General features: G+C 37.8%; 1 long non-coding RNA gene across 2 annotated transcripts; it reads right to left on the reverse strand.

Annotated features, from left to right (window-relative positions):
* Positions 1 to 2,041: 2,041 nt before the first annotated feature.
* On the reverse strand, positions 2,042 to 31,055 carry LOC124981997 (uncharacterized). 2 transcript variants are annotated; one of them, XR_007108156.1, is made up of 5 exons: positions 30,771 to 31,055; positions 23,756 to 23,906; positions 5,584 to 5,679; positions 2,473 to 2,506; positions 2,042 to 2,102 (listed from the first exon to the last, which is right to left on the reverse strand). It is a non-coding gene; the product is annotated as an uncharacterized LOC124981997 (long non-coding RNA). The 2 variants fall into 2 exon arrangements; XR_007108157.1 differs by lacking the exons at positions 2,042 to 2,102; positions 2,473 to 2,506; positions 5,584 to 5,679 and adding an exon at positions 9,821 to 9,992.
* Between the last annotated feature and the right edge of the window lie 41,034 nt (positions 31,056 to 72,089).

The following is a 72,089-nucleotide window of genomic DNA, read 5'->3' on the forward strand; positions in this document are numbered from 1 at the left end:
GCAATCAACTAAATGATGTTGGACCATTGGTTAGTTAAATGGGGAAAATACAAAAGGTTGGTTACCTCATTCACACCATATATAAAAGTCAATTTTCAGATAGATTGAAATACAAGAAATGTGAAATTATAAGATAAGATGCAAGATTATATTCGGTGTAGATATCTTTAGAAGAGAAAAAAAGCATGAATTATTAAGAGAAAAGATCGAGACATTTGACTATATTAAAATTTAAAATATTGATTTTTAAAAGTACCAGGAAGAAAGTAAAAAGGAAGTGTCATAAACTTGAAGGAGATATTTATAACATATATAATCAATAAGAGAATAGAATCTAGAGTATATTTTAAAAACATCTGCAAGTCAATAAGCAAAAGACAATTCAAAAGAAAAAGTAATAATTAAGTATTTCATGAAATAGGAATCATGAAGGCTGAATACATATTTGAAAAATAATTCAACATTATTAGTAATCACAGAAGTTTAGAAAACAGTTAAACATCTTCATACCAAGTTAAATATCCTATACTCTAAACCAAGCAGTTCCACCATGGGTACTCTAGCACCCAAGAAAAAATCTTGGACATGAATAAGAACATTTATTAACATATCATTTGCATCAGCAAAAATTTGAAAAACTAACTTCTAATTTTCAATGGAATGAAAGTGGCTTAAATGAATTATAAAATAGTTACAGAATAGAATAATATTATAGAGCCTAAAAATGAATGAAACACAGATACATAAAAACATATGGATGCATTTTAGAAACATACTTTGAAATGAAATCAGCAAACCAAGGAAGACCACATATGGGATGATGTAAATACATAATGCTCAAAACCAAGCAAAACCATGCTCTATATTGTGTTCGTTAGGGGAACATACACTAAAAAAACTAAATCAATAATTTTTTTTAAATGTAAAGAAATGATGAGCACAAAATTCAGGAGAGTATTACCTCTGAGGAGGGAGGCATAGGGATAGGTTTGGGGAGAATCATATTGTTACAAAGACTGATCAAGTTCTAGTCCTTAAACCCACAGATGTTCATTTTCTTACTCTATATTTGGCTTATGGAAATGTCACTGTGATTTTTACATATCAACTATTACATCTTTTTTAAAAAAGTTAAGCATATTTACTAAAACAAAAATAAAATCCAAACATTTAAGTAAAGCACACATATGCAGACATGTTATACAGTTTGCTTTTCTCCTGTATTCAATTTTATTTCTTTTGTTGTTTCCTTTAACAGATAAGTTTTAAACATCATGGTCTTCAGATTCTTCATTGGGAAACATTCTGTCAAAGTAAGACAAATAGTTTAGGAGTAGAAGTGGGAAATAAAGACCATTCCCAGCTACGAGGGGGCCCGGAAAAGACAGACTTTGATCTGTCACTAGAGAGTAAAGGGTACACAGTGAAGATGCAGATGGCTGGGGAAGAGAATGCAATCAACTCTCTTCATTTGAAAAACATCACATACATAGATAGGTCCCTGTCTGTAAGGGTCTGCCATTCAAAAATTTTAATTTGTCATAGGGCATCTCTTTTGACATACAATGTAGAACAGCATGGCAGATGCCTACTTTCTGGGTAAGTTTGTGTCTATTAATTACCATTACCCATAATTTCACAACACTTACTTCAAATTCCGAAGGACTATTTAAAAAAGTGTGTCTTTGGCTAATATAAAGTTTAAATTCTAATTTTATTTTAGGTTCAAAGTAGATTCATTTTTTTTCTATTTTTTTTTCCTTTGACACCCTATCACCTTGTAATTTGTGCAAAGACCCTGTAAATTTGGATTGAAAGCAGCACTGACAAATCTCCCTTTGGCATGACATTATTCTCAGACAACCACATTTGATCTATTTCTTAATCATGCTTTTCCAAGTGCCAGATCTCTTCAGTAGATGCTGAAGAAGAAGAGCATTATTTAAAGAACACAGGATCTAGTGTTAAGACATGAGCTCAAGGCTGGTTTACTAAATAACTGGATCAAGCTATTAACTTTTCTGGGTCTCAATTTACTCACCTGGAAAATGGAGAAAAATCATTGTATTGGTGAGGAATTTTTGGTCTGAAATGCAATTTGCCTGCAAATCCAATTCAAAATAACTCAGAGAACAAATACAGAAATTTCACATTGCTGGAAGGTTGGTAGTCAACATGATTAGATCCAGAACATATTAGGTATCTTTCCCCATCCCTCTTCTCTACCTGTCTCCAAATATTCACATTCTTATGCAAAAAAAGAAAAAAATCTCTCATCATTTGCTTGGAAAAACTAGAGTCAACTTCTTCCAGCTGGCAAGTTTAGGAGAGTAGAGAAAGAGGATAATTTTTCCACTCTACATCTGATTCATCTTTTTTAGATCTCATGCTAACTACTAGGCCAACATTGCTCCAAGAATGGGCTCCTATAACGGAGAACAAAGGAACGGGCATAGTGATTGACAGACTTACCAGGACCACTTCTTGTGGACAGCAGATCCTGCAACTGGCAAAAAAAGGTTTACAGACAAAAATATCAAAGTCTACTACAACAATAATTTCTCTAACTAGAGTGTTATACAGACTGCAAATACGAGATGAGTGCTTTGTGTTTTGTAGAATGCATTAAATCAATGCATTTGATTTAAATGATTTTTATTAAATAAATTAACATGAAGAGATTGAAGGGAGGAACATAAGATCATATTAGAATGAGGCATCTTTACAAACAAAGTTAATTCTTGTGTAAAATTGGAAAAAAATTGTTACATATTCTTTACAAAGCAAATTACAGACAAAATGAAGGAAATAAATATTAGTTTATGTTTAATATAGATTTTTTTGAGAAATGAAAGCCATAATAAAATCTCCAGTGTCTTTATGTGCCCACAATAAGCTGAATGTCTCATTTTCTCTCAGGAACAAAATGTGCTCAGGGGTGTGAACATGTCATGATTGCTTAGCTTAATGGGTGTGAAGTAAATGCACTCTTTTCTACAGGGAAAATTTTTTCTAAAGATCATTGCAACATTTACAGAACTAAGCACAGTTTTATAAAATTGAATGGTTGGAAGTGACCTGCAAAGTTCATCAAATCTTTGCCATGGCTTTAGAATGACAATCAAAACTCTCCAGGGAAATAACTGTATTGAAATAGATTTTTTAAATGCCTTCCAGGGACAGCCTCTCTGGGGAATTTAGGTTTCACACAATAAATCAAATCCACCTTCACCTCTTCCCTTCAGGCTGCCAGAAAATAATTGGATTACACCACCTCTCCCAAGGCAGTGGTTCTCAAACCAGGTTATTCATCAGAACACTTGGGAAAGCTTGTAAAATACAGGTTTCCAGTCTACTCCAGATGTACTGAAGCAGGACCCAAGGTTTAGTATTGTTTTTAAATCTTCCCCCGGGTCTCTTTCTGTAGCCACTTTGATCCATGTGTTGACCTTGGAGAAGCACAGAGTTCAGGACCAAGGAGATATTTAATCATGACTCTAAGATGTCATTGCAAAAGAAGTGTGTCTACTATTGTGGCAAGCACTGGGAGAGAAACATCATGGTAACTATTTTAACTTTTGATGCTCAAACTATATGTAGAAAGTTTTCAACTCTTAACATTTCCCTAATTTTCCTTTCATAATATTGATGTTAAAATTCGGAGTACTGACTGTTAAAATATCAATTCATATCCAGTTCTAAAACTTTGCAGGCTTTAGGTTCCCTACTACATGCTCCGGATGTTGGAAAGTGCTAGGAAAAAATATGAGATCATGATGAGGAGAAAGAATAAGCTGCTTTCATTTCACAGCAGAGAATTTTCTGAATTTATGAAGAGCAACTCCCATTTGTTTTGAAAAGGGTTACCAGTTCACATCAAAATGATGAACTATCTTGAATTTATTAAAAACATGATTGTGAAAAAGTTTAAAGAGATCAGAGATCAGTCTACATAAAAGGTTTCCACTCTGCTTTTCTTTTTTGTTTGTATCACATCATAAACATTTTCCATGCAGTTATAATTCTTCACATATATGTGATAAGGTAGCTATATGTGGATAAGGTATCTATGCATATGCATACACATAATCTGTGAATAAATGCACCAAAGTATGTACTAGAATATTAGCAGTAGTGGGATTATAAATCATTTTAACTTAATTTTTGCATTTTTCAAAAATAAAAATATATATATATTTAAAAACAGAAAAATACACATTTTATATAGCATGTATTTAATACACTTTAGAAAGAGTAATTGTTTTGGCATTCTTTCTCAAGGTTAGTAAAACAAAGAAAGCATAAAATAGCTTAGACATGGAAAAATAAAGTATGAACCTTCACCTAATAAAGAAAGTTTCCAGAAGAAATAAGGATGGGTTACTCATTTATCTATTTCTTATTAATTTATATATCTTAACTCAGCCTCCTTCTTATATATCTTTTAGTAATTTTCTAATATTTTTAAAAGGATATATTACTTTTATCAATGAGAAAAGCACTATTTAAAGAAACTCAAACGTCTAACCTCTCCTTTAGAAGAAACTATTTCACATTGGATTATTCTATTACTAGAGATGAAAAACACCTACTTTTTGTTTTGTATCTCTTGGTTTGATTTTTACATTTTGCTTTTTCTTTGTCATGAACTTCCTCTCTTTAGGATGTTGGCACAGTTTTACTGGGTCTGCTCCAGTATTCAAATCTGTGTCAGATATTGGATATTTTCCGTCTTCCCAGCCCTGGACATTCTCCTAAGAGGGTGAGTTTCTAACTCCCCACTTGCCCAGAAGGCTAAGGAATAACTCTTGTTCTTCATGTTCAGTCAGCAGCCTTAATGTATTTAACCTTGGCATGTCCAATGAATAATGGCTTAGAACTCTACCACTGGAAATTCTTCATATGCCCAGATTCACACTGAGTGCTCCAGGTAAGACACAACCAAATACGAGGTGCTTATTACCACATCCAGATGTGGTTTCTCCTTTTTCTCCTTCTTCCTCTTCCTCCCCCTTCCCTCCCCTCCTCCTCCTCTTCCTCCTCCTTCTCCTCCTCCTCCTCCTCCTTCTTCATCTTCTGTTTTGCACACTACTTTGTTTCAGCTACTAAGAATAGTACCTGGCCATGCTAGACACTCAAAAATATTTGTTAATGAATGAATGTGTAAATGAATCACATGGGCATTTGACATCAAGAATAGAGAAATATGCTCTATTGGCAAAGTCCGTTTTCATGATTTCATGCAATGACTCACCTGGCAGGTCAGGTTCACTCATATGAACCAACCACCTCCTTTCACCTTTCCTTTTTTTTGAAACAGGACCTCACTAAATTGCTCAAACTGGTCTGGAATTTGCAATCCTCTGGCCTCCCTTCTGAGTTGCTGGGACAGGCGTGTATCATAGCACCCAGTTCTAAACACTTTTTAAGTGACTACTCTGGCACGTATCAGCTAACAGAGGAGAAAAAAGGTACATCATAGAAAAGATAGCCACAATAGGCAGATGGGTAATCAAAAATAGTCCAGGCGGTAGACATTTCAAATGTGTGGAAGAGGAAGTGACTGGCTCACATCGGACTCACCGTGGTCATCCGCTGGAACAGCTGGGACCTTTTGTTCCCCTGCACCTTAGACCAGCTTCCAGCTTCATGCCATCAGAGAATAACTTCAAGCAGCAACTTGGAACAAAGAGTAGACAGATGTCTATTTATCTGAAAGCAACATCCTACCAACATCCCAGAATAACAGAACAACACAAGAGTGAGAAGCAGCTTCCAGTGCTAGAGAAAACCAAGTTCCTTGCACTCAATCACATCAACACGAATGATCTGTTTGGACGAACTATTATCAGGTTTTTTAAACATCTCCTTGTCCCACCAGTTTACTTACTTTCTTATAACATTGAGTTTAGTAAAGAAACTTGGTAACTCAGTTTACGTGCACCCCACACCCTCCATATCTCATCAATTCCCCTATGCTCCCCATCTCCTAGGTCATGTCTGATTACTTTGGCCTTTATTCCACAAGGATCTTTCTAAGTCAGTTTAGCCAGAACCCCTCTTTCCCTCAATAATTTTTCTATCCACTGACCCGCCCCCTCTGCTTCTCAGTGTTAAATTCCTACTGCACACACTATATTCAGAATTGAGACCAATTTCTTTCTCTGCAGTAGGTACATAGGTGTTATGTAACTTTCTATGTTTCTTAAGTAGTTAAAAATGTTTCATATTTATAAAATACAAATAAAATAAAATTTAAAGCAAGGTCTACACAGTCTAAATTCTACCTTGGAATCCAAACTTATCTCTTTATACTTAAAGTTTCCAGATCTGAATGAGTAAATTTCTGATTACAAATCTTACTTTATTCCTTAGCATGGAATTTTTTTTTTTTCTCTTTTTGGCTTGTCTGAGTCCCATCCTTTCATGACACTCAATTTAAATTTCATCCCCTAGGGGGAAAAATATGTTAGATGTTCTTATTCCTCATTAAGAGATGGATTTGGATTTCAAGGTAGAATTTAGACTGTGTGAACCTTGTTTTAAATTTCATTTTATTTGTATTTTCTAAATATGAAACATTTTAAACTAATTAAGCATAGAAAGTTATATAACAGCTATCTATGTACCCACTACAAACTGTAAACAGTTATTAAAATTTGGAAAACTTGCTTAATTATTGGGCATTCTTCAATGAACTTGGATTCTCTAGGCCTGATCTGGACACTACAAGCTGAAGGCGGATATCAGGTTAAAGGGATAACAAGATACCATGGAATCAGCATGAGATATTTTCTTGGACCGAATTATACTCAGAGATTGGAGAGATAGGAAAAAGAGAGGTATAAAATATAAATAATTTAAAACATCTTGAAAGTCTTAAATACTAATACATTATGGAGGTAAATGAAAAACTGACGTAAATTTTTAAGTTAAAATATGAACTATAAAAAGCTTTACCTGCTGTATCGACCCAATGACTATATTTCCAGAACCCTGAAAACATCAGCCCCACCATCTCCACAGGGATACCTAGATTTTTCTCTTTGCTGTTTGGAATATTTCTGTGAAGAATATATGAAATGTTCTCTTCCAGGCCCCAAGGACCCACTGACATTTTACATGGAGCTTGATATTTTAAATACGGAAATTATTGTCAACTTTTCATCTCTGTGACCAAATATCTGAGAAAACAACTTAAAAAAAGAATTGTTTGGGCTCACAGTTTCAGAGGTTTAAGTTTATGATCAGCTGGCTCCATTGATTTGGGCCTTAGGCAAGGTAGAACGACATGACGGAAGGGTGTGGCAAAGGAAAGCTTATGGCAACCAGGAAGCACAGAGAGAGAAAGAAACTGAGGATGATATAGCTCCAGAGGGCATGCTCCCAAGGACCTACTCCCTCCAACCAGGTTCCACCTCCCACAGTTTCTGCCACCTATCAATGATCCATCCATCTGTGAAGCCCTCAGTGGATTAATCCACTGATGAGATCAGTGCCCTTATGGTCCACTTTCCCAAATCCCCACCTCTACAGATGGACATGCTTCATTGAGGAAAAAGCCTTGAACGCATGAAACTTGGAGAAACAATCCATATCCAAACTAGAACATTACTGTTTTTAGCTTAAATTAACCACTATCAATTAAAATAAGCTACTAATCTCCGTGCCAGTTGAAGTTTCTCTTCTAAGAGGCATTCTCTCAGGGTGGTTTTTTGTTTTTGTTTTTGTTTTTTTAAACCTCTGGAATAATCTAGTAAAGAAGAGAAAGAGAAAAGAGCAACTTTAAGAGAATTAGGGAGGACTGGGTGTGGGGGGCACATAATGAAATCCCAGAGACTCAGGAGGCTGAGGCAGGAGGATCACAAGTTCAAGGCCAACCCTGGAATTTAGCAAGGCCTTACTAAAGGCCTTGTGAGATCCTGTGTCTAAATAAAATATAAAAAGGACTGGGGATGTGGTGCACTAATTAAGTGCCCCAAAGTTAAATCCTCAGTACAAAAGAAAACAAAAAAAATCAGTGAGAAACAAAGTTTAGGATGCACAAGGAAACTTGTAGTGTGGTTCACGTTCATTTCTTGTAGAGCCCCTGCTCACAAGGACTCCTTCCTCCTTAATAAAAAAGACAAAATGTGTGAGTGCAAGCCTAAAGGGAAAAGCCCGCATGCTAAAGCAGGATATATTTAACTGAGTTAGTGGAACACCCTTTTGTGAGGAGACACATATTAAATAAAGGTCTATGATCCAATTTATAAAAAATGAAAATATTCAAAAGTTGATCACCTACAGCATCTTAAGGAAACCAGTTTGTATTGAACTGATCTTTTTGTAAATTTCACTGCCAGGCCTATTTTGAGGAACAATGTGGAGGCTGATGCTATCATTCACTAACTTCAGCTCTTATCACCCTTGCCTAGAACTTCATGGCGCCTGCCTAAATCATGATTGATCACGTTTGGAGATAAACCATCATTTCTGTTTTATACTCATATTAATGTAAAAAAATCTCACTGCCCCTGCTGAATAGCATGATGGTCACCTGCAGTCCCACCACTCAGGATGGCCCTCAATTCCTTGGTTTGTATTCCAGATCACATGTGCTTCCCAAGATTTTCCTGTTTTAGAAATTGATCTTCTTTCCTACTGTTGATGCTTCTGCCAGCACTTGTAAGAACCTCTTTGCTGCAGCAGAGAAATTCTTTTTGAAAATCAGTTAATAACTAAATTACTTGAGATGATGGATTAACAAGGTGATAGTCTCATGAAAATAAATTCTGTGGCAGGTTAAATGTAATGAGGTCTAAATGCTACATCAAATTCTAGTCAGGGATCAAATGCTGAGTAATTTAGTAAAAAAAAATTAAAAAATCATCGCCATTATAATTTTCAGTAACTCTGTAACTAGAACTTTTATTATGTCACACACGATGATAGGCAGAATAATAACCCCTCTCACTCCCAGACCTATGAATATATTACCTGAGATGGTAAAAAGAACTTGCAGACGTGATGAAGTTTATGAATCTGGAGAGAGGGTGAGAATCCGAATACATATTCACTAATACATAAATCCCTAAAATTGAAAAGTCTTTCCCAGTAGTCAGAGAGTTGCTGAACGACCAAACAAGAGTCAGGGAGATACAACTGTGCTGACTCTGAAGGTAGAGGAGACGTGCCGTGAGCCTGTCAAGGTGGGTGACTTCTAGGAGTTGAAAAAGGTAAAACAGCCTTTCCCCTGGAGCCTCCAGGAGGAACACAGCCCCGTTGATGCCCACTGAGGCCTTGCTTTTCACCTAGTGACCCATATTGGATGTCTGGAATACTGAATCCAGAAGTTAATAAATTCCTGTTGTGTAAACCCCTAACTTAGGATAATTTTGTTCCAGTGATAGTAGAAAGTTAATATGCATTTTGAATAATTTTCTTACGTAGGCTCTGTTCTCTTCTACAAATTCTGCCCAGAGGAATAACACCTTGCAAGACATTTATATAAGCGGCTTTTAAAATCTTACTAACAATTACATGTTTTCATTTGAACAGGATATTTATCCTATAAGATAGACAGACTCACACTTATTAGATGAGGATGCAGGTCAGATTATAAAGTGCCTTGTTGAAGGTTAAAGCTGAAAAGTAAGTGGCTGGGTGAGGATGTTAAATCTCATCTTCTGTCTCTTTCAATCTTTTTTTTTCCATGACATCAAACCTGTAACTAATATTATTGCATATTGACCTATTTAGGTAGAAAGAATAGATGTAGACACAGTTACCTTTATTTTTTAATTTTTTTATTTTTTACAGACTGCATTTTGATTCATTGTACACAAATGGGGTACATCTTTTTGTTTCTATGGCTGTGCACGATGTAGGTTCATATTTCCTATTTCATAGCAGTCATCTGTAGTGAATGAAAGAAGAGTTCCTCACTTTTAACTCACAATCCAGTGCTATTTCCAACTTGTGCTGCCACAAATAAGACATGATGTGTGTTTCTAGAATAAAACATGCAGGTTATTTAAAAGAGAGAAGAACACAGGTTTTAAATCAAAGCAAACTTGATTTTCAGAGGAAGCAACTTATAACAAGTTGGTTCACCTTCTTGAATCTCAGTCTTGTCATTTGTAAAATGCAAGTAATAATGCCGACTTGATACAGTTTATTGAACAAAATTTTCAATTCCTAATGGGAATACTGTATGTAAATACAGCTCCTAGAATATGTGCATACACGGGCATCTGGTCAGGGTATCATGTCAGTTTCTGACTGCTCTCTGTTCTTTCTGTTCCTTTTCACAGACAAATGGAATCCACATTTCAATCAGTTAGAAGTCACTAAATCTTGACTCTAATCAAACTAATAAAATCCAACTTAAGAAAGAGTTAAGAGGGAAGCAAGATGCTTCACTATATGAATTAATTAATTTGTAGTGGTTCCTTTGCCTTCTCAGGCCCCAAAAGAAAACTGACGTGAATGTGAAAGCTGGATTTAGTTTTTGGGATTTCTGTCTATAAGAGACACAAGAGAAGATAAACCTTGACCTCAGTGAACTCTCCTGAAAGAAATTGCAATCATGTTCAAATCTGTCCTGCTTGTTTGGTTCCCATGGAATCAAAATTGATGGGAACTGAGTGCTCCCAATGAGCACAGAGCCACTGAAATACTGGGCAAATCTATCCACAGTCATTTAAAATACAGTCATGCTTATAACTCTAGAAGGAACTTCTGCAGTTCAGCACAAATCCACTCTCTAAGAGGCATTTTTAAGGAAAAAATTTAAGTAGAAATGAGACATAGATTTGTGTTTTATTGTAAAGTTCTGATTATTTTGGAGTGTTCTTTGCATTCTTATAATGAAGAACAGTAATATGTAATTTTGAAGAAAAAAAATTTATCAACAAATAATTCTTCATAGAGGTATTTCAAATACTGAGAAATAGATAAGGCATTTTATAAAGAACTATTCAAAAGTCTTTCTTACTCCATGACATTTTTCTGTGATAGAAATTAAAGGGAAGTTAGGAATGCATGGGTTATTTTAGTTCCTCTCGTGTCTGAATCATGACATGCGGTTTGTACACTTCCTTCCCATTGAAGACTGGGAATAGGATGTTAAGGGACACACTGACCATTCTACCAACCACTTCTCAAGTCCTGGGTCCTCATTATGTATATAAAACTTATTAAGCAAAATTGCCTAATTGAAATGAACCCAACCATAAAATGGAGGACTTGGAGTTAGAGAGAAGTTTTGGCTTTCATTGAGTTTTCCACCCAGGCATCCTAAAAGTTATTTTAATTCAACTGAACTAAATGCCCCAAACTGAACTCAATGTCCCCCTCTCTCAAGCTGCCCTCCCTCTGGTTTTTCCCTTCTTAATAGTAACAGTCCCATCTCTTCACCCTAGTTGTGAACACAGGAGTTGGCACTTACCCTTCCTCCATTCTTCCCTCACAGCTGGCAAATCACTGTGTCCTAATAAGTCCGGCCCCGAATAGCCCTTAACTTCCGAAAAATATCACCACCTATGCCTCTGTCCAGGTGTGCAACTTCTGTTGCCTGGATACTGGAAATGATTTCTTCTGATTTCCCATGTTCTGTTCTCATCTCTTTCTCCCTCAATGACACTTAGTTTCTTGAATATCACTCATGAGATGCTTGAGCTCAAAACCACCCTGCCATACCTTACCCCCTATGAGATAAGAACCGCACACCGTAGCATGGTGTAAAATACCTTTCTTGTTTGGATCCTCACCAGAGACCTTAACTTTTGCTAGCTATGTGCAGGTGCCAGCACTTGGCCTTGGATGGTTGCCTCCGGATATGCTTATTTTACTACTCTGCACTCTGTATCTACTAGGCTTACCAATAAAATAAATACCTTGACCTATCTCTCAAGAAAATCCTGCTTGTTCTTTCAAAGGTTCCCTTCAAATGCCCTTTTCTGAGAAACCCACCGACTCCAGAAGGATTCCGCTCTCTCCCTGTAAGCATCTGTTCCACATGTGGTAAATTTACCCATCTTTCCTCCTCATTATATGCCAAGCCCCTTAAGGGCTTCTCCTTTATCACAGGGTGTGGAATATGTTAAGCGTTCAGTTATTGCTCTCTGGATGAATGACTGAATTTAGGCTAACTTTTCCCCTTGTCTAATAAGGTAATTAAGCTCCAAGGAAGTTAAGCAACTTGCCCAAGGACACATAGCTGGCAAATACAAGAGCCAATAAAAGCAGACAGGAAGGGCCTCCAGATAGCAGCCTAGTAATCACTCTCTGCTGCCAGCTGCTTTCCTATTCAACACAACCATATCCTACGGCAACACCATTCCCCAAGTTTCCTATCTTTATTAGCAGGCTTTTATTCTTGGCTTGATTCACTCTTTTGGTGCCAGCACCTTGATTTTCCTGTAGGGAGCTACCTCTCATGTGTTCCCAAAATCCATAGTTAGAATAAGGCTATCCCGTCCCCTGACTTCAGGGGAAGCAACCTACAGCTTCCCAAGGAGACTGCAGCATCCCTCTGGGTGGATCAGAGTCAATGTCCGTCCAGGACTTGCTAAAACTTTTGAGAGAGGCTCTCCCTCCACTGGGTTTGTGAAGCTGAACTGAGAGAAGAGGCTCTTTAAAAGAAGTCAAAAGAGAGAAAGAAAGTTGAGAAATTTCTTGAGGACATTGAACACCTACAGCCTATTGTTCCACATGCCAGAATGGTTGGCTATGTGATGTGCTAGCTTGGCTAAGTGGCACTCTAGCTCCCAAAATGCACTTCCCTATACGTTTTTGGTTAGAGTGGAACACAAGACATTTTGCACGGGAGTCAGAGGTGGAGATGAAGACAGCCATGTTGCTTTTACCCATGAGAGGGCTGGGTAGGGCAGCAGGCAGTGCTGCAGTGAAAGCACATTGCTGGTTTATCTGCTCACGTGTCTTGATGGGGCAGCCAGATTTGCAGCTACTTTGTTTTGATTCAGATTTCCTTGGTTTTATCAACTCCTGGACAGGTGTATTTTTACCTTCATGACAAAAAGTGCCTGCTTTCCATCTGCAGGAAGGAGTTAACATGATCAGGAGGTGGTAAGAAACAGACCAGCCTGTCCTCCTGGGTTCCGACTCATGTTCAAGTGTGCCAAGTTTTCTTCATGCCTTCCCACCTGCCTCCAGTTTCCCTGCCTGGGAAACAAAGGCAGCAGCTTGACAGAGACTAGTTAACCATCTTTTATAATTGCATAGGTCAAACTCTTATAATAAATCCCTTTGTGTATGTGCCCACGTGTGTGTGGGGGGGGTGTGTGTGTGTGTGTGTGCGTGCTCTTAATTGGTTAAACCCTTCTCTGATTAGACCCTAACAGATACATAGAACTATCCCTGGGCTTGACCCTAACAGATACACAATAAGTTTTCATGACACAATTGATGTTTAGTTAGTGTGTATTTGGTTTCTGTCACTTGCCACTAATTTTAGGATTAATTTGCAGATTTATCACATCTTGACTAAACTTGATATCCTGAGGGCAGGGTCTGTCCTTCATTCATCCTAAATCCTCAGCACCCATCAGAATGCCAGCTACAGAGCAGACGCTTGAGAAACACATGTTGAATGAACTGACAACAAATGGCTACAGAATAAAAATGCTCTCCTGGGACCCTAACGCTAAAGCCTTTCACAATGTGGATGATGTGGAAGATGAAAAGCGGAATGACAGGGAACCCCCGGCCCCTGGAAAAGGCTATGAAGGTCCCGCGTCTGAGGAGCAGCTGAGCCATCCACCTGGCAGCCTGCGAGGAGGCTGCACATGTCTGACATCTCATGTTCACCACTAGCACAACAGGTGTCCCAGGGCAGACAGCCCTCGCCCGGAAGTGAGCTTCCTGTCACTGCTGACAGGGATTCACAAGAGGTGCCTGAGAGAAGTGGTGCAGGAAGGGATTTTTTTAAACAGAAAATCTGAAAGCGTATCAAGTTCCTAGAAAAGGAAGCTTCTGAGGAAGGCGATCTCACAGTAGGAAACCCCATGAATCATCTTAAGAATTTGTATCTGAGGTAAAACATAAATGCTAACTATTCTTTGTGCGTGCCTAGAACACTTGACTAGATCCTAAGGAAATATAAGTGGTTTATGGGAACCACAAAGTTTTCTGAACAGAAATTTTTAGAATGATTTATCCGATTTTTGGTGAATCAGGAAATTATCCAATTTATTTCCAAGTACAAGCCTTCACAGAGAAAAACAGGAGACATGCTACTGTATATTAAATCAAAATGGTGGGCATGTAACAGGCTGATAGTGACTCCAAAGATATCTAAGACCCAATCCTGGAACCTCTGAATATTGCCTTATATGGAAAAGCTTCTCTGTAGGTATGACTAAGGATTTTGGTTGGGGAGAGTATCCTAAGTTATCCAGCTAGGCCTTAAATGCAATCACAAGTGGCATTGGCGGAGGGAGATGTGACCAGTGAGGAGTCAGTGATTGAAGAAGTAGCAGAGTAAGATTTGATAATCTGGCCTTAAAGATGGAAGGGCGGGTCTGTAAGCAACGGAATGCAGCTCTCAGAGGTGGAAAAGGTGAGGGAAGGGATTCTCTCTATATCCTCTGTGGGGGCCTGGCACAGACGTGGCCCTACCAACACCTTGTTTTTAGCTTTTCAACCCCATTTTTGACTTCTAACCTCCAAAACTGCAAGAAAATAGAATGTGCTATTTGAAGCCATCACATTCAAGGTGATTTGTTACAGAAGCCTCAGAAACTTAATAGACGGGACCAAGCCACAGAGGTGTAGCTTTCTGGACATAGGCTGTAGGGAACAGAGCCACACATGGGTCCTTAGTCAGTTAGATCCAATAAAGGCCAATGGGCCCAAACTGGCTCCACACCCCCAAGGAGTGCCCTTCCAGGTTATAGAATGCCCCTAAAATTCCTCCCCCATCTTTATTAAGCATCAGAAATAATATCTCCTGGATTTACTGCCTCCTAAACTTATTCTGGCGACCTTGGTGTTTGTTCCACTGACTCCTTGCTTTTATCTCTCTGCTTGACTCCTTCTAGCGGACATTTCATTTAGACAGCTCAGTGATTCTTTCCCTGGCTCTACCTTGGGATTCTATCTTTAAAGTGAGTGTTGACCCCTTGCCTCACAATCCATGGGCCTGGGCAGCTTTGTTTCCACATCCAGCCCTGGTTCATGGAATCCCAAGTGGATTTAGTAAGACAGATCACCTTACTTTCCAGCAAGGACAGTGTAGTAGATGAAACAGAAGAAAACTGGCCTTGGAGCCAGAATGAGGCCTAATTTGGTATCCTAGCTCCAACTCCTGCTAGTATGTACCATTAGCTTTCTCAAAAGTCAGTTTTCTCTTCTGTAAACTGGAGACAACACTGTCTTCATGGGGTTTCTGTGAGGATCCGAAGTGATGTATAGAAATTTAGCATAGTACTCAGCACATACAAGATGCTCAATAAAACTGTATTATAATTATAAATCAAGTCAGTGGTCATTTTTATTCTTTCAGTTAATATTTTCTTTTCTGTGACTGTGGTCTCTGTAACATAGACCCTCCCCTGACTATATATCTTACCTAAGGCCTCTTGAATGAGACTCTATTAAGGAGGATCCCAAGTTATATATCAGTGAATCAGAACAGATGTTAAACTCCAATTCAGGTTTCTTGTCTGACTATCTAAGTACACCAGGAGAGACTTTTATGAAGTTTGAGACACTAGATTCAAACACCAACTCTGTTTCTACTTCCTACTTATGGCATTTTACAAAATTATTTCTCTTCTTTGTGTTTTAGATACCACACTGTAAAGTGAGGATAAAGCAGTGGAAAGCAAGGTAATAGAAAAATTGTGAAAAACCGATACTTCACAAGATAGCATGTCCAAGTGGAAAAAAATGGAAAAAATGTTCTGACTCCATTGACTCTCAGTTCAGCATACAATAAAACACCACTATGTACCCAGCAGAATGGATAAAATAAAGATGACTAACAATTTGGAGTCTTGGTGAAGAAGTGGAACTGGGACTCTCCTCCATTGAGAATGAGTACAACACTCTTCTCAGGCACAGGCAGGAGCAGGCTGGCCCTGGTCCTGCCTCACCCCATGGAGTTAGGAATCCATGCAGTCTAAGAGCATGCTCACTCAGAACACATCCCTGCTCCTTCCCAGGACACTAGTCCAGATAGTTAGGTCTCCAGAATTTCTTGTCTAAATAGAACTCTTCCCCAGACCCATTTTTGAAAAAGCAGACCCAAAGGGGTGATCAAAGAGTGGTCATACAGACAAGGACTGCATATGCATGTTAGGCTTGTTGCAATGCAAGATATAACTCAGTGCAGGAGAGAAGAACCACAGACTTTGGATGAGGTGATAAGGATGGTTGCTCCCATGCTACCCAAGAATAATGCAAAACCACTATGAACAATGACTGTACTATATCTACAAAAGCTGAAAAGTAATTTCACTAATGTATAAACCAACAAAAATGAATTACTTGTTTATATGTGTGTAATACATAAACACTCATACATATACTCACACATATATATTCATTATGGCCCCAATCTAGAAACAACCAAGATTTTCCTCCACATTAAAGTTTGCAATTAAATTGCAATATATTTATACAATAGAATACAGACAACAAAGAAAATGAATGAATTACTGCTTCATGCAACAATGTGAATGAAGTTTATAATAGTGATTGCACTTGTCATAGTAAACCAAAGAAGTAGGAGACAAAAAGAACATACAATTTGATTTCATTTAGATAATGTTCAAAACTAGGATGACAGAAGTCAGGATAGTGATTAATCCTGGGGACGTGGGAGGGTGTGTGTGGTCTATGTTTTATTTCTTGATCTGAGTTATGTTATATAAGTATGTTCAATTTGTGAAAACTCATTGAAATGTGTGAAATGTATACCTACGATTTACACTTGCTGCCATGAGTCATGGCAGTCATATACTGTTGTCTCAATGGGAAGTGGGCTCCCCACCCTAGCTCAGCCTCAGAGCTGCACACCATTGAATGTTTACCAGAGTCTATAGCAGAAGGCTTTGCACTATCTGTGTGTCCCTGATACATGGTGTGTCCTTTCACAGTAACTGTCAATTTCCATAGGTGTGTCCCTCAATGTGCCGTGCTACTTGAAGGTGGGGACTGCCTCTTCTATTTCTATCTTCCCAGTGCTTCACACTGTGTCTAGCACAGGAGTGATTCTTGATAATCCTGAATCAAAGAATGAATTCCTGTCCTGCAGCAGCCATGTAATGCATGTCAATCCCATCTCTCCCCATCTTTTTCTCTCCTCTTATAAGAACCTGTTCTAAGCAGAAGTCTCTTCAAATGAAATATTTTATTAACAGTCTGAACAGAGACAATAACTGAACCCACCTTAAGTGACTGTGTAGCCAGAGTACATGCCATGATTTCACTAGCTACCTGGACAAATGCTTCCACTGAAGAAAGTCACCACTTGCTTGGCTTGTTGCTTAATCAGAAAACACCTGCATTTAACAGCGTCTTTCAGGATGTTAGATAAAACTTTCAATCATCCATGCTATGTAAAGTGGAAGATTGAAAAATTGAACAGCTGATAGCAAGACAACCCACTTCTTCTGGGGACACAAGTACAGTTAATGTGCATTACAAGCTTACATGGATCCCCTGCAAATGCCTCTGAGAGGAGGAGAGTCCAGAAAGAGGACCTCAGTATCTGATGAGCACTTGCTTATGGTGCACAAGTCCTATAATTTTTTACACATGGCTTTTTATTTAAACAAAAAAAATAATGAAGACTGAGGTATAATTAGCTGTGGACTGATTTAATTCCTTGGATAATCTATAGAAATACTCAATTTTCACAATTATATGTGAAGATAAAGTTCATAGAACCAGTGTTTGGAACAGGAGAATTAGAATCAATTTAAATGCTCAAGTTGTGATACTTCCGTGTTAAGGAGTAACGTGTAGTTATTAAAAGATCACAGCACATTTCCATGTGGATTAGCATGGAAAGCACCTGAAATTCACAGAAAGTTCTGAAGAACAACATGCAATATCCAGTCACAAGAATTTCAAAGAAAGATGTGTTGATAAAACACATGGAAAATCATCTGAAAGGAGTCACATAAAGCTTAACAGTGATTGCATCACAGAGGTAGAATTTGAGAAGAAGGGAGGCAAGAAGGGAAGGGACATTTTACTTTTTCTGATTTATTTTCCTGATTAGCTTGAGTCTTTCATAATGAGCTTGTACCTCTTGATAACTTTTTAAACTTCAAGGTATTGGATTATCTTGGAAAAAAGTTTGAAAACAATGCCATTGCTTAACTTTGGCATTGACTCTTTCTCCATATCAGTTTCTCCAATTGTAAAATAGTGATAATAACTACCACTTCATGGTGTTGTAGCAGGAGGTGGTCTATGTAAGACTTTTTACCTAGTGCCTGATACTAATAAAATGTATTTATATAGGCTATTTATGCTGTCTAATAATGCATGCCAGAAATCAGTGGTTCAAAACAATGACTATTATTATTGCTCATGGAACTGTAGCTTTGCTGGGAGACAGCTGGCATAAACTTGGCTTGACCAGGCTACTCTGCTGAGTTTGGCTCTGTTCCACATACTCACACTTTCCTTAGACCAGTGGGATAGTCACAATGTGTCCCTCTTATGGTGATAGCAGAAGCACAGATAGTGCAAACATGTGAAGTCTCTTAAGGGCAGGGTTCAGAATTGATACTCTGCAATTTCTACCTCACTGTATTGGCCAAATATGTCACATGACCAAGCCCAAGGTAAAAGGGTATAAAAATATACTTCACTCTGGGTGACCAACTATTTTCTCAGAATCAAAAATTTTCAGGCCAACCAGAAAAGTCTTTGGTAAAGAGACCAATTGGTCACTTGAAATCTCTCTGTTCCTTCTGTGGAGATAAACTTCCAAGTCACGCAGCCAGGAGTACAGTATAGGGACTAGTTGAAGAATCCACCACACCTTTAATACTGTTATTATCTCAGCAGCTAGGAAAACAAGCACATAGTAAGTGGTCAAAATTATTTTTGTTAGATTGGTTTCAAACAACATCAGATCTCCTCAAAGTCTCCAACAGAATATTTTCTAAACTATTACCCACAAAGGAAATGCATTAAGATATATCTCTAGCAAAGAGTTATATTGTCAGGTGAGTAGGACAGATTTTCAAGGAAGCTTGACTCTTTCATACATAATTTTAACTTCATTTGACAAAGAGTAAGATGAGTCTCCTTCAGTCCAATGAGAATTCCTAATAGCAAACTCCTATCCTTCTAGGGAGAATTATTTTTGCTTATATAAGATTCATTTTTCTTTATTGAACCCAGGGGAGCTTCACCACTGAGCCACATTCCCAGCCCTTTTAATTTTTTTTTTTTTTTAATTTGTAACAGGGTCTAACTAAATTGCTAGGCTAGCCTTGAACTTGCAATCCGCCTGCCTCAGCCTCCCAAATCACTGGGATTACAAATGGTCACCACCCCACCCAGCAGCTTATAGCAGATTCTTATCAAGGAAGGTTATTTGACTTTTAATAATTTGCTTATGTGTGAACAGCCTTCTCTGTTGTACTAATCCTTTTCAAATGCCAGACCCATGGTGGGTGACCATCCATAGAGGTCATGTCTGAGAAGCTCTACCCGCTGCTTGCTGCTGCCCACCACTTCCCTCCTCCTGTCTAGATTGCATTTGTCATCTTCACACTGGCACTTACTGGATAGGATCAACGCACAGGCACAAATCATAAGAAATGGCTTCTCTCTCCTCACAGGCATTTTCTTTATCCAAATTATGCCAGAGAGGAAAACTTATTAAGGCCCATAAATGTTTGGATTTTTTTAATCCTTAAAAAATTTTTTTTGAAAGTAAAGGACTCTAGACATTCCAATTGAGAATGGGCTATTTTAGTACTCGAGGTTCATTTTCATACAAACTGGGAGAACAAAATGAAGAATTGCTAACAAAAAATGCTTTCATCTGAGTAATCGTGAGCAGGGATCTGACTTTTAAGGGTTGGAGTCAATGTGGCAGTTTGTTTCAAAACTTAAGGAAAAATAAACTAGGGTTTAAGTAACCTTTGGGGAAAATATCTGACCACCAACCTTGCAACAAATCCCAATCTAGGTACCAATAACAAGTGAATTAAGCTGCTTGGAGTATTTTTAGTGATTGAAAAAGATAGTTCAGGCAGATTATCTCAAATTAAAATCAATAATTTTAAAGGTATCAATAGTCAGCTCATTATATTGCCTCCAGGTTAAGTAAGAAGTACCACCTCCAGGATCAAAGTCTTCTTGGCTGCCCACCCCTCCCTCACAAATGAATACTCTCCTTTCAATATTTGCACAGCTTGTGGTTCTGAACAGACCACCTGCTCTAAAAGACCCAGCAGCAATTTCATCTGAAGATTTAAGATGCTGTTAATCACCTGGGGCTGATAGAAACTGACAGCATCTATGTTGGCCTGAGGTTCCAGTGCAGCTGAGCACCAGGACATTTCCAGTTAACAATTAGCAAGGGCAAAAAACAAGCTGATTCCTGAGATGAGCTTCCTCCAGTCCTTCCTTTGATCTGTTGGCTCCCACACCATCTGTTTTCATTCTTGTCTTAGTTTGATAAGACAGATGGTCAAGACGCATGTCATTCTGGGAAGATGTTAAAAGGCAAGGAGTAAATAATAACCATGAATATCGCTACCCACAACCTTTCCCTAAATGATCTTGCATGGTTTTATGACTGTAAGGACAAACCAGGACCCTGAGTTTAGGGGACCAGCTTATCACCTAACCATGACTTTCTGGGAAGGGTTCTCCAACAAACATTTTTTAAGAGCAGGTCAAATAATAAACAAGGAAGAGATAAGACAAATTGATAATGTCTGTTCAGCTTTCCAAATCATCAAGGGACCAAAAAAAAAAAAAAAAAGAGAGAGAGAGAGAGAGAAAAGTACAAGGCAAAAGTCAACCTTGAATTAAAAGCTACTCAAGGGATAAGAAATTTTTTAAAAAATCTATTACATTTTAGAAAGTGTCTCCAGAGACATAGGGCAATTTTTTTTAAGAGCTATTGATTAATGGCTTGGGGAAAGGGGATGTTTAGGGAGTAAGAGACTTATCATTTTATTTCCTTCTGGGAGTATAAAGCACAGAAAGACAGGAAACCACCTGAGCAATTAGAATTGAAAGGTCAGGGCTAGAGAAAAATGGAGGAAATGAAAGTTTTTTCATTTCATCCTTTCCATATTTTCTTAAAATAGTGCCCTCATAAAGAGAATTATAAGTAATAGTTACTGAAGGTTTACTATGTGCCAGGAACTTCCCATATTAATTCTATTTTACAGTTCACGTACCACGACACATTCCACCAATCCTGACACACATATACATCCCCCACTTTAACCCTCTCTCTCTTACACACACACATACACACACACACACACACACACACACACACACACACACACACATTACATTTTAACATAGAACTGATGTTCCCTTACAATCATAATGGGCCAAAAAGCAGACATGATGTAATTCTGTCATTGTCTATGAATGTGTAAAGTCATATTAATGTCACTTCAGTTGACTTAATGCACATCATTGACACTGCATATGTGTTTAATCTCTGTTTTAAAATCTGTTATATTATTAATTGGTATTTAATTGAAGGTTATTTTGAAAGCACAGAAACTGAGCAAAGTGGTATGGGATAAATTCAGTGTTAGTAAAGCAAATATTCATAAAGGAAGTAAATTTCATCTTTTCTTACAAAGCAACAACCAAATGCTTTATAAGACTCTCAGAATCAAAGCTACCAATAGCTTCATTTTGTTGCTGAGAGTTTTATGCAAAATTATTGCTGTTATATGCCAAGAAATGCAAGAGAAGACAGAGAATATTATCAAATTCCAGACATAGATTAATGCCATTTCCAAACTTAGCCTGGTTTGAGTGACTGGTGCATGATCAGCAATGTTATTTTTTTTTCTTACTGGAATATAAAATAATGGTGCATCTTCTATCCAGTGGCACTTAGCTTCAATAAGAAGGATATTATCACAAGTTTACTTTAGCCAAAAAATAAAAAAGAAAGAAAGAGAAAAACAGAGGCCAGATAAGTTAAGTCACTGGTTCCAATGTCCATAGAGAGTGAGATCTTAGAGAAAACACTTAAAACTAGGCCAACCTCATTCCAGAATTCATGGTCTTTCATGATGATAATCTATTTCCCAAACAGGGGAAAAGATTGGCATGACTCTTTGAAAAACTGTCAGATCAAGGCACTTCTTTTTCCAATAGATTTTTATCTCAGTCAGAGTAAAAGTTGACATCCTTTGCAAGGCCTAGTGGGATTTACAGGGTCTGGGATGGCCTCCTGCCCCTTGGCCTTATCTCCCTCACTCTGTTCCAGCTGCACCGATTCCTTACTTTCCCCTTAGCATGCTGCCAAGCTCACTTGCACTTCAAATACACTCCTGCATCAGGACCTTGACTTAGCTGTTCTCATCACCTGGAGCAATTCCCTACCTCATCTCCACTTCATTTCAATCCTGTTCCCTCACTGTCTGCTCAATGTCACCGTATCAGAAGCCTCATGCCCTTTTAATCCCTTTTAACGTTTTATTTTCTCTGTAACACATTAACATATGAAATATCACATATGAATTTCTTTCATGTGTTTCTCAAACAATGTAAGTAAGCTTTGGGGAGCAGAAACTTTGTTGCATACATTTCCGTATCTCTATAAACAGTCGATAGGTGATAAAGGAATGAAAAAATGAATTAATCTTCCATTGACAATGTGGTACCATATCTTTCCCTTCTGTCTCATTATTGATTCAGAAAATTATGTAAATTGATGTCTGTGGATTATTATTATTTTAGAAATCAGCAATTCTGTTTTTCACTCCTTTTAGGAGATTAGTGAGGGATGACACTTGTGAAGTTGGACCCCCTGGATTTTAATGCTGACTCTGCCACTTGCCAATGTGAAGTCATGAAAGTTATTTAATTTCTCTTCAGTTCCTGACCTGTGAAAGTGAGATAATGATAACATAAAATTTACTTCTGACAATTCTTACAAGGATTAAATTAAATAACACAAAGCCTGCCAAGTGTGGTGGTGCACACCTGTAACCTCAGCAACTTGGGAGGCTGAGACAGAAGGATCACAAGCTCAAAACCAGCCTCAGCAACTTAGTGAGGCCCTAAGCAACTTAGTGAGATATCCCTGGTACTAAATAATAATAATAATAATGATAGCAACAGCAACAATGAAAACAAGACCTGATAGGTAATAAGCATTTAATGAAATATTTACTTTTATTGAACTATTTCCAACCTAATAGGAACTATTAGGAACAAAATCCTTCTCAACCAGGGGGAAATTATTTCCCCAAAGAGGATATTCGATGATGCAGGAAATGTTTTGGTTATCATAGCTAGGGATGAGATGCAGGGTATCACAAAGACCAGGGAGCTGCTAAACATCCAAATTGCACCTCAACAACGAACAATGACCCAGCACAAAATGGGAATAATATCACTGATAAGAACCCAGATAAAGAACATTTGTTTCAACATACCACAAACCAAATATTCAGAAGTAAGAAATTTAAAGAAGAAACATTTAAAACAAACAAACAAACCAGCATTGCTCCTCCTGTCATGCCTATAAAATCAACTCGGAGATGGAAATCCATGCTTGTCTTACCTTCTCTGGACGCCTGGCCTTAAACCTTTTATTGTTGCCCTTACGGATTCAGGGCCAAACCTATGCAGGCACGGCTGTCCAGGTCTCAGGATTCTCAGCCAGTTGTCCATGAAGACTCTTGGGTTTGCCTCTTCAGTTCTGCATTAGACCACTAGAGGGTAGAGAAACACTATCCATCATTCAGCATTTGGTCAGCTGAGTTGAAATTGTTGGTAATGTCAATCTTAATAAAATGCTAAATTAGTCCTGGCCCCTAAAATAAAAACTGCTCAGAATAGATTTATTAAACCACTTGATGTGTATGCAATTTAACAGGCTGATTCAAATATTTCACTCTAATCGTCATCACCCCAAACTGTAAGGTAAGGTAGTAATTAACTTCAATGTCATGCTAAATGAAGACCTAATAAACAGTCACTGATAAAATTGTGACTATTATGACAATTATTATGATTTGCTTTAATGTTCTGATAATATATTATGACTGTATTTAAAAACTTTCTTTAATGAAGATTTGATTATACTGTGGGTAAATCATATCAAATTAATGTATAGAATATTATCCCCCAGGAATTAAGCAAAAACTGAGCATGAATTGAAACCTAAAATAAATTCAAAATTAGAATAAATAGCATATTGTCGAACCCTGGACCAAACACAACCCAGAATTAATGCTCATTTTTGTAACAATATTGCATTAAGGACTTGAGTGACTAAAAAATGATATAGCATGATCACTAAATATTCAGATATAGCTCCATTTCACACACTCAGGTTTATAGTGAGCCAATGAAGAAGTGTTGAAAAGAAATTTGGAGGGTGCCAGGTGTGGCGGCATATACCTGTAATCCCAGTGACTTGGGACGCTGAGGCAGGACATTGCAAATTCAAAGCCAGCCTCAGCAACTTAGTAAGGCCTTAAGCAACTTAGTGGGACCCTCCAACATAAAAAAAAAAAAAAAAAAAAAAAAAAAAAAAGTAGAGGAAAAAATGAAAAAATTATTTGAAGAAAAGAAAGTCTAACTATTTTCCATTACAACTAAAATTTAACAAATGTGGTAAAGCAAATATTGCATACATGATTCCTAAACTTGATCTTCTAATATTCCAAGATGTCCATAATTATTACTTAAGAGATTACAAAATTCTGTTCAAAAGTTCAATTTTCTTGGACTGGGGATATATCTTATTTCTTAGAGTGCTTGCCTCAGAAGCACAAGGCCCTGATTCAATCCCCAGCACTCAAAAAAAACTTTAACTTATATACACATGCACACAAATACAAATGCAAGTAAATAAAAAGTTGTGTGAGCATTTTGATATGGAGCTAAAAGACAAAATGATGCTGTCAAATCCAGCAAATGAGAATAGAAATCAATGATTCATAAAAGTTTCAGTAGTGCATTAGAAAACACCAGACTTTAAGAGACTACGCACAAGGGTGGTTAACTATACAAGTCTGATATCAGATTATAGGTTTGAATACTCCTTCAAATTAATAGTTTTGAAGCTCTGGGAACATTATTTTATGTCTCTGTATCATAGAATACATGAGTAAATATGGGTATGACATTTAGAAATGTCCTTGGCAAGTATTAACCTATGTAAGTGTTGTCTGTGATAATTATTTCATTTAATAGATTAAACCATCAGAACAGATAATATCTAAACCCCTTCTCTTCTACTGGACACTCCTTTTTTTCCTGGAGTATTTACTAAATCATTGTATTCCCCAAGTAAAGCAACCAACTGAACATATTGGACTTCCTAGAAATTAAAAAATCTGGAAAACTTGGCTCGGTTTCAGAGCTGTCCCATCAAAATCATCACAACAGAAGCAGTATTTCATTTCTTTCCTTTTCTTTTCCTTCCCCCATGACACACCCACCCCACACCCCACTTTTATGTAAACAACAGGTGCAAATGATGGAAGGAGAGGAAGTAATCATTCTTTTTCTTCTTTTTTCCATTTAACTACAACACTCAAGCTGGATCTGAGGATAATCATAATGCACAGCAGGAAAAATAGCCTCTTAAAGTCATTGTGGATCCTCCTTTAGAAAACTCAAGTACATTAATGGAAACAACATTTTTTTCCCCTCTTATTAGATTCTAGAAAGTTTTACTGGATGTTGAACTTTTTTATTTCCCTCCTGTAATAACTGGTTATCATTAACTTCTGACAAGACCAGAGGAAGGGGAAGGGGGGAATACAAAGACAGAAATAATGTTCAGCAAAACCAGGGTCCAAAATCTTGTCCTCATGTCAGCTCTGCAAGAGTTAAAGCCTTAGTCTGTTGCCATGGAAACAAGACCCTTATGTCTGGTGATGTGGATTCCAGGGACATAGAGTGCACCTCACCTTGCACTTCATTCAATTCCAATCAGCTGCATTTCATTCAGAAAAATCCTCATTTACAGAGTTCAGTCCCCAAATAAAAGGGCCAAACTGTCAGATGTTCAGTACATGACATCACAATTTCATTAGTGAAAACTCACTAACCCACGTCACAATCAGCCTCATATCACATCAGTATTTTATCCCATGATAGCAGGAATGATTTGCCTAGAAATGAAACATTAAAGTATGCAAGTAATAAAAAAATAGGTACTACAAAGTTTGCATTACTATTATTCCCTTGGATTTCCTTCATTTATAAGCTAGTTCAACAGGGCCTCTTTATTTGAAAAAATTATGTAAATATCTCGGTACTCCACCTAAGCACAGACAGACGGATTGGTTTTGAATACTTGCTTTACCACTTGTTACATAATTTTAATCTAAATTCCTAATTCTAGAGCTGAAGTCATAGCTCAATGGTACAAAATGTGGTTAGCATGCACCAGTCCCTAGGTTCAATCCCTGGCACCAAAAACCAAAATAAACGAATGAATCCCTAATTCTCTGTGTTTCTACATTCTCATTTGTAAAAGAAGAAAAATAATAATCTCTACATCACAGGATTATTGTGAAGATTAAGTAAGTTAATATACCAAAAATATTCAGTGCTTGGCACATTATAAAACACTACTTATATAGATGTTTGTTATAATAAGATTAATTTCTATTGTAGTTATAATTTTTTGAAGAGAGAAAGAAAATTTGTTGTCTTTAGATGCTCTTTATTTTAATTAATTTTGAAAAACTCTATTTGTAATGCTCACTTTTGTAATTTAGCCTGGCTAAATGAGAGAATGCAATGTTAAAAGAAAGGAAAAGGGAATTCTCTTAGGAGGATTTTCTATTTTCCTTCATTTTTGTCTCTGAGGCTCTGGGCAAGCATTTTGCTACATTCAGTCACCGTTCATGACAAGCCCAAATGAATGAATGAATGATGAACAGAACAGTTTTCTAACCAACTGGCAGCCAGGGCCATTCATTCTAACTGTGGAACTGTACTGGAAATTACTTAGCAACCACTTGAGTAAATGATGGAAAAAACTCAGCGGAGCAGTTTGATTATCGTAATCAAGCAAACATCATTAAAGTCTTTCTCCTGACCATATTTCCTGAGCTCTATTTATCTGCAAGTTATCAGGATAAACAGGTCCAATTAAGAAAAACAGGGGCCCAAACATCCCAGAACATGGGTGTAGAGAAATATGTAGTCTCAAAGCTGTTGGAAGAATGTTTGGGAAATCATTTGACTTGTATAAGACAAATACATTACATAATGGAATGTTTTGGATTGGAAATCTTTGCCAGGACACAGAATTAGTGGCTTGTGCAAGCATATCTAGTCCGTTGGCAGAAATGACACTTGAATAAAATTTCTTCTTTATGCCACCCTATGACATGACTCTAGTTTAGTCCTACCATCTCCTTCTGTTCTTCTAAGGGTCTCAAGTTAGGAACCATCTAAGAAGTTGAGTGTGATCTCCCAGAGTTTTTCCTTATAGGTCCTTACAAGCTACAGTAAGAACTGTAAGTTCCAACTCCCCAAAAGGCAATTCATCCACTCCAAATACATTTATCAAGCATCTACTAAGTAATATACTGAGTTTTCTGTTAGGAATACAAAACTCAATTAAAAGTAAGTGCTTGTTTTCAAGAAGCATATTATCTACTGGAAGGAAGAGATATAAGAAAACAATAATAAAACAATATGAAATATTTATACAGGAATAAGTACAAGGTACTATGTGAGTATATAATAACACTTATAATAGCTAACATCTTTTTTTATCTGTTACTTTTCTAAAATTCTGTGTATATTATCTCTTCCAACTTTATGATTGTCTTGAAAGTAAATTGAGGGGATGAGAGTTTAAGTCATCTTTAGTCATACATTAAGTGTTAAGAGTCAGTTTAGGAGAAAGGTGTAACTTGCTCTGGGACAATGACAGAGATTTCCTGGAAGAAGGAGGTAGACTATGCTATGCTATGTGGGAGATGAATGAGTCCATTAGATAACACAGGGGGGAAAGCAACCTGGCAGAGGGAAATGTGTGCCAATATAATCCTTTCACATGGAAAGAGGGCTTCAGCTCCTGGGCTCTACCACTCCTGGCTCCCCACCAAGGTTATGGAGTCTGTAGGGCCAAGAGATGCTTACCCAGAGCCCATCCCACACTCCATTCTAGCCCCTGATCTGAAATCCAGGACTCCAGAATTACCTGCCCCAGTGGCCCTTTACCCTTACAAATCTAGAAGGGCTTCTTTCTCATAGTCTCCTCCCAGGGGTGAACTAAGATTATTTTTGCTGATAAGAAATAGTTCTTGCAGGATGTGTTTATGGTTCCTGATGTGTGGATTATGTGCCAATATTCCCACAAGCACAATCTTTGGTGGTGCAGGACAGTTCAAGGGGTGGGAAGAATAGCCTGGTAGACTGGGTGCTGGAAATGCCCTCCTGGGCTGTGACATTATGATGGGGAATTCTGAAGTTGGAGAATTCAAAATCTAAGCTTAGCTTTATAGGTAGTTTTAAAGGTAATTTTTAAATCAAAGGCAGAGGACAGAACATTTTATGTAGCAATGTGTTAGTTTAATGTATACAGTTTAAGAATTTAGAAATAGAGCCTATGACCTCCATGTATACTCAAGTCTTAAACCCTATAAATGTCAGAGGTGGACCTTCTGTGTATGGAGATAAAAGGCACTGCTTATTCAGGAAACTGAAAGTTTAAGCCTAGAATGTGAAGCAGAGGGAAGGCAGGCAGAGTTCAGGAAAGCACTTACCTACCTAGTTAGTTAGTTAGTTATTTTACTTAGGTACAGAATGGAGTGTGGGAATGGGCTCTGGGTAAGCATCTCTTGGCCCTACAGACTCCACAACCTTGGTGGGGAGCCAGGAGTGGTAGAGCCCAGGAGCTGAGGCCCTCTTTCCAGGTGTAAGGGTTATATTGGCACACATTTTCCTCTGTCAGATTGCTTTTCCCCCTGTATTATCTAATGGACTCATTCATCTCCCACATAGCATAGCATAGTCTACCTCCTTCTTTCAACTTAATTCTGAGAGTAATGATGAAACTTTAGCTGGAAAGCAAGTCAGCATTGGGTTTGCAGCATTTACATCATACTCATCAATCTGCTCTGTCCCCACAAAGAAACACCAGATATTTTCATCCTTTCTTCTTCCCTTTGCTTTCAACCAAAAGCAGGAAAGAGAAAGAGTGAAGATGACTACTCAGCTGGAGAGAACCTAAAATCACAGGCTGGGAAAAGTCAAGCAGCCAAACCAGAGCCAGGAGTCCACAGACATGGAGGACAAGACAAGGGAACAAGTCAAAGACAGCTAAGTCATCAAAGAACTATGGTAGACCTAAGGCACAAAAGACAGGACATCCTTGGAATGAGACTTGCTTCACCTCCAAGCCTTGGAAAGCTCTCAGGAGCTGCAGACAACACATATTGCCTTATTTCCCAGAGCCTGGTCAGTTGGGTCAAGTGTTTAGATTTAGAATAGGTTCCTATCTTATTTACCATACAAGACTGCATCTACCATAACTGATGGACACTGGACAGACAGAATCCTCTTTCTGTAGATTTCTGAAGTAGACATTTATCAAGTTTTCTTGCTAAAAATAACCTAATTTCTCATGGGGAATTATCTTTCCCATGTGGTTTGGGGAGAAGCAATAGCAAAACAGGAAACTCCAACCAAAATTTCCATCAATAGGACAGCTGACCTTTTGATGAGAACCCCATTCCACCTTGCAGTCACACAGTAGGATGTGAGTGAATCTCACCTATCAAACACTCACAAGTAAGACTGTAAACTTTGAGCCAGTGAGGCAAGAATATGACAACAACTGGGGTGCAGATTGTTGCTCAGCAGTACTTGGGATGTCTGGAAGCTCTGCTGAAATAGACGCAGGAATTCCAGGGTGGATTCTTGGACCAGACTGCCCCAGGAGAATGACCTTGGAGGTAAAGGATACTGCCCAAGAGTGATCCCAAGAGTGGACCTTGAGCCTCCTATGAGTTCCTTTCATCATGTCAATAAATCCCCAAGTACTCCCATAAACTCCACCAACCACCTTTCCATGTCATGAGCAGTTCTTGCCCCAAGCAGTGCTTGCCAGTAAGTTTGAAACCCTGGAAATTGCTGCTCAAATTATAAAAACACAGATTTTCATATAATCACAGTTTACACTTGGAACCCAATGGCTTCTCCACTTTTAGCTAAGTATAATTGACACAATGCAGAATATGCTTCTGAGTTCTCTCCTCAATCCAGGGTGTGCTAATTGTTACAGACCCACTTGACTCTCAGTTTACTCTGGGACAGGGGTCCCTGAAGGAAAGGGAGTTATTTTTTATTTCCCTGGAGCCCTGTGATTCCTGATACTGAGGGAAAGAGAAATCAGTTTGGTGAGGAAGAGAAGCCACGGTACTGCCTCTTTCCTCTGGCATGGACCACTGATAAGCTTGGGCAGGAAGTACAATGAAAATTGAGAAGGCAACTCATGGGTGGCTGCTTGGGCCTTCATGGCTGGCTACTGATCACACTTGGGCAGAGTTTGATTTAAAATGTCATTTTGAAAATTAGAAAAGCATACACACACATACCCAACTAGACAGATGTACACCTCTCTCCTCCTCTTCCTTCTCCAACACTCACAGGAAACACATGTCTGTGTTGTCCTAAGTCCACTTGCTAATTAGCATGTTCAGTAGCACATTCACGGAGGATAGGGAGGATTTCAAAGGGATTCCTTCCTTTCAAGTTGAGACAGCTGGTGCTAATTACCAGGCAGGAAAAGAATGTGCAAACAGATCACTGAGAAGTCCCCATCAGTGGAGCAGAAGGCTAAAGAGGTCTTGCGTCCTGTTGAAGAAACCTTCTTCAGTGGGTGGAAGGGGCTACCTTCACTCACCCCAACAAGCAGCCAACCTGTTTCGTCACTCTGGAAGGAGGGAGAGACACAGCCCAGGAGCACAAGTTCAAAGGTCATTCCACAGCATGTGTGCAAATTTCACAGACATGTAGTTTGAACTCTTTCAGTAAACTATGACACTCAAAGAGGCACAGCGGAATGGAAGCCGACTATGACTTCTTCCTTTCTAAAACCCACCTCCGGATTACTGACTCAAAGTTCATCTCTAAAATTAAGTGTTGCTGTGAAATGACGTGCAGTAAAAAGAAACAAAACTTGGATTTATGGTTTAGTAATACCCTCGAAGAAAGAGCACTAGACCAGAAATATCTAATTATGAGACTTTGCGAAGGTTATCCAATTTTCCCAAGCCTCAGGTTTTCATCTCTAAACTGGAATAATGGAACCTATCACTCAGGACTGTATCTGAAAGTTTTAGATTACTATGGAAATATAATACATATTTGATTTGAATCTCCAAATAAAGGTAAAATTGGGGGCAACTTTGAAATGTGATTTCCGGCAAAAATCGAGGTAACCCCAGTCACATGAAAATATGTGAACAGCCAACAGAAGAAGCTGTTTGTTCTGGGTCCTAAGGCTCTGTAGAGGAGATAAAAGGTCTACAGGATGACTAACTGGATTTTAGGAAATGACTGTGTGATTAGAAACAATTATGCAAAAAGTGCAGCAGAGTGACTTGAGGTAAGAATGCTGAAGTCACACCACGTAGTTTCAGATTCTGCTCTACCACCGTCTACCTTTGTGACCCAGGAAGGTCACTTTGACCCCCAAGTATAAAAGGGTGACAGTCATGACACCAACTCACAGATGACTTTATTGTGAGGATTAAATGAGATGTAACATTGCACAATGCTTAACAAATGAGAACTTTCTTCTCAAAAAATATCAGCATTATTATTACAAAGACAATGTTAGTATTAAAATTATAGGGCTGAGTAACAGTTCATTTTACTTAATTATTTTATTTGAATGATTGCTATGTTAGCTAATGTGTACATAGTACATAGTACATGCGTTGTGTGGTTTTATGCATATTTTTTTCAATTGATTCATAACAACCTCATGGAGGTTTGCTAGTGAGTGGCACAACTGGGGTGTAAAACCCGGGCAGAAAGCTTGGCACTTAATCACGGCACAAATTAACATGCACCAGTGATTGAGATTGTGGAAACTTTAAGAGTGAACTACTTGCTACATGGTACCTTGTATAGCTGGATTTAAGTATGAAAATGTTAAGGTTGCTAGCAAGACTGAATGCCCTCCCACCTATAAATCAGATGGCAAATAGATTTCATTGCCTTGACATTATAAGTAACCTTACCTTGACTTATCCTAAGCATTATTATTCTTTTCTTCTTTATAAATTCTATTTTCAGGAAATTGAAAAAATTCTGAGAAGTAAAGGAAGTGTTTTCCCCATTCCAAATATTCTACTTTTAAAGACAAAAATAATAACTTAGAATAACGGTAAGATAAATTGGATGAATCAAACACCATTGAAAACTCACTTACCACCCACACTCACTGTCTGAAAAGTCCCAAGTTCTATCATTTTTAACAAAGCCTAAAGATTTCACTTGACTTTTTTTTTTTTAAATCAAAGAAAAAGAAATTTGTGGATCATTGTGAGTGCTTTTTATGAAACACCTAATTTTTAGAACAGTGACTAGACCCAGGCCCTGCACATCGGGAACCTCAATAAAGACTTGCTGATTGCTTAAGAACTGATCAAAGCATCTGGTTGGAATTAGATGGTACTCTATAGATGGGAAACAGCAATTTTATGCACAGGCTCTTTTGAACCTAGGAAGGCGTAACTAGAAGATAATCAGTGACTGACAATGATGGCATAGATTATACATAAGCCGGTTGTATGACACAGAGAAGGAAACAACAGCTTCAAGGCTTAAGACACACAGAAAGCCTGAGGAGTGACTTGGAGGAGCAGATACAGAAGAGATCGCTGAACAATGTCTGGAATCATTCAAAGAACAAAGACTATGTGTTCTGAGTGCTCTGAGGTCACATCCGCTTGCCCCAAATCCTGCTCTCTTGTCTTCTCCCCTTGCTGACTATCACAGGTTCTGGCTTAGGCCTGCCCATCACTTGCCAACCAACCTTCTACATTCCATATATGTGCTCTTATTTATGCTTCACTTCTTCTCCAACTTTTCTTTTGTCCCTAATTATCTGAGTCTTACATATTTCAGACACCTGATCGAAAGTCATGTGTCTGCTCCAGGAATATAAATTTTGTTCCCTTCAATAGACCCTTGCACATTGAACCAGTATTATTGAAATCAAGTTCTTGCTATTTAATTATGCACCAGGTCTGACCACATTCACAATTTTTCTCCCTCAAAAAAGAGGTTGAGAATAAAGTCTTTAATTCCCACATCTTTGCCAGTGAGTGACTTTTTGCCCAAAACATCACATTTAGTGGATCAACTCCATTACTGTGCTTAATATCTATGTTCCCACTGTTTTCAACTTGTCCATGCCATTGAGATAGCTCTATGAAAAGACAGTGTAATTAATTTTGGTGTTGCTACTGACATTGCAGAACCATTATTACTGACTCTGCCAAAATCTAGAGAGAACATCTACTTCTAAAGGCTGATGAAAGCTGCATCATTACAGTTAATTCCTGGGAGGCCAATTAACATAGTGGTTATGAAAAAGGCTTGGAGAATGCAACAGTCACTTTATAGTTGGTGAGCTATTAACTTCTTTAGCCTCAGTTTTTTCTTCGAAAAGACATAAGTAATAATTATATTTTCCTCATAGAGTTTTCTTTATGAGAGAAAGAAGATAATATAGATAGCATAGCACCTGGGACAGAGAAAGCCCTCAATAAATATATGCCACTAGTATTGTGATTAATTAATTACCAAAGACTCAGATACATTTAAAAATGCAGTAGACTTGCTAATGATATGCAGTGTGTCCAGATTTGAGATTAACTTTTATAAATACATATATTGAGGACTTTAGTTACCCAAAATTTTATTGGATACTCACATACAGAATATTAGAACTGAAACCCCTATCTCTTACCCAGTACAAAAATAAACTCCAAATGAATCAAGAACTAAATGCAAGACTTAAAACCACTATAAGAAAACAGGGGAAACACTTCAACACATCTATATAAACAGTGATTTTTTTTTTTGGATAGGACCCCAAAAGCACAGGAAACAAAAGCAAGAATAGACAAATAGGATCATATCAATAAACTTCTGCACACAAGGAAACAATTAACAATGTGAAGAGACAAGATACAGAAGGTGGAAAGATTTTCGCTATTCAACTGACATAGGATTAATATTCAAAATATACAGATAACCTTAAAAACTCATTAAGAAATTAATCAAATAATTCCATTGAAAACTGGAAAAAGGACCTGAATAGATACTTTTTAAAAGAAGAAATTCAAATGGCAAACAAATTTATGCAAAAGTGCATAAATTCATTAGCCACCAGGGAAATGCAATTCAAAATCACAATGAGTCATCATACCATCCCAATTAAAATGACTATTATAAGAAAGTCAAAAAATTACAAATGCTGGAAAGAAAATGGAAAAATGGGAACTCTTATACACTGTTGGAAGGAATGTATTTATTATAGCCATTATGGAGAACAATATGTAGTTCCTCAAACAACAAAAATAGAACTACCATATGATCTAAGGATCCCTCTTCTGGGTATATATCCAAGGAAATGATATCTGTATAATCAAAGAGACACCTGCATGCTATGTTAACTGCTGCACTATTCACAATATCTAGGATATGAAATCGACCTAGATGCTCATCAATGGATGAATAGATTTTTAAAAGCATATACACACACATACATACATGCACACACACACACACACACACACACACACAGGTAAAACTTATAAAACAATAGAATTTAATCTTAAAAATGGAGGAGGGGTGGGGGGGAAGGGGAAAAATAACAGAATGAATCAAACAACATTACCCTATGTAAATTTATGATTACACAAATGGTATGCCTTTACGCCATGTACAAACAGAGAAACAACATGTATCCCATTTGTTTACAATAAAAAAAAATGGAGGGTATCACTGAGGCTTTATAGTCATCCAGACACAAGTGAGAATTATAGCTTTCCCACTTCTTAGTTCAACTTCCTCATTTGATACAAGAAAAGAAGGTAATTCCTACTTTTCAAAATGGTTATAATTGCATGTATATGCCCTACCAGTCAATGAATGACAGCTGTCATGACTTCTGAGTCTTCTATCTTCCCGATTATTCTAAGGGAAAGTTGCTGTGAGATTTTAAGATCAATCTTAGCAGGAAGGTACATATCAGGAAGATTCCTCAGGCTTCTCTCCAGGGGCATTTCTTCAGAATTGAGGCACAAGTATATCTTTGGGAACAGACTCATGTGGGAGAACTTGGAAGAGGCAATTTGTGGACTCTTTTTCTATAATGTTGGCGGAATGTGGGTTGTCATCACAGGAAGGGTATTGTCTTGCTTCCTGCAATCTGACAATTGTCTCCCTGTGACATGGTGTTATTTTCATCTCCATGATGGGCTGATTATAAGTAAAGCTGCTCTGCCTGAACCAACGTGCCAGGTGCCTGCTCTAACAATTCCAAGTATTATTACTTTTTAAAAAACAAATACGAAATGTGGAGGGAAAAACAGGAGCCACCAGCCAGAAAGCAACTTCAGACTATAACACAAAGAGACCAGATGCGCTAGACAGTCTTTTGTTGGACAAGTACTTGTTATTCTTCCTGGGATCAGTGAAGAATTCACCAATGCCTGCCCAATGCAATGAAGTTGACAATTATCTAGCAACCATCTGGACACAAGGGCCAGTTCTTTTCCTCCACTGAAGGGGCGCTGAAAACGCAGAGAGGAAAGATGTAGAGCGATACAAAGACAAAGTAAAATTTAAGTAGTTCAATTCATTTTCCCCCTACATAAGACGTAGAAATGGAGCCAGTAATCCAATCCAGCCGCTGAAGCCATTGAGTAATACAGCTTGTGCCAAGAGCTAGGAAAAATTTAGTTGATATACTCATAACCAGAATGAACATGTAAACATAGTTCTTGGCATCAAGAGGCTTGTATTTTAGAGCTTCAATAAACCACCAAAATAATAATAATAATTACAAAATAAAATAAGACTTGAGCTTCAAAAGAGAATCACATATGTGCCTTATTGTAGAAAGAGGCATCTATAGGAGTCGTCATTGTACCTTAGAGCATGAGGAATGGACAGAAAGACAAGTGCTCCGGGTGGAGGGAAGAAGATGGCATAGACCTGAAGACAGGAGGAAGCTTAGTGTATAAAGGACCTGAAAGGAGTCACTAAAGCAGAGTGAGTAATGGGGAAAGTGGCAAGATGAGGGCGAAAAAGCCAGAGCCCTCCTCCTGCAGAGCGTTTAGGTCATGACTCATTAAATAGTGAAATAGGAAGCCATGGAGCAATTTTTAGAGGAGAAAGACATGGTGTGATTTAGACAACCTCCCATAACAATCAGAGATTCTTGAGGTGGCTTACAGAGGCTCAAATCTTGGCTCAACCAGGTATTAAGTGGGTGGTGACTTTGTGTTTCCTTATCAGCAAAGAACAATAATAATAGTACCTACTCAATTATTTTGGAATTTACATGAATTATTTCATGGGAAACCCAAAGAACAGTGGATAAATCACTGTAAGTACTCAACAAAAGTTTTGCGTATATGTATATACACCCAGATATATACATACATATATATCATATATCCACATAAATGTAACTCATATATAAGCTAATAATTTTTATTATGTTAAGGTTATTGCTCTTGCTGGTATGTGGATAAATAATTGCAGCACAAGAGAAAGTGGAATCAGGAAGACATAAAAGGAGAATGCAGTTAGTAAGATAAGATGGAAATGCTGAAGGCCCAAAATAGTAGGGTGACATCATTCCAGTGAGAATGAGAAAGAGACAGAGCGATGTAGATTGTGGTCATGAACAAACTAGAACTCCTGATGGATTCGCTATGAAAGTAAGAAGAAGGAAGATGCAGAATGTATCTTAGACTATTCAAAATATGAAAAGGTGGAAAAAATTCAAGCATCCATCTCTGGATGAATGGATAATCAAAGCATGCTACATTTGGTTGGCCTTCCATATCCATGGATTCTGACCTCAGGTGGACCCAAACATGAATCAAAAATATTCAGCAAACAATTGCATCTGTATTCATATGTACAGAATTTTTTCTTATCACTGAAAAATACAGTGTAAAAAACTATTTTTATAATACTTCTATTCCATTAGGTATTATTAGTAATCTATAGTAATTTAAAGCACACAGGAGGATGTATATAGGTTATATGCAAATACTATCATTTTATATAAGAAAGTAGAGCAGTGCTGATTTTGATATCCTCAGCGGGGTCCAGGATCCAATTCCCCAGTGCGCCAAGGGATTACCATATATACCATGGAATATTATTTAGTCATTAAAATGAACAAAATACTCCACCAGAAACTTTTAGAACTCATAAGTGAATTCAGTAAAGTAGTAGGTTACAAGATCAATGCTCATAAATCCAATGCATTTTTATACATAAGTGATGAATCTTCAGAAGAGAAATTAGGAAACTACCCCATTCACAATAGCATCGAAAAAAATAAAATACTTGGGAATCAATCTCACAAAAGAGGTGAAAGACCTCTACATGAGAACTACAGAACACTAAAGAAAGAAATTCAAGAAAACCTTAGAAGATGGAAAGATCTCCCATGTTCCTGGATAGGCAGAATTAATATTGTCAAAATGGCCATACTACCTAAAGTGCTATACAGATTCATGCATTCCAATTAAAATCCCAATGATGTACCTTACAGAAATAGAGCAAGCAATTATGAAATTCATCTGGAAGAATAAAAAACCCAGAATAGTTAAAGCAATCCTCAGTAGAAAGAGCGAAGCAGGGGGTATCGCAATACCAGATCTTCAACTCTATTACAAAGCAATAGTAACAAAAACGGCATGGTATTGGTACCAAAAATAGACCGGTAGATCAATGGTACAGAATAGAGGACATGGACACAAACCCAATAAATACAATTTTCTCATACTAGACAAAGGTTCCAACAATATGCAAGGAGAAAAGATAGTCTCTTCAACAAATGGTGCTGGGAAAACTGGAAAACCATATGCAACAGAATGAAATTAAACCCCTATCTCCCACCCTAAACAAAACTCAACTCAAAATGGATCAAGGACCTCGGAATCAGACCAGAGACCCTGCATCTTATAGAAGAAAAGTAGGTGCAAACCTTCAACTTGTTGGTTTAGGATCAAGACTTCCTTAACAGGACTCACATAGCACAAGAAATAAAAGCAAGAATCAACAACTGGGATAGATTCAAACTAAAAAGCTTTCTCTCAGCAAAGGAAACTCTCAGTATGTGAAGAGAGAGCCTACAGAGTGGGAGAATATCTTTGCCAACCATACTTCAGATAGAGCGCTAATTTCCAGAATCTATAAAGAACTCAAAAAACTCTACACCAAGAATACAAATAACCCAATCAACAAATGGGCTAAGGAAATGAATAGACACTTCACAGAAGAAGATATATAAGCAATCAACAGATATATGAAAAATGTTCAACATCTCTATTAATAAGAGAAATGCAAATCAAAACTACCTTAAGATTTCATCTCACCCCAATTAGAATGGCGATTATCAGAACACAAGCAACAATAGGTGTTGGCGAGGATGTGGGGAAAAAGGTACACTCATACATTGCTAGTGGGGTTGCAAATTAGTGCAGCCACTCTGGAAAGCAGTATGGAGATTCCTCGGAAAGCTTGGAATGGAACCACCATTTGACCCAGCTATCCCACTCCTTGGCCTATACCCAAAGGACTTAAAATCAGCATACTACAGAGATACAGCACATCAATGTTCATTGCTGCTCAATTCACCATAGCCAGATTGTGGAACCAACCTAGATGGCCTTCAGTTGATGAATGGATAAAGAAACTGTGGCATATATATACAATGGAATATTACTCCGCCATGAAGAATGATAAAATTATGGCATTTGCAGGCAAATGGATGAAATTGGAGAATATCATTCTAAGTGAGATAAGCCAATCTCAAAAAAATCAAAGGATGAATGATCTCGCTGATAAGCGGATGAGGACATATAATGGGGGGTGGGAGGAGTTAGTGTTAGGGTTAGGGTTAGGTTTAGGGGTTAGGGATAAGGAAGGTGGTAAGAATGGAGGAAGGAAGGACTGTATAGAGGGAAAAGAGGGGTGGGAGGGGTGGGGGGAAGGGAAAAAAAAATAACAGAATGAATCAAACAACATTTCCCTATGTAAATTTATGATTGCACAAATGGTATGCCTTGACTCCATGTACAGAGAAACAACATGTATCCCATTTGTTACAATAAAAAAAAGGAACAAAATGCAGGCCATATAGCACATCAAGTAGAGTGCCAGCCTCTCATGCTGGAGGCCCGGGTTGGAGTCCCCAGCACTCTGGGGTTCTGGAAATAACAAAAAAAAAAAAAAAAAAGGAACAAAATACTAATACATGTTACAATGTGGAAAATACCAAACATTGTACTAAGTGAAAGAAGCCAGACACAATAGATCCCATATTGCTTGATTCCATTTATATGAAATATCATAGCCAGAATAAGTAAAACCATGACGACTGTAAGCATCTTGATGATTGCCAGAGTGAGGAGAAAAGTAACTGTATAATGGGTATCACGTTTCCTACTGGGATGAAAATATTTTGGAATGAAATAGAGAAAACAACATTGTGACTGTACTCTGGGTTCTTCACTTGAAAATTGTTAATTTTATGTTATGTAACTATCAACTCAGTATTTTTTTTATCAACTAAATGAAGATATTCTCAAGTCAGATGAAGAAAAAGACTCAGTGTTCTGTTTTTTTAAAGTGTGTGATTTTCATAATTTCTGTAAGTGAAAATTGTACGAAAAAAGTTAGATATATAATTTGAAGCTCAGAGGAGATATTAGAACTTAAAGCCATAAATTTTAAACAGAAGTGAAAGATATAACGAAAAAAAAAAAAAAAAAAAAAGAATTTAGACCTAGGAAAAGCTTTGAGAAATGCCAATCTCTAAGAGAAAAATTCAAAAGGGATACTGGGAAGTAGAAGGAAATTAGGAAAATAATCCTGGGAATCTAAGTAGAAGGATGCTTTAAGCAGGTGGAGTTTCGCCTTTGACAAATATTGCTGAGATTCCAGAAGATTAGCAGGAAGAAGTCCATTGGATTTGCAACCTAAAGTTGTTGTTGAACGTTAGCAAAGGAAGCACCAGTTAGCAGAGGTGGAACAGGTTGAGGAGGAAAGGAAGATAAAGGAAGTCAAGGCAGTTTGTTTGGATAGTCAGGAATTTGTGTATAAAGAAAAACAGGAAATAGGCAGGAACTTATGTACACTTAAGGGGAAAAAAAAATCCTAAGTGTTGGGAAACACTAGAACTTGTTTGCAGTATAACAGTGAGATGCTGCTGCTAAGGGAAAGCAGGAATAACTTAAGGAGCAGCGTTTTGATAAGCCAAGAGGTAATGAGATCCAGAGAACCCAGGAGGAATGGTTCTTCTGGGAAGAAGAGAATCACTTCCTTCATTGTGGTGAATTTGGATGCAGATTCACCGAGTTGGCAGGTTTTGTGGTGGGAAGATGAGTGAATTCATTTCCAGTGACTTCTATTTTCTCAATGAAGTATGAGTCTGGGTCATCAGTAGGAGGAGGATGTGTGGGAGGTTTGAGGAAAAGAAGATGATATGGTACAGTCATCTCAGAGAGATGGAGAAATAGGATTCCTGAGCCGTGTGCGTGCCTGCTGGAGGTTTCTGAACTTTGAATCAGTCATCCTGGCTTTGTGATTTTCTCCAACAAAGTGCTTCTTGGTTTTGAGTAAAGGGAAAATAGGGAAGAGTACCGCAGCCCTAGAATAGCCTTTATGATTCACCCCAGACCTACCATATTCTTCCTGCTCACTGGTTTCTGGCACTGAACACAGTTTAATAGGGCCATCTGTTAAATATAGAAAGGGATGAACATCAGCAACAAGAATTTTTCGTGTGCCTGGACAGCTGATGGTGGTCACAAATTTATGTCCAAATCCTTGGGGCCAGCTACCCCAATGCATCCAATAGAAGCACACTCTTGTAGCCATACTCACAGTGATGATTGGCCACCATGGGAATTGCCATGTGAAAAAAGGTCAAAGTCATTTCAGGGCTAAAAGCACAACCTCACTAATTCAGTATGGGCTAGATCTGAATTAAAGAATCTATAATAGATTTAAATGCAAACAATGAATTTGTGTTTCTTTCCAAGTATAATGCAATAATGCAATCCATTCATTGCATCTAATTATGTCAAATGAAGTTCTAAATACATGAAATCCAAATTAGTTAACTGGAAAAAAAAAGTGAGAAGGGGAAAAAATAAAGAACCCAGTAGGTCTGAAATAACTAAAATAAAGGTAGGGTAAAAGAGAGAATGAATATTCATGGTGTCAGAAAAGTCCTTCACATGGATAAATAAGAAAGACATTGTAGCAACCGACACTGTCGTTAGGGGAGCAGATGCATCCCTGTGCTGTCCTGTGGGAGCTCTCCTGTCCCTGTCTTTCGTCACACCACTTAGCCAGGCTTACACGTCCTCCCCTGCTCCTGGTCATCTGTCCACACCTGTTTCACCCTTCAGGAATCCACTCGCCTTCTGCTCATTATGCTGAGGTGTCAGCTTAAAGAACTTTCTAGAAAGATCTCTTTATTCCACTCAGTTGTGTTTATTGCCCGGTCTTTTCTGGGGAGCACATTGCATTTTAATTAGGTTCCGAAGCGGGGGAGCAATTGTCTAATATCTATTTCTGGCTCAATACTATGTTTCCAGCTCCTGGTGTGTATCTAACACTCAGAGACCACATAATCCATATATCATGAAAGGGAAGGAAGGGAGGGAAGCAGGGGAAAGGCAACATAAGCAAGTGGAAAGAACAACAGAAAGAGGGAATGCCATCTCTCAGTCTACAAAAGGTCTTCTCCCTCCTTTGAATTCTTGGATATTGTTTCCATGTCCTGCATTGAGTACTTAAATATATGCTTCTCTGATACTTGGATTTTGATAATGTATAAATACCATACGTACAATAGCCACTGAGTGATTATATAATGAGTAAGTCTCATGCTATTTACTTATAAGGATATAAGAAAGACCACATGCTGAGAATGGCATCAAATACCTCCCCCAAGCATGCTAATAACTTGTTATGAATTTTTAGGGTCATGTCTAAACTTTATTCAATGCATGCCTTTTGGTGGAATAATGTAATCCTTATATGTCATGAAACCTTACAAAGGAATTTCTTCTTCCTTCTCCTTTCTTGTTACCCATCACTCATTGCTTCACATTTAATTTCAGCAATTCAAAACAATCCATCATTCCTTGGAGACTTTTCTGTCTTATAACTGCAATGTTTTCTTCTCAGGATAAAATTCGTCTCTTTGAAGATCCATCACATCCTTCCCATCATCCAGGATGTCTTCCAGTATTCCCACCACTGATTGTTTAATGATGAGTCCTAAGTCACTGTAGGACTGTGTCTTTTTCATCTCTGTATTCTAGGCTTTAGTGTATGGGTTGAAATCCAGTAGTTACTAAATGAACATCTATGGAACTGAGCTGTTGTTCATCATGAATCTGCATCCTTCATGATTTCATAGAATTCATTCAGCTTTTCTGATTTCTTTCCAGGTCAATTGTTATAATTTATAATTTGATCACATTATGAGGGGTATAATACCTACCAGAAATAGATTTTTCAAATTAAACTAACCTTTTTAAATTTATCTTGGTTATGAAGGTCTGTATCAGATATTTTATAAAGTCATTCATTCCTGTAAAATTGCATTCAAGCATATCATTCCAATTTATCCACAGAAAGTGGTATCAGCACCTATCAAATATTTTTAAAAAGGGTAATCCGTGTGCATCTTGAAGATAGGAATGTGTGCTTTTAGCACAAGGAAGGGGGTTATTCTATTTATTTCCCATCACTCTTCTCTTTCTTCCTCACCCCCATTCCTCATGTCCTACTATTTCAGCCTTTTATTTGTCTCCACTTTCTGTATTTCTTCCCCAACCACTGCCCAGTATGCACAGATCCACTCAGAGCAAACATGGGTTTTGCTTTTGCTGACTCCTTTTCTAGCATGAGAATGTAGGCAGCAGGGACTGTAGACTTGGAATATGGACTTGTGTTCCCAGGTTCCAAATGGCTTCAAACCAGAAAAGGATTGTATTCACCAAAACTAAAGAGAGTGTCTCTCTCTCTCTTCTTTTTTGCAGTACTGGGGCTTGAAATCCAGAGCTTTGTACATGCTAGGGACTGAGCTCTATCTCCAGGCTATCACTCTCTTTTTTTTCCAATTGAAAATAAAAATTGTATATATTTATAGTATAGAACATGATGCTTGATGTGTTTCCACTGTGGAATGGCTAAGTCAAGCTGTTTTCATCTTTTGATAGCCTCTTCTGCTATCCTTAGTGCCAAATGCAGAATACAGGATCAGGGAAAGAGTAGGGAAAACATGACCCCAGAAAGATTTTCTGCTGGGACCTCATGAGAAGCATGAAGGAAGAATGAATAAAGTTGCACTTGATAAGACCAAACCCGCAGAAGGAAAGATGGGAAAAGGCAAGAAAAAGCTATGACAATCTCAAACTCTAGCAAAAATAGCCCTTCCTCTGTTGGCTAGAGCCCACTGAGCCACTCCTGTGGGGAGCCATCACTCGGGGAAGCTGTGACTCAGGGATCTGGCCAGCAAGGATGTGTGGGCAAGGCAACGAATTACGGTAAAGAAATGACTACCAGAATGTGGTGGTGACAGCAGCACTTACTGGCACCTGTACTCAGAAAAACTCATTCATTCACTTTCTCAAGTGTTATTTATGAGGCACCTACTGAACCCAAATCATAGCCCCTAAATAAGCATCATCTTCCAGATTCTCATAACTGCATATTTAGATTGCTCCTAAATGTTCTCTTTGTCTCTTCTCTCTCCCTTTTCCAGTCTATTCTACACACAAAAGCCAGGAAATTCCTCCTCCTACACAACAGTGGTTAAAGTACAGGTTCTGGAATTAGACTTCCTGGATTCAAATCCTGACTCCCTGACTTATTAGTCCTGTGATCTCAGAAAAGTTACCTAAACTCTCTGACTTACGGTATATCGGGCAGCTTAGGCTGAATGGCAGAAATAAATGTCCCCAAAGTCTATATAGTTTTAACAGTAAAAGTAAACCTGGCTCATGCTCATGTCCATCATGAGTCTGAGTCCATGTCCAGTAACCTCCCCATTCTGTAACCAAGGTTAAATGTGCAGCCCTCTCTGGAACATGCCAGTAGCAGAGGGAAACCATACAGTACTATTAAAGCTTTTGCTTAGAAATGTCATATGCCACTTTTGCACATTTAATTTGTTTAAACAAAGAGGCAGGATTAGGAGGAAGAGTGAAAAAAAAATATGTTGAAATATAGTTAACTAGACCCAGATTCCTTGTCCACAAAATAACTTCCTTAGTGCCACATTCACCCTTTTCTCAAGTTCAAATGTTGAGTTCAATGAAATAAAAATGTTATTTTTCATCTTTTGTACAATCACTGTTTGATATTTCAAATAAATTGGCTTAATAAATAGAGAATAATGGATCCACTAAGGAAATATAGGGCTTTCTACAAAACAAAAAATTATTTTTTGAAGGTCTGCTTGCAAAATAGAACTAAGACATGGGACCCTGTGGTAATTTTGACATTGAACAAGTGGCCCGCAACACAGGAATGATTCAGATGAAAACTACTTAGGAACCTTCATATTCTCAATGCATCTGTCCACAGATCTTCACAATTCCTCACATTGATAGATGTTTTATAGCCTACCATATATTCTATAAAATACAGTGAAGTATAATGTCACCAGCACTACTTTATTTGTGAAGATCATGAAGGAAAACTATCAATGACAGACAGAAGCATAAAAGCCAGTACGTGGATCCTGCTAGACTCACTGTTATAACAAACAACCTAAAATCTTGTGGCTTAACCCAATACATTCTTATTTCTTGATTTCATCAGGTCCAGTATGCACTGGGGGTGATAAAGTGGGGGTGGGGCTAGAAGCTCTCCTCCACAACTTGCCATCCACCTCCCCTGTGTCCTGGGTGTCCTCACATACAGCCGTGAGAGAGAAAAAGACAGCAGAAAATTGCATCTGGGAGATTTTTGACCAAAGGGTGGAAAATATGCACACCACTTCCATCATACTCAGCCACCACTCAGGCACAAGGTCACACCTAAAAGCAAGGAGGCGGAAAGTGTCAACCCCTGTGTCCAAAGGAAGGCAGTGTGAAAACAGCTGTCCAGTCTGTACCGCAGTGACTCAGCCTCACTTTCTAGCTCGGTTACTTGATCCAGTATACAAATCTTAAGGCCAGAATTCATATGTGTGAATTTACAAAATCACAAATTACAAATGTCCTGCATATTTTACCTCATGTGCCATGTACCTTCAAAATGACAAAGGTCACTTTGCCATCAAAAGTGATACAAATTTGTGATACAAATTGCAGAATCACTTGTGAAAACTAAGAAGTCTAATTATTGGATTGAGATAATAGCTAAAACCAAATAACCACTGAAATATTAAACACACCTGGAGCACCACACAAACACAGAGCACCATCCCACCATCTTTCTGTGCTTTGTGCAACACGACTCCTTCAACACAGGTTGACAAAAAGCATTAAAAGAAGAAGAAGAAGAAGAGAAAGGATATGTACACAAGGAAATGAACCAAATCAAATGTTTTGGGATATGCTTGACTACCTGCCTTGATAAGGAATCAGATGAATTCATAAGATTTGCCCGCCCTCACAGTCAATAATTGTTAGAAAATTGTCAGGCCCAAGATGGATGACATCATGCAGGGCAAATGAAGATCATTTCCTTCTACATTGATTGGCGCTTGGGTTTTGTTTATACCCCAGCTGCCTGGACCTTGTTGTAAGTAACCAGATATCCAAGGTTCGAAAGAGGCCTTCCATTGCATCACTGCACAATGAGGGCAGCCAACAGGAAGCCCAGTGATTCAGAGAACTTGTTTTAATTGAAATCAATACCAATGCAAGCAAGACTGCTTGGAATCGCAGCGCTATGCTCTGATGGAATATTTTCATGGTCTCTGCCAGTGACAACTGTTATCAAGAATGAACTAATAACTTCAGCAGTGACTTACTGTGCTTTCCAGGAGGAAGGAAAAAAAATTTGGACTAATGAAAGTTTTCAATTAGGTAAAGAAAAATTTTACTTCTTCAGATTTTTATTAAGTTCCAGTCATAGATTCAAATTCCATTCCAGTTTGAGTTCCATTAATTGGAACCCTGAACCCTCTTCTGACAACACCTCTCTGCCCTTTCTTTTTCACTCTCTTTCAGATTAAGTCTGGTGAAAAACAATAATTATGATAATTCATAGGTATTGGACATCTTCCAGGTGTAGTACTATATCCTAGTACAAAGGTCAGAAAAATCAAATTTTGCTTAGAGAGGACCATATTGCAAATATTTAAGACTGTAGGTCATCCTATCTTGATTATAACCACTCAGTTCTGCTGCTGCAACATGTACAATACCTAATGAATGGTTATTCTCTGTGTCCCAATAAAACTTTATTTAAAAAACAAAGAGCAAGATAACTTTGGTCTACAGGACCCTGTATTAGATTTTTCATGGTTATTATCTAAACTTGACTGAGAAGGGTGTTACTATGTTACTATTTTGCAGATGTGGTTATTTGTTGCACCCCAGGCTTCTCTAGCACTGGGTGAATCTATGTCTAATACCAAAGGCATGTCGAACACTAAAGCAGACTTGTTTTTATCCACTTGGTCACTTCATTGCCTGGCTAAAGAAAAAAGCAAGGAAGACTGGGAAATAGCAGAAGCTGCACCCCTGGGTCTGCTTATTTACGGTTGTCCATCTGGGCCCTCTTGGTGATTCAATGTTGATCTGTTCAAATTTTTCATGATGCAAGGTATGTAAAGAGCCAGATGCCCTCTATGATAAGCACCATCAGAACAGGTAAACTCTCCAAACAAGTTTTCTCCCTATGGCTCCTGAAACTTCCAACCCACATAAAGGGCCAAAAGTGAGGGTCACTTGAGAATTAATTTGGTTTCTAACAGATATCATCTTTATAATACCGTATTTTTAATGCCCACAAGAACAGGAGTGGGTATATCTCTATTTCTGAAAAGGCTTGCACAGCACCTAAGACACAGCAAGTTCACAAGTGCTATCTGTGTCATGTCTTCACAGAGCATCAATGTAACACAAGTAAGAGTATCCCTGCTGCCTGTAAACAGCCCCTCTAGCAAAATGTCTATGGTACTCCTGAGACAATATTTATACATAAATATTGTATTCTACCTGCACCACTGTTTAGGATCAAAAGAAAATTTAAAAAGTGCTACAATTGTTCAGAAGAGCAAAAAGAGTTTAGAAGACAAGACATCAAAGCTGGCTCTTGGAACATGGATGGGATTAGCCAGGCGGAGATGTTGGAGGGAGGACACCTCTGGCAAAGTAGAATTGACCTGCAGAAACAGAGGAGGGAAAGGTGGGGCATTTGCACACAAGTGTCTTAGTTCAATAAGAGCATGGAGCAAGTGGCAGGGGTTGGTGAATAATGAAAGACAAGGTTGGAAAAGCACAGTAAGAGAATGCTGAACATGAATCATCATAGAAAAATTTTCAAATAAAACTAACAAAAGGGAATGTGTCTACAAACAAAAATATAATGTTTTTCCATTTTCTTCAAATGCAGAATTATTTTCCTAATTTAAAAGGAAGTTGATTAGAAAAGAATGCTGCTAACCTATAATATCATAGAAAAATTATAGACACAAGTAGAGTGGTTTATATGAACACACAATTATTTGTAAAATTATTGCCTTTGTTATATTTTAGATGTGTGGATTTATATATATTCTTATTTAACTAAACATACCATGTCTCAGGGAGTACCATAGACATGAAATAGAAATGCAATCTATTTTTCTCACAATTATCGTCCCAGAACCTGAACAAGATCTGGTGTTTGGCAGATGCATAAAAATGTTTACAGAAGAAATGAATGTAATTGCATTGTCATTCGTATCTATAAAAATGAGTATTTTTTTTTTGCTTATATTTTGGTTTATGTCAATGTAAGTCAGCTATCTGATAACCAACCAGGAAATGCACACATAAGTTTACTGATAAACACAATAAATCAATAAACATTGGTTAATTTGAGCCCTTGCCTTGATGTTAGGTGTTGATTTCATAAAGAATCAACCTAGACTCTTATTTTAAAATCAGGACTTTTAGCTATATTTGAGGAGTCCATATAGTTCACTATTTCTCATGGCTACAAATAACTTACAGGAGAAAAAATTCTATGCTAAATCAAAATAAAATTATTAGCCCCTTAATGGTTTTCCCACTCCACCTCTATCACCTATTCCTGTCTGACTTACTCTATTCTAGTTAAGTTCCTGAAGCTCAAGTATGATTGTGTTTTTCATGTTTTTTAAGCTGAGATTAATGGGTCACTTAAAATTTAAACATGTGCAAAATCTTACTAGCAATATCCCAGCAAATAGATTACAGCAGCATAAGTAAATCAAGTTGAGGAGGTTTTCGTGGGAATTCCTATATAGATCTGGGCTAGTCTTCAGAGTCTAGTGGAAGGGAAATCACTCCCTGCATTTCCTAATCACTGCAGCTAAAGCAAGATTTCCTTGCCAAGTAGGCAAAGCATAATCTTTAGAGACACCCTTGCCTCCGAGTAAGATGATGAAACCCCCAGATGGTGGCTTGTTTTTTCCATATGGCACAGAAACATGTAAAATGTCAATCAATAATAAAATTGAAGCCCAAGAATGGTCCAAGACAGTGTAACTTACACAATCAATACAAGGTGGTTTATCTTTTTTCTTACTTCTCCTCCTCTTTCTCCTTTTTCTTTCCTCCTCTTCCTCCTCCTCCTTTTTCTTGTCACTAGCTACTATTGTTTACTTAAACATTTCTTGGTGGTAGTGGTTACAGTGGTGGAATATCATCCCAGTGCACTGCAGGCAATTGCTAGCTCCTGAGGTCATTACAGTAGCTGTCTGAGCAGAGTGGCTTCCAAAAGCGGAGGTGGAAATTAAATGGCATTTACATAGCAGAGCTGTAGGGATAATTAGTAATTCGACACACAGCCATTCAGGGCAAGGTCAACAGAAGGAGTCACATTAGCATCATACACTAACTGTTTAATGTGCTGTGTGAAATGAGTGGGTGGTCTAGGCTCCACTCTGGCCAGGTACTGGTTCCCACACTCCCAGGCTCAGGAGAGGGTCTAGAGCTCTACTGTACACAAAGAGTCATACAATAGCTCTTATTGGGCAGAGTTTGTCATCAAAGTTGCCATTAGGCCAGAGGCTGGTGCTCTTCTGGATAAATAAAGTCATTCAATGTAGCTGCAAATACATGACTTTTTAGGAGCACTGCTAAAACTAAATTATACTAAATTGGTAAAAATTTTCAACTTGAATAATTTCACCATTTCTTTCCTAACACATTATGAAAGGGAATAAGCAAAGCCATGTTAATCCCAGGTTAAATGAAATGTTTGGATAGAAGGAAGAAGAAGCTTCATGTTGAAGTTTTATAAGCAGGAAAAATAGAAAATGGCTTCAATTCATGAAAATGCTTAAGAGTGGCCTAAAAATATGAGGATGCACTTGTTTATTGGGTGGAGTTTGGTCATCTTCAGCTATGAAGTTTTCCTCCCTCCCACATTCCTGTTGAATTCAGGATAGTGTTCATTTTCAGTGATACCAACCCTGTAAGAGTGATAATATAGATCACTCTTCTATGCTCAGGGCAAATTAAACACACAAAGAAAAGCAAAACATGATGTCATGTTATACTATGAATTTCTAATAACATTTCAATACTTTTGCTTTATTGGTATTTGAATTCAACAGATATTTGTCACAGTCCTACTGTGTGCTATGCTGATACTCATCCTATACTCTATTCTACATCTAAATGAAGCTCAAGCATAGGTCAACACAACAGACATGTTTCAAATTCTTTAGAGTAGGAAATCAGCAAATTTTCTTGTAAAAGGCCAAACAGCAAATGTTGTTGGCTTCATACAGCATGTGTTAGTCTTTGCACAACTATTCAATTCTGGAATTACTCTGTGAAACCTGGAATGGGCATTACATCAATGAATGATGTGGCCGTGGTGTAATATGACTTCATCTTAAAAACAGGTGGCAGGCCTACAGGCTGTAATTTGCCAAACCCTGCTCTAGAATATATGAAGTCACCTGAAAATCAAACTAAGGGAAATGGAAGAAAGAGCCAAAGTTTACTGCCTAATTTTTGAAACCATGATCTGAATTATCCCATTCATGGTTATGAAGACACAAATTAATCCCTTTAACTAGACGCAGAAGCAGCTTCACAGTCAGAATATTTTATAAATTCATGATCTATGCTTCATCTACTTACAAAAAGAATTTGAAATAGCTGCCACTGGGAATATACACCTAAAGACATGCCTCAATGGTATGATAGAAGAGACTTCCCCAACCAAAGTAATTCTAAGCAGAAGTATGTCATCAATTAGAAATTCACTAGAGATGACAACTTGCCTTCCTCTAACACTTAGTTAAGATGGACTCTGCCAAGATTGAGCAGAAAAAACTAGCAAGAGAGAGTACTCAGGAAATGTGTCAAGTAGATCCCAATCCAGTAGAGAAGACACTTTAGAGGATGGGGTATGAGCTAAATTTAGGGTTATTGTCAAATCAGACATCATTAAAAACAAAGAACAGAAAGAAGAAAGAAAGTATTAACATTTTTGAGAAAGTACTATTGCTAAGCATGGTATTTGGTACTATAAAATGGATTATCTATTTAGTTTTTCCTTTTTTTCTATTCAGATATTTATTCATGAAATTTGGGGAATACATACAAACCATAACAAACTCCTTATCAGTTATATGATTTGCAAATATTTTTCGCAATCCATAGGTTACTTATTCATTTTGTTGACTATTTGCCATGCAGAAGATTTTTAGTTTGTTGAAGTTCCATCTATTATTTCTAGCCCAAGCTTTTGATGTGACATACCCCCCAAAAAAAAAAAAAAAAAAAAAAAAAAAAACTCGTGTTAAGGCCAATGCCAAGGAGATTTTCCCCTATGTTCCCTTCTAAAAGTTTTGTGGTTTCAGGTCTTATTTCTTTTAATATTTTCAATCCTTTGAGGTAGGTACCTTTAACCATATATTACAGGAATGGAATGAAAACACACCTAATTTGCACAAGATAAACTTCAAGAATTGGGATTTAAACACTCTTTTTGTTTCCAAAGAACTTGGCTTTCTGTTAAACAACACTGATTCTTGGGCACCAAAATATTAAGATTTGCTTGTCTCAAGTCAAGAATTCTTACTTCTTCTTACTTTCTCTTACTTATTATATGATCTTATTCTCTGACCATTGTTGAATCAATTTATAATCAATATGACTTTAAAATACTGTTAATGATTTAGATAAGAGATACCCACATTTTCTCATGTGTGAGAAAATGCAAGAATTTTCAGAAGTGAAATGACTGTTTTTAAGAGGCATAACCTAATCCATTGATCAATTCACTGATATGGATTAACCAGGTGATAACTGTAGGCAGGTAGGATGTGGCTAGAGGAAGAAAGTCACTGGGGGTGTGCCTTTAGGTTGATATTTTGCCCTTGGTGAGGGGATCTCTCTCTGCTTCCTGATTTCCATGTCCTGATATGCTTTCCTCCACTACACACTTCTACCATGATGTTCACCTTAGGTTCAGAGCTATGGGTTGACTAACCATGAACTGAATCTCTGAAACTGTGAGCCAAAATAAACTGTTCCTCCTCTTCATTGTTCTTGCCAAGTCTTTTGGTCAAAGAAATGAAAAAAAAAAAAACTAACTAAAACAAACACCCACTCCTATAATTAGTATAAATTTCTTCTTGTTTGAGATAACTGGTCTACCAGAAATTAAAGAACAGGAAAAAAGTGCATCTCTTCTCTTTTTTCACTCGATTAACTGGAGCAGATTTTTAAATATTCCATAATTCTCATGCATTTAGCTATAAGCCAGGTATGATACAAGAAGAAGAAGAGGAAGAGGAAGAAAGAGGAGGAGGCATAGCATGAGGAAGAAAACTAACATTAACTGTGGCAATTGGTGACACTGTCTAATAATTTTCTGATAATCCTATGAGGAGGGTCTACTATGTTTCCATTTATGGAAACTATCTTTCACAGACAGAATCATTTACTCTGGGTCACCATCCAGAAAAGAAGCTAAATTGGGATTCAAATCCACATCTGCCTAAATTATTTATAAATTCAAACCTTAGCAAAAAATCACAGATACTTTTTCCATTTACCAGTGACAACATCCTTGTGTTGGTAAGTACCATGGAGATAACTAACTTCTTTCCTATAACTACATAAAAGATATTTGAACCTGGCACAAAGTCTAAGAGTAAGAAACTTCCTCTGTCCAGTCTACTCACTCTCCTACTTCAAACCCCTACAGAAATTGGGAACTGAAACTAATAATAAAAGAAGGGAGACAGGACAGACATTTTTTGAAGGAGAAACAGTAACAGCTTAATAGAGTCCTTTGAAAACTTTATTTGGATAATTTAAATTTATACATGTTTTGCTTTAATAGTGATCACAATTAAAATTGAAATATTATACTTGCCAGAATAATTTACTGGCATAGAGGTAAGACTTGTACCATATATATAAAAGAAAGGAAATACAAATTATTGCCCTCTTTTTTTTTCTCAACAGCCAGTTGGCAAGGGTACCCCATGATGGGTTTTCCAATATTACAAAGGTTAGAATCCATGACTTTTTACTGAATTTAGAAAGTCCATATTCTGTGTGCATTCACCTAAGGCTATGAGTCAAATGACAAATTGCATTTTATTTCCAAGTAAGAGCAATCCAGTTGCTCTGACCCACATACATTGTCCTTTTATTCTGTCCTTTCAACAGAGTATAGTGATAAATCTCTTTGCCTATATAGAATCGAGATATGATTCCTAAACAACAAAGACTGTAATTGTATTAGCTGCACAATGAGTCACCCTATCACTTATATCCTGAATAAATGTAAGATGCATCTGTTGAAATGGAATCCGTGGGCTCCTTTAATGACCCAATGTCTCCAAGGACAGAAAAGTGGGAGGAAACAATCCAGCTGCTCAGACTGCAAATCTTTTGTCCTTGAAAGAAAAATCATGAAAGCATCATGAAAAAATAAATAAATGTGAGCACTTTACCTTGGGAAAAGATTAACAAAGCACAGCTATAGCACTGATCAGTGGACTGCTTGTGTGACTATTTATTCCTCATAGGAGGTCTGGCAAGAATAAATTTTTCTCCATTATTATAATTTTCAAATTTTTTAAGGTCACTTTAGGAAGGAAAAATGTTATATACTCTAAATAACTTGTCCTACCCACTTCCACTGCTACTGAAAAAAATAAATAAATAAACTTAATGAAATGAATGGAAAGAAGAGTGATATTGCTGATAAGGTTCCAAAGGAAGAGATGAGCAAAGTATTCCTTTGTGTTCACAACAAAATATAACATAAAAATTGTATAGAACAGGGGCATCACTACAAACTAAAACTGCACAGGTATCACTGAATGTCCTTGAGAGATCAGCAAATGTCCTTGGGTCAGGAAAAGCTACTTTCTAAGAGAAAAGAGAACTTTCCTCATCAGAGAAAGTTAGCCTAGTGGTTGGGGGTGAGGGTACTGTGCAGAGAAAAAGCATTCCAGACCCAGAGTCGAAAGGGAGCTTGCAAAAGTGTAACTTAAAATCCCCTGGGGTGCCCACTCCTTCCTGTCATTCTCACTATTCCTCAATCTCACTGGAATGAGACAAGAGGGACTCCATCTAGAACCTCTGGGAAGACATTGCCTACTTTAGCCCTCCAAGTGTGCCCTGGAGAGAAGGCATCTCCACACTAACTGGACACATTGAAAAAGCTGCACCTCACTGATCATTCATGTTCTCCCTCTGAGAAGGGTGCAGAACAGAACTAAGAGAATTCAGGCTTAGTGTTTTTCCCTATTTTCCCAAAGACAGTTAAGAGAAAAAGATTTTAACCTGCTGGGGAAAGTGGCAGGGTTAGTTCTGAGGATGGCAGAATAACTCTGGCAAAGGCTATGGCAATTGATGAATGTGCCCAGAGGGCATATTTCTGGGCTAGCAGAAGAAACAATGGCAGGTAAGCTGAGCAGCATGGAGCAGCGACTGTCAGAAGAGGAAGCACGAGGATAGGGCAAATGGATCAAAGTGTGAGGAGGAAAACATGAGGCACCTCACTCTTTAATATGAGTAAAAATAGTGTAGAAATGTGTGTGGTAGATTCCTTGGGTATTATGCTATTAATATTAGCCACAGAGAAGACCAGAAACCTCCAGAGGTTTTGTCATAGGAGGAAGGTCATCATCAGCATTGTAATGAACATTCACTAGGAACTTGCTTTGGCTAGGCATGTGCTTAGCTTTTGCATGTATTGTCTCATTGACCCCATTATACCTCTATGCAGTAGATGCTGTGCTTCCCTAGCATATTATGGTTTTTACAGATAAGGAATGGGAGCTCTTTGGAAGGTTAAGAATTTTGCCCAGGATCACACAGCTGGCACATGGCAGAATGAAGATTGACTTGAGTCAGTCTCTCTCCAAAGTTGGATCCTATAAACAATGCTGGAGTATCCCCAGCAGCCCTGCTGTGGATCTCTCCTTAAATTTTCATGTGTAGTCATATTTGTTCAATTTATTTATGGATCAAAGACTTCTGAAGACCTACTATGTTCCACGCCCGGGATGCAGCACTGAAGAAACATTTGTGAACAAAAATTAGCACAGTCCCAGTTCTTTTGGACTTTACAGTATAGTAGACATGGCAGACATTAGTCTGATGATTATATAAATACATGTGGAATTATAATGTTGATAAATGTTATGCAGGATTAAAAAGTAGAAAACGGGGGCATTTGCTAAGTCTGATGCTTCCCTACAAAAGATGACAGTGAATTAACAGTAGAAGAAGAATTAGAAGAGAACAAGATAAAAAGTGGTGTTGGGAACAGTATTTTACCTTATACTAAATCCCTATAGATGGGAAGAAGAAACAGACAAACTCTTTTGAAGGAAATAATAAAAAGAGAATGTGATAATATTATGGCCATGGAAAGAGATAAAGAGGCTCTGAAGGATTTTTTTTAAAATAGTGATTGTATTAAAATGTTGATAGGAAGTATTCAGCAAAGATAATAACAAACACTTATCTTGTTGGTTATATGTTCCTCATGGAAACATTTGTATATGCTTTACATATATTATTACTCATTTAATTCTTATAAGCCTTTGAGAAACAGGTAATCTTATTATCCTAATTTTACACATAAGGAAATGGAAGAACAGACTTTATAACTTGCCCAGCAAGTAAGGGTCATAGCTCTAGGGTTCTTGATCTTAATGAATATGAAACCCCATCTCTATTTTCTACAGAGATGGAGATTACAGAAAGCATAGTGAATAGTTTAAGATGATGGTCCCTAAATACCAGTATACATGAGAATCCACAAGTATGCTCGTTAGAATTCAGATTCTCATGCCCCACTTACCTCCTAGGCTTCTGAATTAATAGGTCTAGCTTTTTTCACCACACACAATCCAGGTAATCCTCATGGGTGCTCTACGGACAAAACTTTGAGAAATATTGCTCTATTGTAACAACTGGAATGGAGGAGAGCATGGGTGCAACTATAGGCAGATTGACATTGTTGGTAGGTGAGATTGCTTCTCTTTGTTCTGTGAAATACAACATGTGTAGCACACTAAAGTCCTAAAAGACAAAGCTGGTATCATGTGGAATTACAATGTTGGAATTACAATGTTGATAAATGTTATGCAGGATTAAAAACCAGAAAACAGTATCATACTTTGATATTCTCCAAGTATCATCTAAAAGACTCATCAACTATGAAGGAGTGAGAATAACCCATCTCTGGCTTTAAGAACCCTGCCCCATGGGACTGCTGACTTACTTCTCTACTCTTGCCCCAGTGGTAGCTCAAGAAGGTCTTAAGTTTGTGCTTCAAGCAATTGCAGGAAGGAGTGTATTTCCAAAAGGAGAGACAGGAAGTCCAGGTGATTGAGGAAGGACTTGATGAAGTATGGAAATCAACTAAGTCGCCAAGGGTGCTACAGGCTAGCAGCCCTGTACAAGGGAACCAGCAAGATCCAGAAGAGGAAAGGATGTATTTATGGCTGAAAGGGAAGTACACGGGAGACTTGGTTTATTTACAGTGTCCTTGTGTTTGCAATGCGCATTGTTTAAAACTTCTTTTATCCCAGAATTATTTCCCAGAACTTCCTACCAGTCTCCCAGAACATTGAGATTTACATCTGAAAAATCTGTGCACAACAGGGGAACATCTGTGGTCTTCAACTTAGTTAATGGCCTTTCCTTGACTCTGACATCACAAGAGACCATAAGCCAACACGCTGTAAGGATGTAACCATCAGTAAGGAAAACATTATCAGAGAATATTACCCAACTCCTAAATGTTCAGCTATGCAGAAAAAAAAAATGGAAATATCAAAAGTGGACTCAGTCTCTCATGGGTCATTCTAATTACCTATTTCAGTCACTCCTACATAGCAAATCTAGAACCAAAGTCAGAATTGAAATCAGAGCAGCTGTCAACTGTCTATGCGTTTAGCAATTTATAATCTGCATGTAATGCTGCATTTAGCTAAAATTTATCATTTATCAAGTGTCTATTCATTTAGCAATTTATAATCCAAACTCAAAAGCTGCATTTAGCTAAAAAATATTTTAGCTAAAAATATTTACTATCTCCTTCTCCTCATCCTTAAGAAACTTCCCTGGCATCTTTTACCTGGAGAAAGATGCTTTCCTTGGTAGAACCTTATCTCCCTTCAGCCTGCTACCGTGAACTTTATTAGTCAACCATTAAGTGTGAAAAGCAGAAGTAGAAGGGATATCTCCTACCCTACAAAAGTTAACTAGGTGCAAAATTCAGCATCTCCACCTCCACCTCTTCGGGAGTTTGAGGGAAAATTGTGTCATTCACTTACTAAGCTGAACTGGAAGCAGAAAATTTCCATGAATATCCAGGAAAAAATTCATGAACTCAGGCCAAGCTGCCTTTCCCAGCCTCGTGGGCAGCAAGCCCACCCTTTCGGAAGTGCCTCAGACAGGATTCTGTTATGTGACTCCAGCAAGGAAGCTTCCTGTAGGTCTTCTGTCTCCTGCCTTGCAACCATGAGAATAGCCAGAGCACAATCATCTGTCCTCTCATCCTGTCAGTAAGAAGAGTCAGGGAATTCCCATTTAAACAACCTCAGCAGAGTTGCTAGAAAAACAGGAGAATAAAAAGGGAAATATAAGAGCATTCAAAGGGTTGTGGAATATATGCACAAAGTGTATATATACATAAATTACAGATGCATATATAAGTGAAATAATACTATAAATATGCACACATGCATACATATATGTGTATATACATCTGTGTGTATGCACTTTATATGTATGTTTTAGTCAGCTTTCCTTGCTATGACCTGTCAAGAATAATTTAGAGGCGGGAAATTTTGGCTCATGGTTTCAAAGGTTCAGTTCATGGTGACCAACTCCATTGTTCTGGGCCTGAGTGAGGCAGAACATGATGGTGGAAAGGCAGAGCAAAGGAATGCTACTCAGTTCCTGACAGCCAGAACACAGAGTTCTGCTCCCCAGGAACAAATTATGAACTTCAGAGGCATGCCCCCAGTGACCTACTTTCTCCATCCACATACTGTCTATGTACACTTACCACTTAGTTAATCCATATCAGTGGATTAATCCACTGATTTGGTTAAAACTCTCATTACCTAATCATTTCACCATTGGACATTCTTGCATTGTCTCACACATAAGTTTTTGGGGAACACTTCATACTAAATCATAACAATATTATATGTATTTGTAAATTTATATGTTTATTATTTATGTATTTATATAGACAGGCATACAAAATGTTGCCTTCTTTTCCTCCCAACATATATTGGCTCAGATTTCACAGTACCTCAGCATAGCCAAAAGACTCAAGAGAATTAAAATTAAAGACAGAAAGCAAATTTCCAGCAGGATTGGTGGTTGTTGTGGACACTTGATTTGCAAGACCAGGGTCGAAAGCTAATCCAGGCCATGGTAGATGGAGCCTGAGGAAAGAAATGGTTTGGCAACAGCTTCCCCAATATCCTACCATCTCCAAACATAAACTTCAACAATGCACTTGGTTCCCTTATTCTTCCTCCAAATGGGAAGAAATATTTCTAAGAAGACATCTGTTTTAGCAACCAGATGCCCTCAGAACACCCAGAGCAGCTGAGGACATTCCTGCCTGGAGGCTGCCAGGGTGGGAAGAGATATGCCAGGGACCACTTGGGTGGCAAGCGGTTCCTTCTGTGCCCAAGGGCACTTGGCCTTTGAAGTTTAGAAAATTTCAACCATGGCACATTGATTACCATACACTTTGATTCTTTAAGACATTGAATTATGAAAATATAAACTTCTTTCCCTGAAAGAAAGGGGAGAGCAAAGAATATATAAATGTGCACATTTTCCTGTCACCATAAATAATCTTCTCATCATCACGGCAGTCTATATATGTAAATTACTGCAGGCCTCTTGCTGAACTGAGAAAACTCTTTGTTTTCTTTATGGCAAAAACATTACTAATGCAATTGCATTTGTGAAGTCTAAGCCTCCTTAGATGAACGAAAAATTTCCTTTCTTAAAAACTGCAGAATGGCATCACCTATCCTAAAGCAAACTGGACTAGCACACCTTGTTTCCAATTACCAACAATAACCAGCTGCTATTATTACTTTCTGTCTCAGAGGACCCCAATCTGGCTTCGTTTTTACTGGCTTGACTACTGTCTGGCACTTGAAAAACATTTAACTAAAGACAAAAAATCACCAATGCAAATCACTGGTATTTCAGCAGTTCTAAACCAAGAACCTCTCCCATGGGGTTGTGTGTTAGCAACTCAATATGACATTACTGAAGCCAGCTCTGAAAATAGAGAACCTAAAGGTCTTTGCTGGAATGCTCACAAATGCCTGAGACTAACATTTGAGACTCGGCGATCCACCCCCATCTGCCTTTCTAGACATCACACTCATTTCTTCAAACCAGGTACTCTAGTCTAGTCATGTAGAACTGCCTCCGGTGGCCTTGGCTGTTCTTGATCTGTTTTTCTACCATTAGGATTCAAACCAGTTCAAAGAACCTGGCTCCTTGAGCTGCTTAGAATTGGACCTCTGTATTCTCTTTTCTCTGAGTTCTGTTGTGCTCTCTCTGGCATACAATTCATTGGTCCTTCAAACTATTCCATTTCCTCATTATTAGCATCAAACAAGCAATTGTCTTCCCACATAAATGTAAACAAATATGTAAACCATTTAAAAAATTTAAAGTGGTCCAAAAATTAAATAAATAAATCACGTTAATGAACCAAGGCAGATAAGGGTGGGAGGGAAATTATAGATGGGTGATCCAGCTAGACAGCTTTGAAATGAAGAAAGAAGCCAAACTGATCAAGGGTTCAGGAGAGGGAATGAGGAGAATTCTAGCCCCAAGTGAAAAAAGTCCAATAGGAAACCAGTCGGTATCTCAGCAGGAAAAAGGAAACCAGAACAGAATGGAGAAAGTACTAACGATGGGGTCAGAAAGGAAGCCAGTGGTAGATGCCGGGGTTCGTATTGGCTGGTTAGGGAGTTGGGTTTCATTCTAAGTGCATTGGAAAAGCTTTGGAGGATTTTGATCTAGGTAGTAACAAATGCTGATTTATGTTCTTAAATGATCTCTCCCTTTGCCATGAGAAGAAAAGACTGGAGGAAAGATAGACCAGAAGCTTGGAGCTGATGTTTTTGGGATTCCAGGTGAAATGTGAGAGAGGCTTACCCTGGGTGGTAGCAGTGAGGGCAAGGAAAAGTCATTGAATCAGGGACATATTCTGAAGATACATTTGGGAATTTTTCATGATGAATTGAATATAGGTTACAAGGCAAATTGAACAATCAAAAATTATTACTAGATTTTTGACCTAAACAACCAGATGTCAGATAGCCTGGGTAAGCTAGTATTTCTATTACATCACTGTCAATAAGCATTATTATTACCACATATTAAATACCTATGTATTAGATATATTTTAACCATTATTTATAATTGTTAGATCAGTCCATCAGACAGTATTGTGATCAGAACTGGCTTTAAGCCATATTCAGCAGGACCCTCAAATATACTGACTTCGTTCAGCTACAGCTTCCTTCATTTGTCCATCAGTGGTGGGATGTGCATCCACACTGAGGTTCCTTCTTCAATAGGATAGGCATAGAAATGAGACTAGGCAGAACCATGGTCAGTGCAATTGTATACGTTTTGTTTCTTTACACATTTCTGGAAAGAAGTTTTGGTTTTTTATGTTATTGGGGCTTTTTGTTTTGTCTTGCTGTAGGAAAATTGAGAACTTTAAAATCAGGTCTGGAAAAAAATGGTGTTCAAATTTCAGTCTTACAACTTAATAGTGGTACATCCTTCACCAAGTTTCTTAGCTGCTAATAGTGTTAATTTCCTGGTTTACAAAATGTGTACAACAATATTTATTATGGAGGAAGGTATGAAGATTAAATGAGAGATTCAGGAAGCATTTAATACAATGTTTGGCAAGTAGAAAACCCTCAATAAATAAATGGTTATCTATTTTAATGGTAACTTCCAAGACTGGGCACTAAGACACCAACAATTATCCAAGTCAGTATTTTATTATCTGCAGTTTACTTCTATCTCACTTGGTGAGACAACTAAGATGAAACAGAAAGTGACTTGCCTAATAGGAAAGATAAATTAGAGTCGGAACAAGAATTCTCATTTCCCAAGTCCCTGAACACATCCATTAAATCACCCAAGACTCTTGGATATCATGTATTTTTTAAACTGCTACCCAATTGATTGCTCCCAGATTCTGGAGGCATCCAAATCACATCTGAGACAGACTAGCCGTTCAAATAAATAAACTCTAAAGTCATGTAATCATGTTCAGGGAAGACTCCTAAATCAAATTTCTATTAAGAATACACACTACAGAAAAATCCATTACAGATAGGAAAATTGTCAATATGACTTTTTAGGAATTATTTCATTTGGAAGATCTACAATCTGTTAATCTATGTGTATTAAAAGAAATACATTTTCTAATCTACCCCATCAAGTCACGTGATCTGTGGAATTTTGAAATCTACAACCAGAGATCCCTGCTCCTTGAGGTTAAAACATTTCCCTTGATGTAACTACTAGAAAGGGAGACACTTCTGATGGTCAATTGCTTATCAAAATCACCTGAACAGTTCAGTAAAAATTATCAATTTACCCATCTACAAGTTCTTAGAGATGCTGATTCAATAGGTCTGCTCTAGGAGTCTAAAGAATAAATACTTTTTAAAAGCTATCCATTAGCAACCAGAGAAATTCAGATCAAAGTCACAATGAGATACAGCATCACATCCATTGGGAGAACTACGATCTAAAGAACAAGTGTTGATGAGGATGTAGTGAAGCTGGAATCCTCATACACTGCTAGCAGAAATGCAAAATGGTATAGCATCTTTGGAAGACATTCTGGAGTTTCTTGGAAGGATAAACATAGAGTTACCATCTAACCTAGAGGTTTCACTCGTATGGACATGCACAAGAAAACTGAAAACACATATCCAAACATATGCAAATATTCACAATAGCATTTCTTATAATAGCTCCAAAAAAGTGGAAACAACCCAATGTTCACCATCCAATGATTGGATAAATAAAATGTTGTCTATACATACAATACAGCAGTATTTTTCCATAAAATAGTGAAATACTAATATATAAAATGAATGAAAGCATTGTCTAAGTAAAAATAAAAAGCCAGTCATGAAAGATCAGATATCACATGATTTTTATTTACATGAAATTGCCAGATTGGGAAAATCTATAGAGATATAAAGTGAATTAGTGGTTGCCTAAACTTGAGGGAAAGAGGGAAGGGAGGTTAGAGGGAGCGAAAGAATGTACTGCTAAGTGGTACAAGGTTTTTTGTGGGTGATGTGGTGATGTTTGCACAACTCCATGAATGCACTAAAGCCATTAAACAATTTAAATAGTGAATTATATGGCATATGAATTCTATGCTATTTTTTTTTAAAAAGCTTCACAGGTAATTTTGATGTGCAGACAGGTTTAATAAGCCACAGTTTCAAGTCCTTGCTACTCAAACTATGGTTAATGAGCCAGCAGTGGCAGCATCTCTGAAAGCTTGTTGGAAATGCAGAATCTCAGTGCTGAGGTGGAAGAGATGCTGCATTTTAACAAGAACCCAGGGAGGTGGGTGTGCACATTAAAGTTTGAGAAGCACCACTCTAAAGTCTTATTTGGAGCTTTCTCAGAACGAATCTACTCAATCTCAGATAATCAAACTACAAATTTGGGGTTTAATGTCCAAACTAGACTAGTATGCCAACAAACATCAATGGTGCATTCAACTGTAGAAAAATTTATCAAACAATCTTGGGGAAAGTCCCAAAGTGGAGTACCTCATAAGTAAATCTCCTTGGTATAGCAGGCGTTTCAAGTGGTGTTGCTAGAATCTCCCTGGAGAACATGAAGGTGTTTTTGATGCTAGGGGAGAGAAGAGGACTCTCTTAACCCAACAGACAATCAGAGAGATTGGTACAGGTAATTAGAGAGGGGAGGAAGGTGAACATTTGTATAATCTGAATGTAACTTAAGTTTCTTTTCTCAGTTTGGGTTTGCCTTTTGTCTCAATGGAAAAAAATGTGATTTTACACTGTCACAAAAAAAATTGTGACTTTCATAGTCTGTCACTCATTTCACATGTTTTACCATATCTACAGCATCTAAGGTGCTTCTTTAAAAGTAGAGTTTGGCATTGCTGAGCTGTTATGTTGGCCTCCAGGGACACTTTTCCAGTAACTAGGTACATGCTGTTCACTTGACATTCCAATTCACAACACAGGGTCAACTTACCTCAAATATAAACAATCATACATACACACGAAATGTTAAAAGTCAAAAAAAAAACCATTTTGTGAGAGACCCTTTCTTGTTCTTATGCTCTTCACAGTAGCTGGCTTGTACAACAGTTATCAGACAAACAGCTAATAGACCAACTTAGTCTACCTTTTATAAATGTCCATTAATAGTTTGTGGAATCACTTTGAGCAAGTCAAGCCTCAGTGTCCTCTTCTCTAAATTAATATAATAATATCATAAAGTTGTTATATGGAAAAATGGTATAATGCACATAAAGTATTTAACATACTTCTTAAAACATAAGCAGCTCTCAACAATGTTAGCTATTATCATCATCGTTTGTAATAAGATTCTTAAACCAGGATATCAGCAATGTTTATCAGTATATTTGATTTTATAATATTTTTTTGAAATGGTACACTATATACAACAAAAATTGACTATCTATAAAACTAAATGGAATCAGGTATAGTGCCAAATAGTGTCAGGTAGGATGTCTGAAAACCTCAGCTGAAAACATTTGCCAGGAAAGAAAATAGTGGCCGTATCAGACAAAATATTTCAGTAAAAGTGATTGTTAAGGGTTGAATTGTGGACCCTCAAAACTCATTGTGAAGACCTAACACCTAGTACCCTAGTTGCCTTATTTGAAAATACCTGTTGCCCATGTGTTTATTTAGATTAAGATGAGCTTATACTGGTGTAAGGAGCCCTAACCCAATAAAATTGCTATGCTTATAAAAGGGAAAATTGGGCCAGAGACACATACACAGGAAGAATACCACATGAAGATGAAGGTTGAGATCTGGATGATGCTTCTACATGCTAAGGAATGCCAAAGACTGTTAACAAACCACCAAAACTGAGAGAATGCATGGGATAGACTCTCTCATAGCTATCAGAAGGAACTGACTCTGCTAACACCTTGAGCTTGGACTTCTAACCTCAAAAGTTATGAGACAATAAAATTCTGTTGTTTAAGCCACCCCATTTGTAGTCCTGGGTTATGAAGCACTAGCAAACAAACACATTGCCAAATGTGTGGCTTGGTAGCAAAACATGCATGATTTCAAATCACCTGGAGGACCTCTTAAAACAGCTAGCTGGTCCCTACCCCAGATTCTGATTCTGCATATCAAGGAAAGCATTGGAAAATCTGTATTTCTCATAAGTTCCTCAGTCCTACTCAGACTTCCAATTCTGGGGACATTTTGAGAACCTCTAGAGTAGATTTCAGAGAAAGAAAAGATCCCTAGAGTTTTGAGAGTGTGGTTAAGTAGCTGTCAATAGCAGGAAAGCACAGGGTCTAAAATTGGACCTCCTCAGAAAATCTCCAAGTCTCCCCACCTTAACCTCCCTATGCCATCAAATGACAAATTAAGGAAAGCAGTTTATTTTTAATTAATAAACAATATTGTTTCCAATCACACTGACAGATACAGAGTTATCAAATCAATCATGATTGGGAATTGCTACTCTAGGTCATTGAAAAAGAATTTCCTAACTCTTAGGAACAGAAATTTAAGATTTCAGGATGAATCAGAATTATCTAGGAGATTCAGAACCACTCTAGACAGATTAAAGCAGAAATTCTAGGAGCAAAGTCAAAGCAATTGGCTAAACTAAATTTTTTAAAATTCTTTTTACTTATAAGCATTAAAATGGCAGGACATTATTCACACCCAGATCATAGAATATACCAATATATTAAAAATCACTCAAAATCCTTCAATTAAGAAATAGCAGTTTGGGGGCTGGGGATGAAACTTGGTGTTAGAGTGCTTGCCTAGCATGTGCAAGGTCCTGGGTTTGTTCCCCAGTGTCTCAGGCTAAACTGAATTTTTAACTAGATTCTCAGCTAATTCCAATAGAAATAAAAGTTTTTAAAATATTATGTTAGCTGCAGACCCTCCCATAATCCACTCAACTTTTTTCTCATCTGTGTACAATGAACTCATCTTGGTATACAGGTGGAGCTCTGTGGCACTAAGGTATATTGAAATGGGTATGAACTTTGTACTCGGCTCTGACTTAGGTTCATGTCCTACCTCTGTCCACAAATAGCTGAATGAATTTGGAAAAGTTACCTAGGTTTTCTGAGTCCTAGTCTGGTTACTCATGTATCAAATGGGAAGAATTATATTTGTTTTTAATTTGTTGAGAATTACTCTAACATAATAATGCTTTCCATGAATAATTTATATTCACTAGAAATAAAAGATATTATCTGCAATGTCCTTGGTAATTGCATTTATGATCCGTACCTCAGAATTCCTTACTATATTTACTAAGATTCCCAACATAACATAAGAGTAGGCACTTATCAATATGTATATATTTAGATGAAATAATACCTTATAAGTGTTAAGAAATCAGAATTTAGAGTCAAATAATGGGTTGTACTAACTAATTCTCTATGACTTAATTTTCCCATTGTACACAATTTAATAGACACTATATTCACAGAGATGTTGATATGTTCAAATGAATTAACGCATTTAATATACTTAAAATGGTACCTGAAATTACATAAGGGCTTGCACTATGAGTAGTACTAGTACTAGTAGTAGTAATAGCAGTTAATACCATGACTGTTGCTACTAAGATAAGCATCCCTTATCTGAAAAACTGTATATTTTAAAATCCAAAATGTATTTGAGTGCTAACATGATGCCAATATGATGCCACAAGTGGAAAATTCCACAACTAACCTGTGTGATACGTAAGGTCAAAATTCAGGCACACAGAAAAGTATCGTATAAAACTACTTTCAAGCTATAAGTTGTATTTGAAACATTAACAAATTTCTTTTTACACTTGGATCCTACCCCCAGGATATCTCCTTATGTATATGCAAACATTTCAAAATCAAAATGAAAAAAAAAAATCAGAAATCCAACAATCAGTAATAGCAGTTAATACCATGACTGTTGCTACTAGATAAGCATCCCTTATCTGAAAAACTGTAATATGTTAAAATCCAAAATGTATTTGAGTGCTAACATGATGCTGGTTCCAAGCATTTTGGATAAGGGATACTTATTCTGGGATGATAATAATATTATTAATTAGTGTTTAAGGAACTCTAGTAAGAACGTGATTAAAAAAAAAAGAAAAGTGGAGCTAAAAACAGGAAAAACCTTTTAGGGAGAAATGAGTTTTGAGCTATTCTCAGAAAGACAAGTAAAACTCAACTGTTTATTATCACAGACTATAAATTTTCAAGATTATGTAACTACCCAAGGAGAGTGAGTAGGAAAGTAAGTCCTTCTTAAGAGTCTGATTACACATATAGACAATGACTACAGTAACGTGTGCAATAATCTACATTTTATAAAAGTAAAAATAATAGGATCAAGGAGCAATAAGAACTGAGGGTTGTTTTTTTAGATAGGAAACCACCGTGTTCTTACTCATTAGATATGAGCTGAGTCTGGGTAACAACAGGTGAATATGTTGTAAGTTTCCTTAATATCTAGATTTATTGGGCCACAGCAGAGTCCTGGTTTCATAGTATTCATCACTTCAAATGAGCAAATTATTACAATTTCTCCCCAATATTGGGATCTATCTGGATTCTCCTGGATTATGCAAGAAAATACAGGAAGAATATTCAATGAAAATTTATAGACTGAAAAAAAAATACAACAATCACAAAAAAAAGAAAAACTCTTCACCAGCAATGCAAAAGATTTAAAAAGAATAGGAAAGGAGGTGGATAGGAGCGATTCAGGGGTGATGCATCCATTTTCCAGCTTGCCTAGAACGCCCTCTTCAGGGAAACCTGTTATGGAGAAATCCCAGATTTTGCTCAGTTTTGGCGCCTTTTATCCCAGAGCTCCATGGTTCTGGGAGGGAGGAGGGACTGCACAAGAACCAGGGAAGATATGAACTCTAAACGTGACCTGAGTAAAAGAACACCGGGGAGATAAATGGGCTTCCCTTTGCTCCCCAACTGTAACTGAGAGTTATGCTGAACACACCTGATCAGAAATATAAAAGGCGCAGGCACCCAATTGTCCTAGGGTTGGTTACTGATTCTGTCATTTACTATATGTGATCTAGAGCCACTTAAATTCAAGTTCTCCATCTTCCTATCACTGAAAGGAGGATAATAACACTAATAACAATTACCACAGTTACCTCAAAGGGTGTTTATTTGTTCAACAAATATTTACTATAGTGCTTATGTTGTGCTGGTTAAAGTTCAAGGTGCTGGGAATACAGCTATAGAGAAAGCAGAAAAAATCTCTTTTATTGTGAAATTGTATTCCAGTTTTAGACATAGTGCACAATGGCTTGCAACACATTGGCTTGAAACTATTGTAGAATCTTCTTTTGCTCAAAACTAGCAGCTTTTTGGGTCAGTTGGTAAATGAGCTGGAAAACTCACCCGAAGAGTGAAATACTAAAATCCAGAGAGGCCTATGCTGAGTCTCCTTTTGGGTCATAGGATTGACCAGATGTAACAATTTATCCTTTACCTTACTAGGGGTATCTTGATATGTCTCAGACTATTGGACACAGAAATCTTAATTAGATGGAAGACCCCAATTTCGGGGAATTTATTTCCTACCCTCTGGCAGGCAAATGTCTTTCCAAAAATGGTGAGAGTAACTGTTACTTTGTGCTCATCAGGTCCAATCCACATACTGTCCTCAATAAAATGATCAGTGTGATGCCTTGTGGAAAAGATTTAGACTGCAGGTGACATTGGGGTGCCTATTTAATAGCAGGTGTGCAAAAGGTTCTTAAAGTTCTATGTTAGAGGTAATCCTCAACAAATGTTACCTGTATTTGAACTAAAAATCAAATTGATCTTGCACATAGGATGCTAGACAGGGACCAGGAGAGACACAGAAAAGTTATTCAGGGAATCAACTATAAAACACTCCATATTTTCTTTCCTTTATTTACCATCAACTTGTGGATCACAAAGACAGGAATAAATGTTTTACACTAGAACCCAATAACATTTCTTAAATTAAAGCACCACTTAACTGCTCTCAGCAATGCTCCCTTGTGACCACCCCACTAGGCTTAATGAATAATTCATCAGCTTCCTGGGTGCTTTCCTTTCTACTGCTCAGAAGAAATACTAAGGTCTGTGCTTTTCAGACCCCCACTTTGCCAAGCATGCTTCTAGCAGGGGAGATGTCTGGGAGTGACAGAGGGACAGAAATAGGTGTGGGTCCCCTTTACCTGCTTAAGCCTGAGCCAACCCTCCACTCAGACCCCATCTATCCTGGTTCAGGAAGATCGTTGGAGGCCTCTGATTCCACCCCTAATCATCCAACCTCACCTGACTCTGGGGCTCTGACTGCTTTCTGGACATTGCTTTGCAGTTAAATTAGTGTGTGGAACTCAAAACAGATGGGCTGTGGGGTGGCAGGAACTTTCTCAGCAAACCTCACAGCAGGCCAGGACTGGGGTCCTGGGATCCCAGGTTGCTGCCCAAAAAATTCCGTCACAGTGGCAGCCAGAAGCCTGCCTCCTCCAGGAAGAACAGCAGCTGTGTTGGCCAGGGAAAGAGAGAAGAACCTTCTTGCTATATAAAAATCTCTCTGAGATTTTTTAGTCCATTTCAGGACATCACCTATTTGGCAGCAGCACAAATGAGAGAGACGTATTCACCTGATTTATGCTTTCTTTACTGTTTCCGTTAAAAGGTAAGGAATTCCTTCCTCTGGAACATCCTCCACATTCAAGAAAAAAGACTTTGAACTTGCCCACAGGACCCCAAATGTGCTCCAGATGGAGGATTCAGATGCCTCTTCACACCAAAGATGCCTTTGTATTAGGACCATAACAACAGCTGTCATTGCACAAGGTTACCCTATATCTATAAGAATTATCCTTGCGATAAATAGATAATCACTATTTTACAGATGAGGACACTGAGACTTACCCAAGGTGAGGCACCTCACCTGAGGCCATGTAACTAGAAAGCATGAGACGGGAAACTGGAACTCAGGTAATCCAATTCCAGAACCAAAACTCTCAGATGTCCATAGTTTCTACACATAATCTCTTTCAATCATTATAACAACAACAAAAAAACTGTTTTACATTGCCAATAAACTCAGCAAAATCTTATATGAAAACTGGTATGCTCAGGGTAATATCCTGTAAATCATCATACTTCAAGTCAGAAACCTGGATTTAGTACTACCTCTACTCCTGCTGAATGACCCCAGGTAAAGTCATTTAAACTCTCTGAGCTTACTTTCCACATCAGTAGAGAAAACCATAATATGCACCCATATATCGCATTATTCTGAATCCAAATAGGGAAAGACCTGTGAAGATGCTCTTAGTTGTCTACATCTGCTGTTTTCATCAACTCTGCATGAAAAGAGAAGGAGGTGACAGTATGAAAACAGATAAAGCTTCTGCTAAGAAGCGGAATGACTCTTAGGAAAGTTACTCTTTCTCCCTTTCTCTGGGTATCTCCAGGTAGGCTTCCACTATTCCGGACCAGCTCTGACAACTCCCCCTTGTCCTTTTTTCTCCCTCAGCTCTCCTGTCTGGCCAGTTTAAGGGAAGATCACATCCTGGTTATTACAGTGTTAAAAGTCAGCTCTAAATCATAAACCTGTTCTCTTCCTTGACACAGGCAGCTTACAAAGGAGCAATAAAAAATGCCCACTGTTAGTTCATCTATCTGTGACATGGAATTTAAAAAAAAAAAATGCCTCCTGATTATGCAGTAGAGACTAAAGTGGGAAGAAGGAGATCTCATGCATGCCCCTCCACCTCAGATCATAATTAGAAATGGAGGCACACAAAGCTAAACCTTCATGGGTTCATTTGCTACAGGTAGGTTGTAAAGGAAATAGAAAAGGGGGGTGGGGTGGGGAGGGACAACACACACTTCTGGAAATGATTACAGCCAAAGACGATTGATGTTTTCTTCCTGAGTATGTCTCTGGGGAACAAGTTTGACCTTTGTTTCTTCATTGAGCTCCTTATTCCCTGCAGAACAGTCATTGCATTCTCCTGAAAATCAATACTGAGCAGGCAGCAGCCTTTGCTCTTCCATCCTGCTGGCGTTCACGTGTGTGGCGACCCCTCCCCCTGCCTCTGTTGCTCTTCCCTCCCTGCCCCGACCCTCTTTCATTTTTCTTGTTATCGCAGATGTCCCCCATGTTATGATTCCATTGTTCTCTGGTATGTCAAATAAGAAGATATGGCGAGACTCTATCCACACCTTCCAAATCTACAACAGCATTTTCTCAACTCCTTTCTTTTTGGGCAAGGATATCTGCTTTTTAGATGAAGAAAGGAAGAGAAAGAAACCAAACAAAATTGTGGCAATAAACACAAACCAAGGGAAGACAGGGCAGGGTAGGGATGTGGGAGAGTAGGCCTAAGGTCACCTGTTTAAAATAGATTAGTGAGGTTTTAACAAAAATGTCCCCAAGCCTCCACTCAACCTCCAAGGGGAAAAAGTGGTACATTTTCTGATTCTTTACTCCCACACTTCACCTTGAAAAGAGAGAAATAAAGACAGGCTGCCTTCAGGGCAGGTGGGGACAGAATATCTCAAAGGAAGATGGAGCACCAGATCCAAGCTCATAGGGTGGTACCTACAGTTTTAAACAGAGATTAGAACAAGAAGGTGTAGCTGCAGGAGCCTGTGCTATAAAACTGGCTGAGGACCCAGAACTAAAGATTTCATTTTATGGTCAAACTGTCCAAGATGGGGCATGCATCTACTCAGGGTAGAAGCCATCCTACCTGACGTAGAAAAGCACAACAAAACAAATGAGCAGACTTTTAGGAAGTGGCAAATGCAGTTATATACATACATTAGACAGCACATTACATGAAGGTATTTAAGAGAAAATTAAATCATTTTATTAGAAAATAATACAATTCACTCTGTCCTAGAAAAATCTGGAAGAACATAAATGTGTTGTACCTATAGTTGTAACTGCTGCTGTTCCTTTCAGGCATATACCTGGCATGAGGGTGTACTTGTGCACACACACACACACACACACACACACACACACACACACAAGCTGGCTATATTTTTTTCAGAACAACTAATCCAGATCGTAGATGTATTTCAATCATGTTCTCATGGAGAAAAGTCTAATTCCTAAGAAGGTCCTTAGTAGTGAATTTGTAATGCCTGGCCCAAGGGGAAGATGGTCATAGGAGACTATAGCTTTACTGACATTTACACAGATTTGTCTTGGTTTTCAAATCTCACAATGTGGACCATGGTTATGGGGACACTCTGTAAGCAAAAATCTAAATTGATGCAAACTATTTGGAGGCAGTATGATGATATTATTAAGTGTATGTTACCTGTTTGAGGATTTTTGTAGCAGCACTATTTTCACAGTGAAAACAACCTTAATGTCCATCAACAGGTTATTGGTTATGTAATTTATTATTCCCATAAAAAGCATGATTAAATCCATGCATGTTGATGCATAAAGATGTTCACAGTATATAATTTAAGAGGAAGATGGAAATCACAACACAATATTATAATATTTGTATATGTATATATCTCTACATCTAGTTAGGAATTAAAATATCTACAACACATTAATAGGATTATATTACATCTGGACATGAATATACCTAATGCAGTAGTCTCCCTTATCCATTTGAGATGTATTT

The sequence above is a fragment of the Sciurus carolinensis genome, chromosome 4 (genome assembly GCF_902686445.1).
Source record: "Sciurus carolinensis chromosome 4, mSciCar1.2, whole genome shotgun sequence".
NCBI lineage: Eukaryota > Metazoa > Chordata > Mammalia > Rodentia > Sciuridae > Sciurus > Sciurus carolinensis.